Source organism: Lampetra planeri, chromosome 16 (assembly GCF_965212315.1).
Source record: "Lampetra planeri chromosome 16, kcLamPlan1.2.h2, whole genome shotgun sequence".
NCBI lineage: Eukaryota > Metazoa > Chordata > Hyperoartia > Petromyzontiformes > Petromyzontidae > Lampetra > Lampetra planeri.
The window spans coordinates 3,414,983-3,487,071 of NC_136122.1; the positions used below are offsets into that span (position 1 = coordinate 3,414,983).

The following is a 72,089-nucleotide window of genomic DNA, read 5'->3' on the forward strand; positions in this document are numbered from 1 at the left end:
GGGGGGCGGCTCTGTGTGTGGGGGGGCTCTGTGTGTGTGGGGGGGGGGGGGCTCTGTGTGTGTGGGGGGCTTATGTAGGGTGGGGGCTTTATATGTGGGGGGGGGGGGGTTGGGGCTCTGTGTGTGGGGGGCTCTGTGTGTGGCTCTGTGTGTGTGTTTATGTGGTGTGTGTAAGAGTCAGGGTAATGTTGGTATTGGGAGAGTCGGATTCTGGTCTATCCTCAAAGCTGGTGTCATGGATATTTGGTAACACCTTATAAAGAATACGTCATAGTGGTTGGAAAAGTTTAAAACCCACCGTTTATGTAGCATGAACAAGAAAGCTTCAGTGTACATTCGGGTGAAAATAAATCCACACGGCTACTTCATAACTACATGGCTTTCTATTTAAAAAATACTTTTCTGTTGCTCAGCAAATTTGAATAACTTAACACTTCATTATTCTTCACTTAATTACTTTACAATTTTTTAAACCCCCCTCTCATGCAACTGAAAACATTGCGCGTACTGTGCTGTAATTGGATCGCGTGAACTTGGTGACTTTGTGCTCGGCCGAGGCTCTCTCCAGTGGGCCACATTATGCTCATGGTAATCGCTTGAACACACGCATGAACAATAACAATGACTCGATCAACATGTTGCATTTTTCAAGAACTCCCCTACCCGCCGCCGACTCCTTTACGAGCATAACGAATAATGAAAACGGAGGGAAATTTCAACAAAAGAGGCAACAACAACAACACAAACAAAAAACTCGTCCTTTATTATTCTTTTTTTGGCAACGTAAAACAAAAATTGGCAACAAAATACATTCCTGGCCTTTAACAAGATACTTATTGTGTGACTCGGACCTATGCAGCCCGTCCGGAGTGACGACGTGGGCGCGTATCAGCAGACGAACCGTGCGGCATGAAACGTTCTCACGTTCTCTCAGAGACACGCATTGAACTCCGTCGCCAATTGCAGACATTTCATCGACTCCACGGGGGTTTGCTCTGCCCCGATCACCTTTGCACTTCGTAAGCGTCTTCCCGACTGCAAATAACACGTCGAGTCGGAAGCCCGCGCGTGTCCTCGTGAGCACGTATCGCACACTGACACCGCGGGCAGCCTTAAGTTTCTTTAGTACAGCTGTCATAAAATATATTGAGTTGAATAATGCTGCGGTTATCCAAGTGAGACGATTACAAGTAAGGAGACCCTTTTTTAAACTGTAGGGCCTCGTGTAAGGGATGTCCACGTGTATTGGCAGGACCGCGCGATCATCAGCAATTCAAACATTCTAGAAGCTTGCATAATACGTAAAAAATATATATATTGAAAAAAATCCAAAACCCAAGTTTACAAAATGTGGCTTCCAAATACTTTGCAGCACAAGAGGCACTCAGTATATAAAACATTCATAGAAAGGTTTTTGTTGAAGCGACAGCTCCCGGTGCCTCCCGTACACGTTTTCCAAATGGATTGAAAAGTCTCTTTCATGTAACTGTGTCAGCAAAATCCTTGCGTGATAACTCGCTGCACTTTTCTCAGGGTGATTGGTGGGAGGGACGTGGCTCTGATCGCCCACCCCTCATGAGCCGTGCAGGCCTTCACAGGTGCTGCACGCTAACAGCACCTGCCCCAAACAGTGATGGCTATATGGGGGGGGGGCTTTGTCTTTGATGTGGTACGTGCATCCGTAACAACTCGATGTTTAAATCCTCCCTAATGCGCTCTGCTCATTTGGAGCAATGGAGTGAGGTGATAGATATCATGATATACTGCCGCCAGTGGGGGAGGGGAACAACGAGTTTGGTGAACTCCGGTGACCTGGGTTCGATTCCCAGGCAAGGATAACATCGCAGTGGCGAGTGATATCTCAACCAATATACTCACCCCCTGCCCCCCCTTCACGAAACTGCACTGGCTAGTGTGGTGAAGTATGGTCAATCAACCCCCACGACTTAGAATGCATGGGCAGGCCTTCACTCCGGAGTGGGTTGACAATGGGTTGCAGCTGACACATCTATTGTATACAATACCGATCACAAGCCTTTGATCAAATTACTCTGAATGCGCCCGATCATATCCCATTGCGGTACTGTTCTATGAGAATAGGTTTTTCTCCTGTTTTCCCGGCAGCAAAACAGTTGTGTTAAGATGTTAAAACACCAAACTGAAACCTTTTACGAGGAATCATGTCTGCATTAACCACAATGCTTGTGGTCAGAATGCAAACAAAAAAAACATATTCTGATAATATATGCATTGTCCTTGAAAAAGGCGTCCTCTGGTCTAACACCGTTTGAGACGAGGCTCAAAAGAAAGCTGTCTCTGGTGTGGACCAATCATGATGTAGATACTGTACATCTATGCTCCCCGCTTTCACTGACTTGCACTGAGCAGCGTGGGGGAAGTATGTAAAACAAAACCAGAAGTCACGTGGCACACGCAAGAGGAACGCACATAGAGCGATAATAAACGACTACATTTTCTAATATAAGTATGCATATACAAGAGGATGTATAGCCGGCTCATAATAACACTCACCGCGAAGCCAGTTTGCACGTGCTGGAGTTTAGGGGTTTGATGTTTCTTTTGGTCGTCTGTTTTTTCCTATTGTAAATTTGATAAGCGCGCACACACTCTCTCTCTCTCTTGCTGTAATCTGGATATCAAAGACTCCGTGATGCCATGCAGACGTTGATGTACGCACTCTGCGCCGCTCGTTGCTTCCAGGAGGCCCAGGGCAGGATGCCGCGTGAGGGCCCCCATCGCGGGTAATCGTGGATGGCAACTTGCATTGTGCCGCACACCGCATGCCAACCCGCTCACTCGCAGAGCAGGAGAGAACGACACGGAGGCGCGAGCAATCAAAGACGAGCTGGGGGGGGGGGGCAGTGGCCAGGTGGTGAGCCGGTGCCAATAATTGCTCAAAGATCAGCAGTCCTCTACGAGTGAAGATGACTCTAGCCCCAATCGTGAGTGTTAACATGGAGGTGGGAACCGGAGCGCCCGAGAGAAACCCCGCGCGTGTCAGGGAGCAATACTTTTCACCCATACAGATGGAACAGATGAAGTCCACACTTTTGCTGCACTGGGTTTACGGCACCTCGACACCAACGGGAAGGGAGTTTCACAACATCTGTGTGATTCACAAACCCCTCGACCCCAGTGATATATTCTATGATTGCGTACACGGCAGCGAATACGTTGCTGAGCTAAATGCCAGTGCCGTGTTTCCTGCTCTAACATATGGATCGGAACCGTGGGAAAAAACTTGACAATGAAAACTGATAGTTTTTTTAAGGTACTCAAAAAATGACACTGAGACGACAACAAGAGCACACGGGTCACACGGGTCAGAGGGCAAGTGCAAGTGCAATTAGGGAGGACCCATCGCGAACAAGGAATGAGGGCAGGATGGACTTGACTGAGGGTTGGATGTCAGCCCAAAGCGGCAGCTCAGCCAAGAGTGCGACCACCTGTGGAGATGTAGCGATGATATCACCTTGACATCTACGGAAAAAATAGCTTCATAGCTCACCGGATTCCTCCGGGATGAAAAAATATTTCGATTCTGACGTGAGCGTATGCGCAACAACGCGAAGGATCGTGGCATCGGAAGAGACGGGGGCTGGCAATGAGCAGTGGAGTGATCACGATCGCTAATAATGACGATGTAAATTAGCACAACATACATGGCACAGTGTGAACTTAACAAAATGTAGGTTTTCTACGTATCATTGCAAGAGAGACTGGATTATAAGGGCCTGTAAATGAAATGTGACTCGTTATTATGCTCGTATCTTCGCATGTGTTTTGCTCACTTTTGCATCAGATGTGGTTGTGTTCAAACTTAACTTGACCAACCATAGTGGATTATACAATATAAACATGTACTGTAAGCTTTTTCTCATTCAACTGGGAAATATGAGCTTGACAGGTAGCCACACACACAGGGCTGACATGCATTCAAAGAGGAAATGTGCAGTCATTACAGATTATGCATTTACATGTTGGCGAATGTTCATTTCCGTCCCGCTGTTTGGCCAAAAAAAGACAGCGAGGATGTCTCCGTGACCAAAAAACGAGACAAATTGGCAAGGATTTGTCTTTCGTGAAAAATGTGAACTTGTGCCAAAACAGCTTCCACTCAAAGCTGCTCGTGAGGTGGCCAGGTTGCTCCAGACTGCTGAGCTGGCACCGCCGACAACCTGGATTTGAATTCGGGTTTCAGCCGCTCGTGATCATGCTGGCTTCCTAAGTGCAGCGACTTGATGGACTCAGCCCAGTTATCAATGCTGGGGCAGTGGTGGCACGCCTGTAACCCAGCACTGTGGGAGCAGTGAGCGCTGGTGGATCACGCAAAACTCCCTTCCCATGGGCATCTAGGTGCCACGTACCCTGGCTCTTACAGAAGGCGGGTAACAGCACAATTGGGATTCTACCTGTTATATATGTGGCGGGATCGAGTGTTGCCCTCTCACACACGTGGATTTAATGTCCGAGTGCTCCGGTTTCCTCGTACGTTAATGAAGTTGGTCAAATGTGCCAATAAAGGACGGTAGAGCTTGGACAAGTGTTGGCGCCGGTTCTGGCTGCCTGTGGTTTCCCACGGTATCCGAAGATACGGAAACTCTGTGCGTCACTTGTGCATAGCTTTTGCCTAAACGAATTGACAGCGAAATTATTCCAGCTCTGATCATTAAAATGCCTTGGTGTTGCCGTTATGCAACAATCTCAGAACAGAGTGTGTGGAGAGTGTGACCCCGACCGTGTAAACAATAAAAACGGACACTTGAATTTGTACTTGATTCCAAGACGTTGGCACACGAGGAAACACAAGCTCTGCAAGATTCCCGTATGACTTCTCGGTCTCAGGCTAAAATACCAGGAATAATCTTGCAAAAAAAAAGACCGACCAAGAAACATATTATGACCACCTACAAATAACCTTTTGCGAGACAACAACAGCATCTTCCTGCACAGTATCAAAGATGATCATTCCTGGGACACGTCTTGCGGAAACCCGGAGAATGCCTAGAGAAGATGCTGATGCAAGGCCCAGTTCCAGGCAAGCGAGGCCGACCAAGAGAGCTTGGACTGATGACCTTGCTGCTGCTTGGGCAAGGCTTATTATGGGACTACTTCTCGCAAGAACTGTCGAAGCCCCCGTGTAGCGTAGGAGAATCCATCTCTAAATGAAACTTTTATTTTACGAGGTAAGGCCCACCGCGACATGTAGTTATTTTTATAAGTGACCAGGCCACACATCATAGCTCAACGAAGTGGCTTATCACGTGGAAATGTATAGCAGCCAAATATTCTAAACGCATGTTGATTCTAAAGGTGGAGACAAGAAACCGGAGGACTCGGAGAAAAATCCACGCGACCACGGGGAGACAGAGACACGCAAACTCCAAATATAGAGCAGCAGCAGGCGTCAGGGTCGAGATCGAACCTACGACCTCCTGCATACGAGGCGAGGTAATGAACATCTCGCCATCGAGGCACCCCTGCCAATCGGGTCAAGGGAGGCTAGACAAGGAACAGAACATATCATACAAGTCAACTCGACCTACCGTGTGAAGAAAGTGTTCAGCTTGCAGCACAGAATTCCCTTGGCGTTTCTATCCGACGCATGCCCGTGGCCCTCTCTGTCGCATGAGCGCCCTCTTCTGGTTGAAGAGCGAACTAATTTCACATTTTTACAAAACGTCACGCACTGCGCGCGATCCTGATTGATGATGATGATGTGTGTGTGTCAGTGTGTGTGTGCGTTGCATGAGGAGCGGTGGTGTCGTGGTTAGCACACTGTATTAGGAACCCAGCGACTCGCCCGACCTAAGTTACATTCCCATCCTAAGCCGCATCCACGGAGCAAACCATGGCAGCAGATGCGGATACCTGACGATGCACACATGGAAAATGTAAAACATCTCCAGCAGTGTGCGACTGTGGTCATCCAGAACAGAGACCGCAGTACAACACATCAGGACTCAATGCCCCGATCCACGAATACGAAGGAGACAGCACAGCGATGATTACACAACTCCGCCACTGCTCCTCACCTGGCCGCCTGAAAGTGAAATTGTAGCCGTTGCAGTGCATCGACGTCAGCAGCCGTCCGACAGAAGAAGAAGAAGAGGAGGAAGAGGAGGAGGAAGAAGAGGAGGAGGAAGAGGAGGAGGTTGCATCCCTGCTCACGACCAACATCAGTGACGAATGCTGCATGAGGGGCTCTTCATGCTTCACCAGCCATCGGGGTTATTTGTCCATACTTCACCACGCTGGTCATTGCAGGCTGGTGACAGTGGGACGCATTGCCCTCAGGAGTAAAGCACGATGACTTCCCGACCTTGTTGCTGGTAACATCGCTCCGTAGCCCATAACACCTTATTCCGTAGCCCATACCACCTTATTCCGTAGCCCATAACACCTTATTCCGTAGCCCATAACCCCTTATTCCGTAGCCCATAACACCTTATTCCGTAGCCCATAACACCTTATTCATATGCACGCGGTCACCCATCCAAGCACCACCCCGCCTCAACACAGTTTGGCTTCTGAGATCGGGCACATTGCAGGTTATTCTGTTCGCAGGTAACATAACATCATTGATGTTTGTATGTATGTTGAACTTCTTTTGCACCGTACGCAGCCAACCGTGCTAATCGAAGGAGCAGGAGAATATCGGGCCAGTGAAGTGTGTGCACCCTCATTCACGCGACACGTGATCAAACGTGGCCAATTTGGAACTGCTCCAGCAGACTCATCGGTGTGTCGGAGAGCGATGTAACGACATTTTAAAAAATATCAATTACGAATCGTAATTAATCGTGAAGTCATGATGTTGGTCGCGAGAGCCAAATACGTGTTACATTAACGACCCCTGCTGAACGCAACGTGTTCCTTCAGGTGTTGTTCCTTACAGATTGAAACGGTGGCTCGGAGATAAATCCGCCTTGGTGTCTGAAAACTCAACACGTTCGTCGTCAACAACGCTGTGTGTGGCTGTGAAAAGAAAAAAATGTATCAGAGGCAACGTTTCGAGCAATGGCCCTTCATCGTAGTTTGACAGAGAGGCCAGACAGATGAGAGTATTCATGTGCTATGAAGTGGGGCTATTGCCCGAAACGTCGCTTGCTATATATTTAAGGCCACGCACAGAGAGTTATTGGCGGAATTGTTGAGTTTTTTTAATTTTCAAAAACACCCTACCTTGATAATTGATAATTGGTGTTTTACCCTTTTATCTGGCAACAAAACTGACACCTTGTTTTACAAGGAGTCATGTTTCCATTGACCACAATACCTGCAGTCAGAATGCAAACCAAAAGCATAACTCTGATAAGGTATGCACTGTCCTTGAAATTGTATGTCTGACTCCTCTTTCAATTTGGATGTGGGTATTTTATTTTAAAAAAATTTAATCAATGACAAACTCATGCAGCAACGATAATTGGTAAACATGTTTTCCCTTCACATGCCAGGCAGTGCTGGCGAAAGCGAACACCCCCAAGAGCCGCTCGACTTAACGAACAAGGCGGCTCCAGGACTGAGGGAGACTCACCCCATCAACAACGTGGCCGCTTGAGTGACGCGCATTTCCCCCCCCAAAAATCACTTCGGAAGACAACGCTGATGGCAGGGGATTGTGATACGTGTTTTCGAGTCCCAAGTTGTCCCGCTGTACAAGAGACACTTTCTGACAGTGCGTGTCACTGCGATTGGTCTTCGCCCTGCCATCCATTATCTGTGCTTGTCATGCAGCCGCGCGGCATAGATTTTATTTTATTACTACGCACTTTTATTTAACGTGCCCTTTTGTCTGTTTATATTCTGTCAAATCTCTGTGACGCTTAATATCTTCGGATCTACGAAGCCTAGCGAGCTGAAATTCTGTGCACACAGACTCATCGTCTCGCGTGCCAATTCAAGATTTAATTTAAAGAACCGCTCTAGGTCCCGCCGATCCGCGGCCTCTTCGTGGTTTTTACTTAATTTTTATTTGCACTATTCCAAATGTATTAGAATTATATATACCATAATTAACTATTGTTATTGTCTGGATTTAGATCTTGGAATGAATATGTATATATACACATTTTTACTAATTCATTTTAAATTAAATAAATTAGTTTTTAAAAATCAGTTTTTCAATGCACACACTTTTATTTGCACTCAAAAGTATAAAATAAACAATGTTGACCTCAAAATTATTCATTTTTTTTAGCTGAATAACAGTGGGCAGCTTGCATAATGAAAATTAAACATATCGAAAGGAAATCACACACTTTTGTTCAGCACATCAAATTGGATAAATTCTTGGGTCAAAATAATAAATGCGCTGACCCGCTGTAACCGCCGTGGAAATCATCGACACGTCACGCGCCGTGGAAAAATATAAATATTTTCTATTTTTCAGCCACGATGGCGCTGCAGAAACCCAATTGGAAACATTATATTAATATTATTTTCTCAATCCAACAAAGCAGATGTCTTTGGAAAATAATATGCTGTTGACTTAATATCATGTCAAGGATCAAGTCCACGAGCACTGCAAGATGTCGAATCAGTGCAAGCTTGGAGGTTTTTTTTGTCGAGAATTTGAGAAACTTTGTGGTCCTATGCGTTACTTTTGTGTTAATTTTTTTTGCCCTTTCCCAGCACAGTTGACTACCTACAGAGCGAAAAAACTTCAGAATCCATGCATAAATATACGGTACAGTAATTGGATTAGTGGTGGTGCAGTGCCTGGCATGCTGTGCTATGAGCCCACCGGCCTAAGTTTGATCCTAGTCACGGCTAACACCAGCGGTGAGTGACATCTGGACCGGTCGTGGCTATGCACGAGGCTCGGTGGATCACACAAATGTTGGGAAATTCACTTGAGGTGCCATACCCTAGCTCGCCAGCGGAATGTCGTAGAGTACTCCACCCGTTCCATCTGTATGGGATAGAGCGTTGCTCCTCCGCACGTGTGTGGGCTTTCTTCGGGTGCTTGGGATTCCTCTTACGTGTAAACACTCGCTCACAGGACGATGACACCTTCGTATATAGAGGACCGCAGAGCTCTGGGTGGAATTATTGGCACCGAATCTCCGCCTGGCTGCTGCTGTCTTCCCGCCCGTCTGTGGTCCCCCCTCGCTCCTCTGAGTCGCTCCCTCTCTCTTCGAGAGCGAGAAACGAATATTGTGCGGCAATGTGTTACACTTTCTTATTGTTACCCCCCCCCCCACTTCCGATGATTAGCACGGTTGGCTACGTACGGTGCGAAAGAAGTTTAACACATACACAAGTGATCATTCGCCCCCCCCCCCCTCCACCACATTTCACCAACCTGCATTGACAAGCGTGGTGAAATACGGTCGAATAACCTCCCTGACTGACATGGTCTTCATCCAGTAGTGGATTAACAAAAATCGCTTTAAGTTATTTCTATTGTAATTATTCCAAGGTACCGCATTTGACTACTGTAAAGAGATCACGTATTTTGCAGTAAAGGTGATTGAAAACGTTATTAACGGTAGGCACTGCAATAAATAAACAAACATGAAAGCGGACTCAGTTCCAGCATAAATGTTCCCACAAAATATCGCACGTGACATTCCAACTCCGATGACGATGCCTTTCTGTGTCGCACAGAAGATTTTCTTATCCAACGAATGAGTGCGCAGTCAAGACGTCCGGTGGTGGTACGAATGTTGGGCCATTTCGAGATCAAGTGGGGGATTTGTGGAGGACGCGGTGAGCAGAACGTCCAGGGCTAGAGGTGCACGTGGCAGCGGCAGCAGGGCCTGGGTGGGTCTCTCAGATGCTGCCCAGTTGGAGGTGGGAGGTCATGGAACGTCCGTAGATGTGAGGAATGGAAACCTCCAGGCTGAGGATGACTCCGAGGTTGTCAGCCCCTCGAAGCCAAGCTCAAGGTCTGCAGGGACAAGGGGCACACGGCGCTAGAACTTGCATCTTCGCTGAGGGCTGAGTTTCCAAAATAATGAGACGTTATTTATTTGATTTTAATGGCATTCACTTGTTGAAATACAGCAAATGAAAGCATCGTCAAATGTAATTCGACTCGTCCGAGGAATATTAGGTTATACGCCGTGAGGTGCGGTCTGCAGTCAATGCGGATGTAGAGATACATCACCAGGGCCGGATTAAGGTTCTTGTAGGCCCTAGGTACTTGTTTCGTAGGCCTTCAGTGATAACTTTCTTCAGTTGATACTGCCCAGCTAAAGCTGATAAGTAACTCTCCGATGACACATAGGACAACGACAACGCCTTGTCTCTCCCTTGCACTACTCTCTGTTGAGAATGAGATTGCGCGAAAAAACACCGTTTGAAGATGTTCTTGATAATTTTGCAATGAAAAAATTCTCGAAAGGTTAATCTCTGGTGTTAATTTCTGTCACTGTATATAAAAACAAAAAAAACGATTCACATGGCTCTGCCTCTTTGTATCTACACTGTGCATATCCTTGCTATATAACTATATTTATTCGAGAAGATATTTTGGTTACATTTGTTTTAGCGTACAAGAAAAATGGTAAAAAAATTTCCGTAGGCACTTTATTTTTCCGTAGGCCCTAGGCACAGTGATTACGACACACAGGTGATGTATGTAGTGATGTAATCACTGTGCCTATTTGATAATACGGCCCTGTACATCACTACATACATCACCTGTGTGTCGTCGGTATACGCATGACAAGTGAACATTGAATGTAGAAACAATAATAATGTCATTTTATAGAGCGTCATTCATGCAATTACATCCCACGCTGCACATCAATTAGCCAATTCCTTACACAGAGAATACAAAAAAAAGCCCCACTACATAGCAAGTAAAAAACTAAAAAATGTATACGTAACTAACGAGAAGAAAATACACATTATTTGCAAAGGGGAAGATTTAAGAGAGTAAGCCACAACCGTAACTGGAGACACCAGTGAGAGTCTGCTTGTTTCACCACGTGAACGTTCATTTGTTTTTTTTTATGCAATCACCCAGAGGGAGAGGAAAGGCAGTGAACGAAACAGAAGAAGACGAAAATACTCCCTCGTTTTTTCATTCATTACTAAATTTATACGGCGTGCAAATTTTACTTCAAAAGGACATTCGGGGAGTGGAGCGCGAGAGTAAAATAAAGGATGAGAAACGTCTGTGCACTCTGCGAGACTGCTGTGCCACTGCCAGCAGCCAGAGGAGGGACACTGCTACTGCTGCTGCTCCATCGCAAGGAGCGTGCGTCCCAGCGATCAGATAGGCCTTAAACCCAGTCCGATTGGACAGAGAGGGCGCGGGGCACGGGGTCGGAGTTGTTGTCCATCCCAAACTGTTGCCATTCTCGCCGTTGTTGGAGCGGCAAACATGTGGCGCGTGTTATCTTGCTGTAGCAAAAAAAAGCATCTGTGGCGGTTTTGAGACACGTAACACGAACTGCGCCCGGGGCAGTGGTGCACCGCTCTCGGCGGTGTCCACACGAATGTAGCTCTGGAAGTTTCTGTGAGAAGAGAGGGAAAAGGAAACAAATTCAGGGGCATCGCTTTTGAATAACCCCTCGTAGAGTGAAAATGAGACCGAGCCAACGACGGGGCCTCTATGAGGCCTCATAGAGGCTCCGTTGTTAGCCAAGTGGCCTGAGAAGAAGGTCAAGCCGTGTATGGCAACATAGACTGAACTGCGAGATAAAGTCTTCCTGCGGTGCCTACGTAGTCTTGAAGGTAATCAAGAGGTCGCTGCGTGATGTCGAGGTGAGGGCCTTGAGCTGGCACTACTAAGATCCTCGATTCAAATCGGGTAACTGCCTGTGGATGAACCGAATTTTCACGCGTAGCAAGTTTATGATCTAAGGTCGACGACAACTTATTGCACCAAAAACCCTCCACCAATTATAATTGGTTTTACGCTTAATTTGGTATTTTTTTGCTCTGAGCAATAAAATAAATAATACTTTAACTGTCAGATCATGAAACATTTTCTCCGCATCCGGGAAGGTGGGAAAGTGTTGCCCTCATAATCTGGATTGGAGGCCACTTCAAGAGATTTGAGACACAGTTCTGCTGTGAGCTGTGAGTTGAGTCATCACATGCAGTGATGCCAATAACACAATCAGAATACAATTAGGGAAGTAGAAGAGTGGGCTATGAACCTGGTGGCCTCAGTTATTATTTTACTATTTTTATTGTACTAGGTAAGGCCCACTGAGCTACATGGCTTTTTTCCAGAAGCGACCTGGCCACAAGTGATGGCTCAACAAAGTGGCTTACCATACGGACATGTATCACAGCCAAATACTCTAAACGCATGCCTCGAAATGTGGGGGGAAACACCGGAGGACCCAGAGAAAATCTACGTGACCACAGGGAGAACACGTAAACTACAAATATACAGCAGGCGTTAGGGTTGGGATCAAACCCAGGACCTCCTGCATACCAGACGAGGGAGATAACGTCGTTATCAAGTGACGATTAACATCAGTGGCAGGTGATATCTCAGCCAGTCCAAAATCACTACTCAATTAAACTGCACGGATCAGTTGAGTGAATTAAAGTATAGCCAACCAACCCACACGACCAACATGATATGTAGAGTCCTTCATCTAGCAGTGGATTTACAAAGGACTAAATACTTAACGTATGACGCACATTTCTACGTTGCTATTACAGGTATATGTTCCAGTGCAATGCTAGTTTTTTTGGTTTTTCATACGTAAAATATTCCCCGCAACCAGCTGTGTAATATCTGATGCCGGAATACCTTGCTCGAGTCCCTAATTCATATTCGCGCAGTGTAAATTAGTACCCAGAAAATGGACCCAATGCACCCGAAAGTGGCACGAGCTTCTCGTCACCCGTTCATGTGTTGCACAAAATGTTGCAAGCCCAGACCGGATTACTTCGTCTTTCACTCACATCGACCAACGTCAGTGCCCCCCCCCGAACCCAGTAAACAAAACAATGCAGGCTGCCCAGTCCATTGAGGGCCCACTTCGTACTGTATTCTAATACCGCGTGAAACTGGATTGCACGACCTTGTACTGCATTTTATTGTCTCTGAGCTATTTGCTTGAATTCATGAAGATCACATTTGTGTAGATTTGAAATTTTCGTGACTGCAGGGATCCATACTCTTTGCTTATTTCGGTAAAGTCACGTAGGTATAAAATAAAAAAAAATTAAATCACGACGTTTCGGGCGCAACAATTTTTGAAGTGCTTCAGCAATTGTTTCTTGCTGTGGTTGTCCCACCTGATGACGGACGCTTGTGTTGCGCCCGAAACGTCGTGATTTAATTTATTTTATTTTATACCTACGCGACTTTACCGAGAGAACCAACGAGTATCACATTTGTGTTTTAGTGTGTCTCTCTGAGCTCTGGGTGCCACGGTAGCGAAATGTTTACTACCTCGCCTGATATACAGGAGGTCGTGGGCTCGATCTCGACACTGACGCCTGTATAGTTGGAGTTTGCGTGTCTCTCTCCCCGTGGTCGCTTGGATTTGCCTCCGGGTCCTCCGGTTTTTCCCTCCACATTTAGAAACATGCGTTTAGAGTATTTGGCTGCTATAAACCATGGCAGATTCAGATACCTAATGCACAAATGGAAAAAAAATGTAATCTCTCGAGTGTGCCGCCGTGGTCATTCCGAACAGACCGTACAACATATGACAACATGACGCCCGATGCACAAATAAGAAGGAGACATCACAACGATTCACTCCGCTGCTCCGAGCCGGTTATCTGGGCTTGATCACCTGCACGTGACATTGTAGCTGTTGCGCTGCATCTACATCAGCCGTACAAAAGAAGACGGCTGCTGTACATTTCCACACGGTAAGCCACTTCGTTGAGCTATTATTTGCGGCCAGGTCTCTTCTGAACAAGAGCTTTATATCTCAGTGGGCCTTAGTTTTACCTGTTTGAGTGACCAGTTTTGAACAAGCCACAGCTGGGATGAGCCCCCTACCAGACCAGTCAGGTTGGTGTTGACTTTCCTAAACCGCATTTGACTATTTCCTCCCCACAAATAGCAACGTTGTTGCCAGTGGTGAACAAGCGCCTCCGATTAGCACGGTTGGCTACGTACGGTGCGAAAGAAGTTCAACGTACACACGTGCACACCACTAACGAAGGCCTCCCTACACTGTGTCGATCATGGGAGATGTTTGACCGTACTTCCCCATGATTGTGAGTGTGGATTGGTGAATAGGTCTGTCTGGTGCAAATGTCATTCACCAACGACTTTAGCACCACGACTGGGAATAAAACTTGGGTGACCAGGTTCGTAGTGCACTGCGCTAACCACGTCACCACCGCTTCACCCCGTCACTTCTCTAACGTATCAGGCAATGGCCCTCCAGCTCACTGCCTCCCTTTGAACATCCCTCAATCTCTCTCCCTGCTTCCTTCTCACCTCTCCCAACCCTACTACCGGCCCATGTGGTTTAATGGCCTAAACACGTTCAGTGGGTAAACTGAGCGGTCAGGGTTTGTGGTTCCAATGACAAAAAAGTGGATACACCTGTTTAGTTCCTTTTGCACCAGGCGAGGACTCAACCTGCCCGGATATACAGTCGATCATCGATGGATTATCCGGCTGCTTCCAACATTACCCGGCGGTCCCGGGCCGATCATTTCAGTGTCTTATTGTGTACAGTACATTATACACTACATACAGCAACTTGATGGAAATACTGCATTTACATACATCACCCCATGCAGAGTCGGCGAGATTGGAGTGGTAAGTACGGTAGAGTAAATGCAGTAACTTTTTCAAGTAGGCTATATATTTTTTTTTATTAATTTGCATGTTTATTTATGCCAATTTCATATCGTAAACAATTTTAAAACACAAAAAACACACACATACAACAACCCCTAAATGCATGACTCCATTCAAGAATGTGCAAACATAAGCTGTTTTAGATAAGAATTAGATGTTGATTACCCAGCGCCCCCCCCCCCAGCCGCTGGATAATCGATGATCGATAGTAGTCTCATTTGCAAGAGTGACCTGGGCACCGTCGACTGCGCTACCGCTCCAGACGAGTTGGAGACCCGGCACAGGCGCTGGCTGTGCTGCGCAGGAATGTCGGTCAGGGCGTTGGGGGAAATGAATGGCAAGCGATGTGCAAATACAATGCCTTTGGAGTATTAAAAACAAGAACAAGTTTAATCCTTTCTGGGAATAAGTATTATTTAAAAAATCTATTTTTTTTAAACACGCTTTAATTAAATGTACCGTACTCGTAATGGCAGAACTCCACGACTCCAGGAAGTGGCCCCGAGGCTGTGGTGATTTACTGCCAACGTGAGTTGAGCGTGGACAATTAGACCCAAGCCGAAACATAACATATAAAAAAGAATGTAAAAACATATTTATTTTATTTTTTATTTTATAGAGTATAGTATTGTCATCAGTATGACATACGTATACCAAGTTTGCAGTCGATACCACATTGGGAAGTGGGTTAAAATTGAGTTACAAGATTTGAGGATACGACAACAACAGTGAGTTAAATAAAAGCGTGTAATAATTAAACGGGAGATGTTAAGGGGTTCAAACACCAAATCGATACCGTTTTGCAAGGAATCAAGTCTGCATTAACCACATACACTACTTGTGGTGAACAGGCAAACAAACATGCTCTGATAAAAGATGCATTGTCTTAGAAACTGATTGGCCGACACCAAGAGACAGTCTTCTGTATGGCCTAGTCTCGCCACCAGTGTCAGACCAGAAAACGCCAATAGGCGAACAGGACAAGGCCACACGTATCAGAGCATTTATAGATCGGGGTGAGCAACTACATCATGGGACCTTTTGCCAGTAAAAACTCAACACATTTGTCAGTAAACGTTGTGCGGCCTTTACGCAAAAACTATCGGTGGCCATTCTACATAGCACGTGTGAAAACAAAGTTTAATGTAAGATAAACGGACCCTAAATTTTGATTTTAAGATTTCGTGACTGTAGGGATTCATATCCTTGGTTCTTTCGGTAAAGTCACGTAGAAAGGAAATATAATTTACTTAATATTTGTATTATTTTATTATTTCCCTTATACGTGACTTTATCCGAAAGAACCAAGAATATAAGCATACCCTGTTTTGTTTCTAAGATACAATATTCAGCTCACACGCGTGTACATATTTTTTGGAATGTGACCCCGAATTTTTTTTAAGTGAACAAGTTACGTCACAGCTAAACAAACGATCTGTAGATGCTGCTGCTGCTGGTGCACAAGTACAAGTCAAAAGAAGCACTCGACACGTTCGTCAATAAGACTGTGGCCGTAAAAGAAAACAAAATAGTCAGGAAACCCCTTACCAAGCCATACGTAGTGCATTCACTTCACACGTTACCTCCCGTCCAGCGGTACACGTAGGACCAGAGGAAATACTTTTTGTCTCTCTCACAACTATGATTCGTGTTATCCGATTGGTCAAGGAATCTATCCAAATTCTCAATTAATCCCAGTTCTACCGTACTTACGAGTCGCTTACCTTACCCTGCCATCCTCTGCATGCACCTCCACTGTCTTCAAACTCAACACCAAAGCATCAAGCCAAAAGCTGTCCACCCACATTGATGATTTAGCACCGTCTGCCTCTGTTGGCATTCTCTGGCAAACCTTTGCTTCGTCTTCTTGTCCTTCTGATGGTCAGTGCTTTGAATGCACCTCTACATATTTGTAGTGTCATAGCGCCGTCTGTTGTCCAACAGTGGCAACTGCGGTGGACGAGCAGTACACGCGCCGGTGAGCACTTATGCGGGTGTGTCGGCAGGGCAGAGGAACTGGAGCAAGGGTCACAGAGGTCCTGTCTGGAAGCCCCTGCAACCCGCTAGTGGGTTCGAGAAGGGAGGCGTGGCCAGAGCAGAGCCAGGCCGCGCTGAGTAGGATAAAAACAGCGGAGAGCGAAAGCTCGTGACTGCCGGTTCTGGGAAGTGGACTCGTCTCGTCGTTGCTGTCGTCTTCGCCGCCTTCGTTACTGCCGTATTTACGGTCAGGGTTGTGTCTAGGCTAGGCTATACGACTTGAGAGAAGCGAGGGCGAACCTGTAAACCTGAACGTGTCAAATAAAGAAGGTGCCTCCTCAAGAATCCTGTCTCCCACTCCGTTGACACTACATATTCATCAGCTCAAGCCTCCCATAAATCACGTGGCTTCTGTGTGGCCACTCCCACTCTGAATCCCTCCCCTGTCCCTACCCCTTGTGAAAACAGACGCTGCTCAATGCAGCATCGAGCAATGCACTTTTAATCTCAATTGAAAACTCCGTTGTTTAGAACTGCTTTTTGTGTTTAGTTTGTCGTCCATGGTTGGCTAATTGTCTCGTCATATCTTCGTGTTTCCTAATACCATTGGTTCCATTTTTCCATTTAATGTCCTCTTATTTCCCATTCGTTCTCGTCATCCCATTCCATTTTCTTATGGCACACCCTTGACTCTATTCCCCTTCCTGTGGTACTGCCACTGGCAAAACGTTTCTAGTTGTAAAATGGATATCACCTATATATTTTGCAGGTAAAACGTACAATCTGCCACCAACCGTTACCCTGATTACCGTGTTGAGCAACGTGTATGTATGTTGAATTATTTCTCACTCTACGTAGCCAACCATGCTACTTGGAGGTGTGGGGGAAGGCCAGCAAAACTAAACACAGAAAGCAGTTCTAAGAAATTAGTTAAAAGTGCATAGCTCCAGTTGCTTCCTTTTTATCGGAAGGAAGAGCGTTCCAGACGGACGCAGAAGAGCATCTCAAAGTGCACGATGCATTGACCGTCTGTGTTCGATGGTTAGCCCAAAAGCTGCTGCGAGAGGATGCGTGATGGCTTGAAGAGCTGTGTACCGCGTGCATTTTTAAGACAAGTGATGAGCTATCAACAAAACAGCTCGCAAACACGAAGTTTTTCATGTATAACTTCACTCGTTTTTTCTTTCAACCAATCATATTCCAGTCAGCCACAATCTACTTATATGCAGGGGCCCTTTGTCAATGCACCTCGTGCAGGTCGCGTGGCTATCATGGGGGTTGGTTGGCGTGGTAGGGGGTTACTTGACCATACTTCACGTAGGTGTAAGCACGTGGAAGTGTAGCGTGCACTGCCCTCTGCTGTCCAGCGCCCTGCCCCGCACTCTGCGATGGCGTTGTGCCACTGCCGGGTCTGCGTGTTTGTCAAGGGCAGGAGCCTCAGGGCTCCCTCACAATCACAGTGGTGTGGCATTTCACACAAAATAATCCCCAACAATACACGCCCAAGCACCGCAGTGACTAATGCCACTGCACAGCAGGATCCTCAACAACAGGCGACGTTTCGGGGAATGTCCCTTCTTCATATTTCTGATGGCCAGGTCGCTTCTGAAAAACAAATGTATAGCTAAGTGGGTCTTACCTGGTAAAATAAAAAAAAAATGTTTTCATAGAGGGCAGAGAGATAAAGTGAGGCCTGGTCATAATAAAATGAAAACAGTTTTCTGATTACCGGTTTTCAAATTGGCGTGTGAAGTTACCCAACAACAGCTACTGAGTAACAGACACTCCCTTTTACTAATTCAAGGATTACTATAATAATTACATGACACGTTGAACACATCCGCGCGATAGCACACGTAAACAAGCATTGACAATTACACTTGATATTGTGCGATGATCGCAGATTAGCACTGCACTATCGGGCAACCTGATCAGCTGCGATCTATTCATCAGTGACAAATTATGTCTGAAGAACCTCCCCCCTTCACTCACGCGCAATGACCAGCGTGGTTAAGTATGCTCAAACATCCAGCAGTGGAAGATGTGTAAGTTTGTTGTATCATTACATCCCAATGGCTTAATAGAGATGCCTGACTATTGTCGTGTCTTGAACACGATGAAATTGACATTTCATTTCATTCACGTGGATAAGGTTGCCAATGTTGGCGATTAAACAAATGCATTCCGCAAGTTCATGTATGAATGTGCTCGTGCACACTTTGTGCCCATGGTCGTGCTTAATGTGCAAATTATACATTAAGACCGCTTAAGGCTGTTCTTGGCACAGATGCTGTGTCACGCCCCATGTGCTCCGAACCCGGCGTTCCGACTTCGTTTTTCTCGCTCACGGCCACCAACACCACGGTGACGATTATCGAAAACGATCCTGGGCCTCCCCTAGGTCGACTCAGCCCCGAATGAGTACCTGGTGCGGTGTGTAAAGAAACTTTGCCACTGGTGAGACAAAAGGCGGTCGGGCGTGGTGCTGGCCACCCACCCCCTCGTGTGCCGTTCCCCGTTCCGTTCTTTATAAGTGCTGGATCTTTGTCTTTGTAGAAACACTGGGCAGCAGCAGCACTGTGTAGGCGCAATGGGCAGCAGCACTGTACAATAGTCATTATCAGAGGTGTGTTGTAACAATGGGCAACAGCGCTGTGTGCCTACAATGGGCAGCAGTGGCAGCAGGCTGGCTGTATTAGTGGGGATGGGATGTTACTGCCTCGTGTCACCCTCGTCTCACCCTCGTCTCGCACTCTGCGCCCAGTCTGCAGGCACAAGCCGGGTGTGCGGACATAAAGCGCCGCTGTCAAACAGCTGGCAACCGGGCCTGGCCGGATGAATCTGTGTGCTGTAGAATATTGGAGACGCTTCGTACCCGAACTGCTCCACCCCTGGGTTCTAATCCAGGTTTCGGCCGCCCAGGTTCAAACAAGGTATTCAAGTGTAGCGCGTTTACGGTGTCAGCGCAAGCTCGGAATATTCCAGCTCTGATAGATTTATATCGGTTGAGCTATGCGAGGTATGGGCCCTGATGGAACGAGGGGACCTCCTTCGTGCATTCCTTTCTCTTTGCAGCCTGGCGCCTTGAGCACCCTTCCCACCTTTTGGCCCCCGTGCAGTTGCACCGCCTACGCGCTCGATAGCCACCCCAGTGGTGTGAGGAGGGCAGCGCTATGTGCGTGCCCATGTCCGTAATGTGGATGAAGAGGCGCCAAGTGGTGGGATTTTTTGAGAGTGGCTCTGTGATCTGGTTTTGCAGAGTCGTTTGAGGGCACCGTGGCGCACTTGCTCGCTGCAAGAGTCTCACGTGGGAATGCACTCGTCTCGAGAAATGTAATTATTATGTGTAAAACACAAAGCACGTAATGAAATTACCTCAACAAGAAAGTATTTAATTTAATTCAGCGACATTGTCATCAACAACACCGAACATTTTACGGAAAAGGGCGCAAAGAAGGATGGACAAATACACCCTCGGGATTCCACTGACGAGGCAGAAAGATGATTAGAGAACTTACGCAAGGTGAATGGCACCATGTAAACGGTGTATAACATTGTATTAACTACGACGGCTTCTGCTGTTGCTGATGATCCAAATGAGCCACGTTTGTTCTACTCAATTGGGATCACCCAAAGCAGCATCGCCCCTTATTGGCAGACCACAGAGCATGGGGACATTGCCGGAAACTGGATTTTCAGCCGTTTTGCAGACAGCTCGCCTGCGTTTTCCTGCTCTCGCGAACTTGACGGACGCAATGGCCCCCCTCTCGCCCATAAGCTCTCCCTCTCTCTCTCTCTCCGGTGTGCTCTGCCGGAGTAGAGTTGCCGCGCGTTGCTCGCGTAGCCACGTACGGAGAGTATGTTGAACTTCTTTCGCACCGTAACGTAGCCAACCATCGGCTGAGTCGCGAGCCACACACGGAGCGCTCACCCCTGGGCCACAGCTCCCCTCCTCGGCGCCTGAGGTTGGCCGGGCGCCACGTCATGCGGCGTCTCAGATCAGAATCGGACGATTTCGTTGTCCTGGAGGTATCCGACGAGCCGTGAAGCTCTTTGTCCAGTCGAGGCGGGACAGAATGTCACAACAATACAAATTGAAAACACACGAGAGTGCAAAGTACAGCAAAGGTAAACACATATCTATATTCTTGGATCTTTCGGTAAAGTCACGAAAGCTTTAAATCGAAATATATATAAAAAGCTAACCTTTTTTTAATCAGCTAAAGCCCACTGAGCTATTATCTCATTTTTCCTAATATATACACAAATACAACTAAACAATGTGTTTTTTTATCTTACCAAGTGGCACCTGCGAGCGGCATTCGGCTGCCGTTCTTCACTGATTTTGTGGACTTCATTCCTCGTGGAACATTTGCAGCAGCTTCCGATTAGCACAGTTGCATACGTACGGTGCGAAAGAGGTTCAACATACATGCATGCATGCATACCCCCCCTGCCCCGCACCACCCCACCACGGACCCATGAGATCCCCCCCCCCTCTGCCCCCCCAACTCCCTTCGCTCCGGCCCCGAGGGTTCGGGTGGTTGGGGGATGGGAAGGGGGTCGGTGCTGTTTTCCGGAGCTCACCCCACCGAAGAGCTTCGGCTGAAATGAAGCCTTGGCTACAGTTATATAATGGGAGACCTTTTTGACAGTATCAAAGTATGAAAATTGAGAATTAGGTTTAACCCTTTCCGGCAATAAAACAGGAGCTGTTAAGATGTTCAAACACCAAATTCCCTCCTCAGCCACTTGGCTCCTCCCCCTCTCTGGTATGCCATATACACGTGCGTCTCAGAAGTAGCTCTCTTCATACGCTACAGTCATTTTGCTGGAGCAGCCACCTGATGACGGAGGCTTGTGTTGCCTTCGAAACGTCGTGATTTTTTTTAATTTAGTTGTTTTCACTTTAATCTATTTTAGTTTGTTTTTACCTACGTGACTTTACCGAAAAAAACAAAGAGTATGGATCCTTGCAATCACGAAAACTTCAAATCTAGAACCAAATTTTTTGCAAGGAATCAAGTCTGGATTAACCACATGTACTTGTAATGAATATGCAAACAATCCCAGTATCAAAGACAATTCGAATATTATCAGAGCATGTTTGTTTGCATGTTCACCACAAGTACATGTGGTTAATGCAGACTTGATGGCTTGCAAAGGTATCTATTTGGTGACGGAACATCTTAACACCTGTTTTATTGCCGGAAAGGGTAAAATCTATTATTTTTCATACTCAGCTACGGTTATCGGGGTTGCGTGCAATGCGGATGGGGCGCGTGCAATGCGGATGGGGCGCGTGCAATGCAAATTGCAGCAAACACACCACGTGCAGAGAGAGAGAGAGCCCTTTTGGCAATGCACTGCTGGTTGATCGCCCCTCCACGTAGCCGCGGGTTTGTAAAATAAATACAATCACCATAAATGGTTCATTGATGTTATTGGAATTATTTTTGACGATTACAATGACCACTGCTTGCTCCGTACTAGCATGGAGCAAGTGCGAGTTTGTATGCTACTCTGTCCGGATTTTGGGTTTTAAAGCCCATTCTTTTAGCGCATAAAATTCGTGAAACATTCATATTCAATTACATTTCTATTTTATGTATTTCAAAATGTCGGTACAAACGTTGATTTTAAAATTCGGGAAACATTACAACCAGGACCCGTTTACGACAGTCCGATTTAAACTCACATTTTACGACGTTATACAAAGGCACCGTGGCTCGATTTACGACGTCAAACAATTTACGACGCATCTTCCCACAAGACTGCGAACACATTTGAATGGTGGTGTTTCTCCTGTGAAACTTAATAGAAAGTCAGCTCTTCTTCTTCTTCAAAGATCAAATCACTTTAGCAGAGAAAGGAAGAAGACAAGGTAAGAAAGAACCATTAAAAAAAATAAACATTGCTTTGTGGTCATTTTGGTATATAAACATATAATCGCCCAGAAGGCACCCCGCTACGACCCATCGTGTCGACGATAAACTCTCCGACGTACAAACTAGCCCGTTTTCTATCAGATACTCTGCTCCCCTTCACAGGCAAGACCTCTTCGGCAGTACTCAACTCAACCCAATTAGTCTCTATGGTTAAGGACATGGTACTATCTCCTGATGACATTCTCGTCAGCTTTGATGTAGTATCTTTGTTTACCAAAGTCCCAGTACCGGACACCCTAACAATAATTGAGGACTTAGTCCAACAGGGATTGAATTCTGATGTACCTGCGCTGGTTAGGCATTGCCTCACCAACACCTATTTTACCTGGAATGGCACCTTCTACAAACAGAATGAGGGTACCCCTATGGGCTCCCCCTTGTCACCAGTTATAGCCAACATTTTCATGGAAAAGTTTGAATCAGACGCCATCCAGACATCCACCCTGCGTCCTTCCCTGTGGAAGAGATATGTGGATGACACTTTCGTCATCTGGCCACATGGCCTCCCAGCATTGAACCACTTCTTGGACCACATCAATTCTAGACACCCATCTATCAGATTCACCATGGAAGTGGAGAAAGACGGTAAACTACCATTCTTGGATATTCTGTTTAAGAGGAGGCTTGACGGATCCTTGGGACATTCTGTCTACAGGAAAGCCACCCACACAGATTCCTACCTGAAACCGGATTCCCACCACCACCCATCTCAAAAGAATTCTCTCATCAAAACGCTATACCACAGAGCCCATGGAATTTCTGACCAACACCACCTGACTGATGAATTAAGACATGTACATCGGGCCCTCAGGATGAACGGATACTCTGACCGTACTATCCGCCAAGCTGTCTCTCCCACCACACAGAAACAACCACATGAAACTCCGACCAAAACTATCACGTTACCATACATAGCAGGCGTGACCAAAAAGATCTCCAAAATTCTAAACAAACATAAGATCCAAGTCCGATTCAGCACAGTGCATAAAATCCGTGATCTGATTCCATCTGTGAAGGATGTCGTTCCTGACTTACAGTATCCTGGAGTCTACAAATTGAGTTGCATTTGTGGTGATTGCTACATTGGAGAAACAAAACGTCATGTTGCTGATCGTGTCCGCGAGCACAAGTCAGATCTGAAACACGGCAGAACTGATTCTTCGGCCGTTGCCGATCATTGCTACAACTCGGCGGGCTCTCATGATATTGTCTTTTCCGAGACCAAGGTTCTCTGCAAGCCTCCTGGCTACCATCAAAGGTTTGTACACGAAGCCATACAAATATACAAACACAGACATAATTTCAACCGTGATGATGGGTACAAACTCAGTAATCACTGGAAAGATGTTATTAACCACGCAAAAAAGACTTAATTACACTTTTTGGACCATCTTATCTGACAGGCACTATTTTAATTTACTTCACCGAGTGTTAACATCCCCAGTTATTTTTAACAGTACTCTATTCATTTTTCAGCCTGCATTGGTATAAACATGGGCATTTTCGTTCCTTTGTTCTATCATGTGTATCAGACCTCCCCTCCCCCCTTTCTGCCCATTGTGTTGGCGTGCGCAGCAGCCGCGTCCAAGCCGTCGCCAAATGTTTTGTTGGCTCCCTCCCCCTCCCACCCCCCTCCCTCCCGATACGTTCCATTCATTGGCTACCACATTCTGATGAACTCCCCCCCCCTCTCCTCCCCCCCTTCAACTTGCTTATAAGGGATTACATTTTGAATCATTGCTTCACTTGATGCAGCTAATCTGGCTGTGACTGTCCCACCTGATGACGGAGACTTGTGTTGCCTCCGAAACGTCGTGAATTTTATTTTTATTTTTGTTTTGTTTTATTTTACTTTCATTACTTTTAATGTTTTACCTACGTGACTTTACCGAAAAAACCTGAGAATATAATAATCGCCCAGATCTGTCCTTCTGTGCCTGTGATTGACGCCCTTGGATTGGTTGAAGTGCGTCACGTGACCGCGAGCAAGCAGCCAACCAGAGGTGCGCCCCTCCAAAACATGTACGCCCCCCGGATTGGTTGCAGTGCGTCACGTGACCGCGAGCTGCCCACGTTGTGTTGTTGTGGTGCATCTCGGAGGGCTGAGAAGCAGCAACATCACGGCCACTGTGCCAGAGACGCAGCCACGGAAAGCTGACGGTCGATCCACTCACACACGGATGAGTCAGAGTGAGGCAGAGCCGTGCTCCGTCCACTGCTGCCCGAGGGAGAGCCGTGCTATCTCCACTGCTGCCCTGAGGGAGCCAGACGCACTCTCTCCACTGCTGCCCTGAGGGAGAGCCGTGCTCCGTCCACTGCTGCCCGAGGGAGAGTCGTGCTATCTCCACTGCTGCCCTGAGGGAGCCAGACGCACTCTCTCCACTGCTGCCCTGAGGCAGAGCCGTGCTCTGTCCACTGCTGCCCTGAGGGAGAGACGTGCTCTGTCCATTACATTAGTACTCGAGTTTTTTTGGTGCTTAAATCCACTGCTGGATGATATTAAAAAAATGCTGTGATCAGTACTGTACACCAAACATTCTTGTCCTATGAATTAAAGTCACTCGGGGACTGTTTTCTAACGTGTCATAGCGTTCAGAATGGTTAATACATTGTATATTGATTTGACTGCAGGAACGTAACCGTCTCGCTTTTGGAGTCACCGCCAACACGAGCCAAGGACAAGAACTGCAGACAATTGGAAGCTTCCTCGCTTCTGGCGTGTTTGGTCACGGCCAATATTGTGGCAAACTCGCGTGTTGGATCTCGCAAAGCCATCATGGGTTCGGCACAGAGGGCTTCGTGTCTGGACAAAGATGGAAAATTACGCGGATACTGAGATCCACAACGAGATTTTGTAAAATTATCACGTTATTTAAATAACATGATAAATATTCCCGAATATTATTGTCTATTAGTGTTTTCATGAGAGTAGCTTAGAATTGACTTTTGCATATCAGTACCCTGAACCCTCTGCAGGACCTATGAGATGAGGGCTTGTAGGACCCGAAATCTTGCAGTTGAGCTAATGTTAGATGTACCAAGATGTATACATCAATCCGTGGCTCCTTCAGCTGCTTGTGGCCCTGGGCTTTCACTTATTTTGCTAATGCCTAATGTCTGCAGTGGGATTAGATTACTTCAAGTTGATTTTGTTTTAACCAGGGGAGAAATCAAGAGACCAGGATAATGCTTATTTGCAAGATTGACCTGGAGTGATGGGGTGCCACGGTGGTGAGATGTTAACTCCTTCGCCTGGTGTGCAGGAGGTCGCGTGTTTGATCTCGAACCTGACGCCTGCTGTACATTTGGAGTTTGCGTTTCTCTCACCCTCTGGTCGTGGGGATTTTTCTCCAGCTCCTCCCGTTTTACCCTCCACATTTATAAACATGTGTCTAAGAGTATATGGCTGCTTTAAATTTGCACGTGATAAGAGACTTCGCTGAGCTGTCATTTCTGAAAAAGAGCCATATAGCTCAATGGACCATACCTGGTAAACAAATATAGTTTAGTTTAATAGCGTGGGCCCCCCTATATCGACTCAGCTTTAAATTAGTACCTAGTGCAGTATGTAAACGTGAGCACTGGGGAGACAAAGGCGTCCGGGCGTGGTGTTGGCCACTGACCTCCCCGTGTGCCGTGCCGGCCTTCATAGGTGCTCGATAACAGCACTTGTCCCAACAGTCTGTCAAGGTCTATACAAGGGATCTTTGGAAGGCTTATATAAACCAGATACAGACACAACATTACGAATGCAATGCATGCATCATCTCTGCCTTGTGTAATAGTAATACTATTACCTGTCTGGGCAGATATTGCGTTGGCACTGGCACATAACGCGCATAATTATATACGCAAGTAATCTGTCAGAACCATAGCAATATTCTGTTTGCTGTTTGGGTTGTGAGTAATAGTGATAATGAGGGGTGTGTTCTACCATCAAAATAAAAGGACGTTTTAATCCCATCAGCGCAGATAGTCCTTTGTGAAGCAATGCTTTCCAACAGCATATGATAAAGCAGGATAAACTCTAGTATGGGCTTCCACTTTCTAATTATCATATTTTAATGTATATGTATCTATCTCTACCAATATGTATGTTGAACTTCTTTCACGCCTTACGTAGCCAACCGTGTCAATCGGAAGGACAACGAACTAAACATAAACACATTTATAAAAAAAAATGAGTTCTCAAACTCGATTTAAAAGTGCATAGCTCCAGTGGCTTCCTAATATCAGAAGGAAGAGTGTTCCAGACGGCCGCAAAAGTGCATCTGAACGCGCGCGATGCAGTGACTGTCTTTGTTCGATGGCTAGCCAAAAGCTGCTGCGAGGGTGACTAGAGTTCACGTGATGGTTTATGCTCCTTGACGAGATTAGCAAGGTATTGTGGTTCATTTGTGGCGAGCATTTTGCGTATAATGAGCGCGACCTTAGAATGTGTTCGTTCAGCAACCGGAAGCCGTTGCAGCTCGGTGAGCACTGGACGGACATGGTCGGATCATGCAGTGCCCGTTACGACACCTGACAAAGAATGTTGTACACACTGCAGCTTGCTGATGTTTTTGCCAGACGTCCCGTAGAGTAGTGAGTTCCAATAATCGAGCCTTGTTGATACAATGCCATCTGCCACCCTCTGCCACCGTGTTGGTTATGTCACGACTCAAAAGTGGCCGGACGTGTTGTAGAGCCCTGACTATAATTGCAGGACCTAACGATGTGAGGCCCATTCAGCTTAGTACAGCAACATTTTACGAACTCGCAAGTCTTGAACCACGACACACCACAGGAAAAGGAGTAGAGTCAAGGATTTACTGGAATGAATGTAATAAGAACATGGAAACGGAAAGGGAAGAGAGAAGGTATATAATTGGAAATGAGAGGAAAATTATTGAAAAGGAATATAAAGACGGGAGCAAAGGGTCAGGGAAGATGCGCGTGATGATGAATACGAGATGGCGGCCCTCAATAAATGACGTCACGAGGCAGTCCTTTAAAGAGTCGCACGCGGCTCCTGAGCCGAGGGTTGCCAACCCCCGTGATAGGGCAACGAAGATGGCTTATCTCGTGGAAATGTAGAGCAGTGGTCAAACACTCCCTAACGCCGGTGCCTGCGTGTGGCACAGCGTGGCGAGGTCGTACCGGTGCTTATCGATGAGCCCGGATCCGGCCCAAGCAGCACGCGTCCTGTGCGCGGGGGAGGTGGTGAAGGAGGAGGAGGCTCCGTGTGTGGGAGGTGACGCGACGAGGTGGATATGAGCAGCTGCGTGAGCTTCTCTCCCTCTCAGCCCACGCGCCTGATTGACAGATTAAATAACAGCCATGTCCAGGTAAGTCTGGTTATGCACCGCTTGGCCGTGTTTTAACGCTGTGCTGTTATCATGCCGTGTTTGAAAGTTGGCGTTGTTCATCCACGGCTTTGGTGTGATTTCAACGTACAATTGAATTCTGTATTACAGGAAAAACGGAATATGTTTGGTCTAAGATAGGATAAGACGTAAGCAAAGCGTATTGTTGTGCCTACTGAGAATGGACAAACATAGTAGCCGTTAAAATGTAACTCAAATGAACAATTCATTAATATACAAAACTAACTTCTGATTGCCCTAACGTGTTCATAGCACAGGGAGGGTAATCGTGACTGTAAGCAGGTGGAGGGAGCATGTTAACTCTTTCGGCAGCGGTGTTAAGAGTAGATGGAAGATGTGTCATAGTGATAAACACAAGCACAACACTGCCAAATGATATGATTCACAACATGGGATGTAATAATTGAAAAATAGGATATAATTAAAGACAATGAGACTTAAAATAATGCATTGTTAGATGCCCTGGTCTGTTCTGTATGGGTGTAAATCTCGGATATTACAAACACCCTCTAGAGCAAACTACAGCAACACAAATCTGTATTTTTTTTAAAGAAGGATGTAAAAAGTTAAATGTGCAAACAAGATGGGGACCATACATGTTTCATGGATAGCACGAACGAAAATAAAATTAGACTAAACATTCTTTTATTTTACAAGCTAAGGCTGATTGATCTATATTGCTCTTTTTCAAAAGCGACCTGGCCACAAATATTAGCCCAACGAAGTCGCTTATAATGTGGAAATTGATAGCAGGCAAATACTTAAAACGCGAGATGTTCATTCTAAATGTGAAGGGAGAACCCCGAAAAAAATGTACGCGACCACGGGGAGAAAGAGACATGGAAACTCCAAATATACAACAGGCGTCAGGGTTGGGAACGAACCAACAATCTCCTGTATACCAGGCGAGGTAGTTAGCATCTCGCCACGGTGGCGCCCATGGACGGAGACGTTGCTGAGTTTGTGTACATAAGGAGAGTGAGACAAGGGTCTAAGGATGATTTTACCCTCACAGTTGCAGGTGTCGAGAGTGACTGTACGTAGGTACATATTTAGTTTTTTGTTCTTTCGCACCGTAAGTAGCCAATCGTCTTAAGTGCGGAGGGAAGGACACCAAATTAAACACAAAATCGCAGTTCTAAAGAAATTAGTTTTCAATATACACTTAAAAGTGCATAGCTGCTCCAGTGGCTTCCTAATATCGGAAGGAAGAGCGTTCCAGGTGACCGCAGAAGCGCATTGGAAAGCGTGCGATGTGGTGACCGTCTTTGTCTGATGGCCAGCCATAATCATCAGTGTGCAAAGCGTCATCAAGAGTCGAGCATGGACGCGAGATATTTTGCAGACTTGTGCAACAATTAACACGCGTGAATATGTGTCTGTGTGGGTATCGAATCTCACAATCCTCATTAAATTAATCAGATTCACCTCTTCATTAAACCACCGCTGGATAAGATTCCACAAGCCACGTCGGCCGTGGAGAGTGTATGACCAAACTTCACCACGCTGGTCAGTGCGGGGATGGCTAAAGTGCGGTGTGGATGATGGGAGATCAGGGCTGCTGGCTCAACATGGCACTTGCCACGAATGTTCGCCACAGCTCAGGTGTCTGGGTTCACCATATAGCGCAGGAGCGCAGGGCGCTAACCACCGCACAATGTGCTGCATGGCGCCGGGGTCGGCAACCCGCGGGCTCCGGAACCAGACGCGTCTCGTCACGGACTGCTTTCTTGACGTTATTTATTAAGGTACTTCAGATTCGCGTGGTTTTTCGCACCTCCGGATTAGCGCGGTTGGCTACGTACGGTGCGAAAAAAGTTGAACACACAGTACGTACAAGGAACACCGTCTCGTATTCACCACACGGTGCATTGCGGCTCTGGAAACATTGAGGGGCCTTTTTTTTCTCCAAATTCAAAAACACATTTATCTTCTTATTTTGATTGCCGGACTCCGTGGTTTCACGCAACAACAACAAAAAACAAGAACAGCACGGGCCAGGCCAGGGGCTGTGTGTGGCTCAGTTGAGCGGCCGTTTGACTGCGATGCTATTATTAGCACGAGAGAGATGGAGAATGAGGCGACGCGCCCCTTACGCTGTCCTCGCTAATTGCGTTACAGGAGGGGGGGGGGCAGGCAGCTGGTGGTGCCTCTGCGTGCGTGAAGCGGCGCCCTTGGTCTGTGGGAGGCACTTAAAAACACGCGAGAGGCGAGATTGAGTTTTATTTTCGCTTCACCGGGAGTTATGATGGGATGGGGCAGTTCAGGCCCCTGGTATATCAAACAAGCGTGTCCTTCACTTGTCCGTAACGCAGTCGCTTTAACCAAAACAACAAGAAGAGCAATTTTTTTCTTATATTTGATTAAAAAAAACTCGATGTTTCAAGAGCCGCAATGCACTGTGGTGAATACGAGACGGTGATGGTCCTTAATGAACGACGTCACGATGCCCCAGTCCTTAAAGAGCCGCACGCGGCCCCGGAGCCGCAGGTTCCCGACCGCTGCCTGAGCCGCACCCTTCGAGAGCGCCGCCGCCGAGTCGGCCTAGGGCAGGCGAAAGCTCGATGTGGCGAACGGCTACTTCTCAAGGACACTAAAAGATAACTTGCGCAATATCTCTCGATGCAAATCAGCTCAAGCCTCCTGGAAATCACCAGCCAGCCCCACTCTGAATCCCTCCCCTCTCATCTACACATCGTTCTCTAAATCAGCTCAAGCCTCCTGTAAACCACGTGACTTGTGTGTGTGGCCAGCCCCACCATGAATCCCTCGCCCCTCCCCGCCGCCCGCTGTGGAAACGCGACTTTGTTCAACAGCGTCGGAGGCCCTCATGTGGCCTCTTCCTCCCCATCGCCACCTCACCTGACCCTGTGGTCCTATTTTTCGTTCCTTTTCCATCTTTTTATTTTCCGTTACTTGTTTATTTTCCCACACGTTGCATTCTTGACTCTCCTGTTTACGAGTACTTTTTGTTTAATTTTACCAGGTAAGGCCCACTGAGCTATGCAGCTCTTTTTCAGAAGCGAAATAATATCTCAACGAAGTGGCTTATCACGTGGAAATGTATAGCAGCCAAATACTACGCATGATTATAAATGTGGAGGGCAAAATCGGAGGACCCGGAGAAAAATCCACGCGACCACATGGAGACAGACATGCAAACTCTAAATATACAGCAGCCGTCAGGGTCGAGATCGAAAACACGACCACCTGTATACCAGGCCAGGTAGTTAATATCTCGCGACCGTGGGGTGATGGTGCCTCGGGTACAAAGTTGTTGCTATTAAAGCTATAAAGGAAGTGCCATCTTATTGTAAAACTCATCACACAAAGAGTGCATCGAGTTCGACCTCTGTAGAGGAGTATTGTGAGCAACCAATCAAGGGGCGAACAGAAGGAGGTGCGAGCGGGTTGGCGGTCAAGGATGACGTCACGTTCTCACTCTACCTGCCCACGTGGTGCCGTCCGCCCAGCAGTTTGCCAGCTGAGCAACTATCGCTCAGCACCATGCGAAGTTGTATAATCTCTTACCAATGACCGCTCACGTCCGCGTGCAATCATTCGGTTTTCATCAGACAAGCCCACATAGTGATATGCCGACGTGCGTTAACCATAGGCAAACAGGTAAATGTATTCTTTGGGTGGCTAAAATATGTATGGCTGTTGAAGTGTTTTACCATGAAATATACGAAAATGAATGTAATGTGATTTTGATGTATTAATAATTTCATGTAAAGGTAACATTCGAAAACGAGTGAGTGCCAGGTTGCCACGAGCAGAGCAAGTTGTAAGACTAACAGACCTGGGGTCACAGGTTCACCAATCGCTTCAGTCTGCCACGCACCCTGACAGTGGGTGACGTTCACTCTCTTTCCAAGTCTGGCATTGAGAGGTGTTTTTGAATGCCAGAGCTGGTGATGAATAGGTTTCAGTTGCCTTAGCCCGTTGGCCCTCGGACCCACCGCATATCCGTGTGACGTGTGTCGCGTTATTATCGCGCTTGTGCCCCGCTTTCCTCGTCAAGACACCATCGTGTGATGTCCATCCGTAATACAAGCCTGGAGTATGAAAAAAAGAATAGGTGTTACCCTTTCTGGCAATACAACAGGTGTTAAGATGTTCAAACACCAAATAGAAACCTTTTGCAAGGAATCAAGTCTGCACGAGCCACACATACTTGTGGTGAACATGCAAACAAACATGCTCTGATATAATATATGCATTGTCTTTGAAGCTGATTAGCCAACACAAGAGACAGCTTTCTTTATGGCCTAGTCTCACCAGTGTCAGACCAGTGAATGCCAAAAGGTGAACAATACAAAGACAATGCCACATGCATCAGAGCATTCATAGCTCGGGGTGAGCAGCTAAATGATGGGGCTTTTTTTGTCAGTATCTAAGTATGAAAAATCAGGATAGGTTTAACCCTTTCCGGCAATACAACAGGAGGTGTTAAGATAGAGGTCAATCACTGTTGGCACGAGTAAACGGGAATCAATCCCATCAACTATTTTGCGTCTCCAGGGTGTCTTCCATCTCCAAAACCTTGCCCTCTGTTTATCACGAATACCAAGACAAAGATCCCCTTCACATACTTTTGGGGAAAGCTGTTAGTGAGCACCTATTAAGGCCGACACGGTGGACGAGTGAGTGGGTGGTCAGCACCACGCCCGTCTGCCTTTGTCTCCCCAGATGGCGACGTTTTTACACACTGCACCAGGTACTTTCTTGAGGCTGAGTCGACCTAGCGGAGGCCCAGGACCGGTTCAGATAATCGTCACTGCTGTTGGCCGTGATCGGAAACCGAACTACCGTGTCACCAGAGACTAATTTAGCAGCAATGTAAAAGCACAAATCAAATAAATCTCATCGTTTTTGTAATTTGTAGACGTAACATTTTCATGTTTTATGTTTTATATGCATTCAGTATATACATATATACGTTGGGCATTGTTCACCCTGCAGGGCTCGAACAAATTGATGCAATTTGAACTATTTACTTATTTAATGGCGTGCCGCAGTGGTGTGTGATGTTACCTTCCTCGCCTGGTATGCAGGAGGTCGGGGGATCGATCCAAACCCTGACGCCTGCTATATATTTGGAGTTTGCATGTCTCTCCCCATGGCCACGTGGATTTCTTCTCCGGGTCCTCTGGGTTTTCCTCTACATTTAGAAGCATGCATTGAGATTATTTAGATTATTTTGCTGCTATAAATGTCCAAATGACAAGCCACTTTGTTGAGCTATCATTTGTGGCCACATCGTTTCTGAAAAATGAGTTAATACCATCAGTAGATTTTGCCTGTTATGATGGGATGGTTTAGTTGTATTTGTTTGTGTTTGGATGATTTGTTTACCTTTCTTCTACTTTGCACTCCTATCGTGTTTTTGTATTGTTTTTGTTGTTGTGGCGTTCTTATACCCGCCCCTACTGGACATCCGTGAAAAAGAGCTTCATAGCTCATCGGATTCCTCCTGTATAAATCAATATTCTGATTAAACCAATTGATATGTTTTAGCATTTAGGGTGTCGAGGCAATGTATATTAAGAAGCAGTTTGAAGTATGGCCTCGGACTACAATATCATTGTGGCAGCTCTCTCCGCTCTGAAAAAGGCATGGTGCTCAAAACGTTCATAAAAAAACAATCCACCCCCCCCCCGGCTGCTTTCGTCGCTTTCCACGTCTCTCTTTGAGCACGGGCAGTATTGCGCAAGACTTAAACGGAGCCCACCATCGTTGGCCGCGCCACGAGCGAGGCCGCTCTCGTCACAGAGGGCCCCGCGATCATTGTCGGTCCTGGCATTCATGGGACGGCTGCTCGCCGATGCGGGGGTGATGCTGGGATTCGCAGAAATGAAAACCAATCTCCGTATGAATGGAACCCTTGTAGATTGGTGGCCAGCGCGCTCATCGTCGTGCGGCACGTTTTCCCATCATTCTTATAAAGTGCCACAACAACAACACTTAAAATACCACAACGCGGAGGGTACATTGATTGCGTAAGTTGTACAGTAAAAACAAATGTCTTCGCAAATGTCATATGATGCAATGATGCCTCTGCACGACAATATTGTGAATGTAATTTGGCTTTGAGGAAATAAATGAACAATCGGATATGTTGTACCTATGCACAATAAGGTGTGCGAATGACAGTACACGTACTGTATATGTTGTGTCACAGAGACCCAACTCTCAATCAAAACACAACGAGTTAATATCCCTACTGAGGCTCATGGCCTGCACGTTCACTGCTTGTTGCAAAGGTTCACAGTTGGAGTCTATCGGCCACCCTGGTTATTACTGCGGGTGTATACACCGTAAACATGCACGTCATCTTGCTTCACAGTGGACATTAAATATCCCGTGACACCATTCGCAAGGGTGGGCCAATTTGTGCTTGCATCATGTACACATTTTAAAAAACACCTTCAAAATTACCTGTAAATTATTCATTTGGGATATTACACACAGCAGCATCAGCGAACATTCGGCATCACCCTCAAGTAAAAGAGTACGAAGACTCACGGATACCTTCCTGGGTAAACAAGCTCCGCAAAAATAACAACTCAAAACATCTTCATCAGCATTCCTCTGAGACTTGTAGAAAGTAAAACACGCCTGTAGTTCCGTCCATATGAATGTGGAATTTCCATCGTTGCCTCATGGCTGTCAGTGGGAGCTGAGCGCTGCACAAGCGCATACTTAATCACGGCTACATTTGGGCTGTTTCAATGTCACAGTGCCATTGGATTGGTTTGGGTGGAAATGCTTCAAATATGTCTGTACTTGAAATAATTGTTAACCAAATAAGCCACAAACCAAGATTTCCATTGAGGCATTCTGGCAGACTGGCTGGCAGTACCCACTGTTCCTTTCGTAGCCTGGGGCCCTTAACTATAGCGCATGCATTTTAAAATGTGGGCGTTTCATGTAACGATTCTACAATTTTGTGAAGTCAAACTTTTGATCTGGCGGCTGAGAGCTGCTCATAAAATGTGCAGCCCTGGTGCCACCACCGCTGACGATAAAATGAAATCTATAAAACCTTCACAGCATGTATTTGGCACGCTATGAAAGGAATGAGTATGAGTGCATTTTGCCTGAAACAACTCATTTTGATTTGTTTCTTATGGGATGTTATTACATCGAAATGTTTTACAGTCCCTTATTTTCAGTCCACTGCTGTGGATGAAGTCGTCCCACGCAATGATGTCATTGATGGGTGCTGTGCTTTGCCCATTTTTTTTGTACCACGTTGGTCAATGCGGGTTGTGGTGAAGGTGAGGCCCCATCGACAGTTGAGATATCACTCAACACTGATGGATAGTTGAACGCGTAGGCTTTCGCCACCAATGCTATTCACAATAAAGGTTTCATGTGTCAGATCGCGTAAGTATAAATGTACCACCACCACCGCCTGACGCAGCCAATCAGTGAGGTTTGTCACGTCAACAAAACGTGCCAATTAGTTACGACTGTACTTGAGCACATCTGTGCATTAGAGATTAAACCCACAACATTAACAACTCGAGCACGACGTTTTGTTGGTGATTGCAACCAGCTTCATCAGGCGATTTGGCAGAATTGTGAAGAAGTCTTCCTGTTTCAGTCTTAAACGAAGTATACATACAGGTGATGGCATCACTAATTAGCTGTATCGGGTGGTGCTGGCTTAACGACATATTCATATTTCCGCGATCTAACCTGTAAAACTTTTATTATGAACTCATTGTTAGCCATGGCTAGGAATCGAACTCAGGTGGTAGATTGTTTTATTGCGCCGTGCCAACCACTGGGCCCTCTCTCCACCTCATGCACAATGCTACTCCAGTATAACCTACACAGCAAACTGTGGTCCTGTACTGTTGCTGGCAAGCGTTACTGAAATATAAACCGCACGTAGAAAACGACAAAACAACTTGGTTATGTGATGGTAGCTATGCCCCGGGCACTCTCATTAAATAATTGAAAGCAAAGCAAGTCACTGGCAAATACAGTTGTTGGTGCCAATGCTGTGTTTTAAATCTTTCTCAACAGATCCCACATCGCATTGGCGCGTACACACTGTATATTTGTCCTGTATTGGCCACGTCTAACTTAACTGTTAAAATTGCCCAAAGGACTTCCCCTTACGTTCATATGTGGCAGGCAACAAAGGCCTGCCTCGGGATAGGAAAGTAAATGATCGTGAAAATCAATGACATCAATGACATACTATACTACTATCATGTTTAGTGGGGGATATGCTCGTGACCTGTAATCCAGCACTGTGGAGGCAGCGAGGGTTGGTGGGTCACACAAATGCTGCCCAACTCCCTTCCGTGGGCATCAAGGCGTTGCCATACCCTGGTTTGCCAGGAGAAGGTAGTACACAAACGTAGACTCGACTAGTTCCGTCTCTATGGGGGTAGAATGTTTCCCCCCACACGCATGGGTGTTCTCTGGGTGCTCTGGTTTTCTCTCACATGTCAACATCCATGTAACTGGCCAATAACACCGTAATAAATTGAGGACTGCAGAGCTTGGAGGAGGAATGTGGCGCTACTGCCTGGCTACCTTCCCGCTTGTCTGCGAGTCGTTATCTCTCTTCGGGGGCGAGTGGATACCGTGTGGCGTGTCACAAGTTGAAACGTAATTCTATATTTGGTGGACACAAACAATGGAAACGTGTATATGCTTTCACCTTGCAAGCACTCGATGATTGAAAGTTGCTTTAATCTATCTCTATTCATTTCCATTGCTCAGTTTTGCGTGACTTTGACTGGTTGTTAAGTTCACCAAGCGCGTGGAAGTTACTCCTCCCTCCGTGCTCCTTCATGTCCATCTTCTATCCCCCTCCCTCCTTCCTTCCCCAGAGATGGATATTTAACGGAGACATTGACTATTTATTTTGTTATTTTGGGTGTTGTAATTTCTTTTTTATTTGGGACTCACACACCACAGATGTCTCTTGTAAAATAGCCAGGAAACTGGCATAACTAGACCATCCGTGAGACAAATTAATGAACTCAGAACTGCAAATGCAACATCACCAAAGATATCGTTATTTTGGGTATGATTTTCCACACATAATATGAATGTGAATGATATATCATGCATCGTGAACCTTTCCAGGCCTTGTAATATGTTCACAGCATTATGCACGTGTTGATGTAATTGACCCTGTGATAAGGCGACCGCATATTCTGCGGGGCTCAACCAGAACGCATGGTAAACATGTTTTTTTATTCTCTGAATTATATTTCCAGTTGTAAAAATAAGTTCCATTCAGAACTTAGCGGATAGCAGTGCAACACGCCGTGCCAAAGATAAATACAAACAGTGGACTTTGCAGGAATATGAGAGGCAAGGTTTATGTACCTGTAAAAATAAAATCTATTTAACCGAACACTCAACATTAACAAAGGTAATACAAAATAACTATGAGCATCGTTGTGCTGAATGTATGTAGCAAAATATATGAGTAGACAATATTTCTCTTTCATATATCATAAAAAAAAATAAAAGTAATTATTACGCAATCAGTTGGCCCTTCTAGGGGTGAATAGGGGTGGATTCCGTACAAGTAAACTCTGGGCCGCTTCTGGACCCTTTAGGAAGTTTAGGCCCTACAGTGTCAGCAGAGTCAGGTTTGCTTGACTTTGCTGATAGGACGCTGCTTGAATCTGCTCATTAAACACTGCATGTCGAAACGGGTCCAGAGTTTGTTTGTCTTGAATGGATGCTGATGGAATCGTGCAATGACAAAGGAGTCAATGACAGTTCGATAAGAACCAATGCCGAAACGTCAGTTTGAAGAGGGGAACGTTTGCATTAAATTTACTCGGTTGTTGCTCCACGTCGCTTGTAACCGTGCCTGTGTGTGTGTGTGCATGCGACTGCCAGTCATCTCAGTCAGTAATTCGTTTGGCCTTAAAGTGCACCTGGCTTGACACAAGCGACGTGGTGCATATGTCACCACCACACTTAGTTTGCGAACAGTGGTTGTTGTTGTTGTGTGTGCGACTGGGCTCTGCATGATCTGTGCGCGGTGCAGGTGTCTGATTCCCAAAGCAGACGTGAAGACATTCATTCAGCAATGCATGGTGGCCGTCAAGACAAAGCCGGCGCATGCCAAGGCCCTGGCCGACGTGCTGGTGGAGGGCGACTATCGCGGCCACTACAGCCACGGCCTCAACCGCATGGGTAGAGTCTCCCACGAGTGCACGCCGGGGGCCACAGGCTACAGATCATCCATAGCGTGAAGTCCCTTAGCAACGCAGTGTCACGGTGGCGAGACATTAACTACCTCGCCTGATATGCAGGAGGTCATGGGTTCGACCACGACACCTTTATATTTAGAGTTTGCGTGTCTCTCTCCCCGTGGTCGTGTGGATTTTTCTCCCGAGTCCTCCGGTTTTTCTCTCCACGTTTAGAATCAACGTACAACATACATTTGGAGTGTTTAGCTGCTTTACATTTCCACATGATAAGCCACTTCATTGCGCTATCATTTGTGATAGCCAGGTCACTTTAAAAAAATATCTATATAGCTCAGTGGGCCTTACCTGGTAAAATACCAAAAAAATGTTTATCGTCTTAACCGTCTCATTGTACTACCAATGCGGTGTGTCAGTACGACTGAGCACGTTTTCGCAGTTGTGCTGCTGCATAGTTCTATGTGTTGTCGGGTCGTACCGCATGCTGTTCAGCACGATGTCCGACGTTTCTGGCCATGTGCTGGGAGCTTCTTCGCAAATTGCCACCAAAAAAAGCAGTAAAAAATATTCCCATGCATGAAAAGTTGTACGTGACTTGACGAAGAAGCGCTAAACCAAGATTTGGCGACATTCACACAGGTCACTGACATGGCCATATCGTCACCTCCAGGCTGCTTTGCCATTGCACTTCTCTCTGTGTAGACATGTACGTGAAGGACATCAAGTCGGGCATCTGCGAGAAGGATGGGGAACCAACGATTGAGAAGGAAACCGCAGCCACCGCCCTCGTGAATGGAAACAATTTGCTTGGGCCGGTTGTGGGCAACTTCTGCATGGACCTGGCCATCAAGAAGGCCAAGGAGAGTGGCGTTGGATGGGTGGTGGCCCGGGGTAAGGCAGCATCGGCGCGGTTGACTGTGGATGGAATACATCTGTTGACTATTGACAAAAATATAAACACTGTACTGATTTCCATATGCAGGCGTCCCTCGCATTAATGCGTGACATGCGTCCCTGACATTGTACACGTTAGACGGTGGGGGGGGGGTTTCCAAAGAAAAATGAAGTCTCATTTCACTTAATTATTTTAGCCCTGGATTTACAAAATACGTGTTCATTTAATACTTAATAATATTATGAAAATTCCCAAAAATACTTGATGAGTTAAATAATAAAATAATCCTAGATTTGAAGCTTTCGTGACTGCAAGGATTCATACTCTTAGGTTTTTTCGGTAAAGTCACGTAGGTAAAAAAAAAATTGAAAAAGAAAAGAAAAAAAAACTTTTTTTATTTCTATTATTTCTATTTTTAGTTTTACCTACGTGACTTTACCGAAAAAACCTAAGAGAATAAAAGAATCATAATTAAGATTAAATATATTACTACTTATTAAGCAATACTTAATAAGGAGTATCTTTAGGGCTTCTCGAATGCTTCCGTGGGCTGCTTGCAGCATCACACGTGATTCAAAGGCGGCACAGATCTACGATGAACGCATTGAACTTCTTTCGCACCATACGTCGCCAACCGTGCTAATCGGAGGTACGTGGTAAGGACAACAAACGTAGCACTGATTGGTGATGGAAGGAGGAGTAGGGGGAGACGACGGTGATGGCTGGAGGCTGAAGTGTTGACTGCTGATGGCAACACCCAGCCGGTGACACTGCCATCACGTGGTGACGCCCATCAGAAATGTTTTATTTACTTTGAAATGTTATTGTTGAAAATCATTGTTTTTATTTAGAAAATGTTTAATTTGACAAGTTTTTGGGTTTTTGTTTTGTTTCTCGAGCACGTGATGATGTAACGCACAGCGTAAGTGTGAAGTACGCTCCTTAAAGATGAATTGCGTCACTGCGAATTCGTGCTATGGGGGGGGGGGGAGTGGTGCGTTACGTGAGAGCCGGCTGCAGTTTACAACTCACGCCGGTTGTATTATCCTGAAAGAGAAATGGTTTACAATGTTTACAAAGTGTTTCCTTCCCCCCCTATTAAACATTTATTCATTTTCCTGCACGTGGAAATGTTAACATTAATACCCTCGCTGAAGAGTGTTTATAATTATTTTGCAGATGTTTGATCATCCAACCGACATTATTCAATTTTAAACTTTTTATATGTTCAAATGCAGAATGTGAATACAGTTATTGTGCTTCTATTTCCCCAGGTTCAAATCATTATGGAATCGCTGGCTTCTACTCCATGCAAGCGCTGGAGCAAGGCATGATGGTAAATATTGCTGTTATTTCCACGGTCTTCAGCTTTTAAAATACGATTAATCAACATCTCACAACGTTCACTGTGCATGTGTGTGGATAGTAGAGACTTTGATAATTAACTTCTGGTAAAACAAAGATTTCCCCTCAAGAGGGCCGGTCGTCCGAAATATTACAATCTTAATTCTCCTAGCTCCCACATTGTTTTGTTCCACCCCCCCCCCCACTTATCCCGAGTGTCGCTCGTGACGTCGTCCGACGTGTCGCCCCACGTGCCGAGAGCCCCGGACGTCATGCCGCTCCAACCTGAAGGCCCACCCTGTTATTCTTCATTTGCATTTAAATAGATTTTATTTCAACTCAGCAGAGCACCGATCACAGAAGAAGGGGGGGGGGGGGTGCAGAAATTCCACGAACAAAAGGCCGAGATCGGCGCGGCGTAGTGAAGCGGGGGGGGATTGGGCTCAGTGCCCTACCCAGGTGGGGGGGGGGGGAGCTCTAGCAGAGAAGTGAAAGTTTATTTATATGGGGGATAAGGGGAGAAGATAACTGACATAACACGGGAGGAGGGGGTGGGAACGAAAGGGGAGGGGCCGGGGGGGGGGGACAGAAAGTGGGGAGCTTATTGTTCATTATTAACACGTCGTGTTAGAAATATAAGTTTGTTAAAACAGTAACATTACAAAACAAATCATCTAAGGTTTATAACGTGCAGGAAGTCAATATGAGTACTTTTCATTCTGTAATGGGTATAATGCCGCATCCAGCCTCCCCACATCCAGGCACACACAATAGTGCCAATCAAATCAGTCCCCAAATCCCTCCACTGGCTCCCAGGGTAATCAACTCCAAGCATCGCCCTCACCATCTTAAACATCCTCCATCAGCTCACCCCAGCTGCCTCGTGAGCTCCTATGTCACTTGTGTGACCGATTCTGTTGGAACTGGGGCATTACATATGGTCAGTGGCACTCAGCCTGTCACCCGACCGAGCCGATGATGATGAGTAACGCTCTGCAGGAAGTTAACAGTAATGATACTACGGACTGGTCTCCACCACAATAAAGTGGAATTTCCACAAAATAGCTCATAGCCATCAAATAAGCGATAACTGATGCCCCATTGCGAGATCGGAATCAGAGCTTACCGTGTAATGAGTTGTCATTAAAATTAGGTTTCTCGGTTAATTCTCATAACTGTGCTTTACGTGGTCAGTTTTAAAAACACTTAATTTGTTAATTCCAAAATATGGTTCACGCGCAAATAGTAAGTGGCACGGTCATTATTTTGTGCAGATATACAGAATCAGAATATGAACACTGGAGGAATCCGATGAGCTATAAAGCTCTTCTTCGCAGATGTCCAGTAGCGTTGACATGAATTAAATTCATTAAGATATTTAAACGCGACATGTTTTGCTTGTTTGTTGTAGGGAATGAGCTTCACGAACACCTCTCCGCTGGTTGTGCCAACGAGAGGAATGGAAGTAAGTCTCGTGCCAAGCGACGTGCCTCGTTAACGCACCAACTCCTAAAGCCAGATCACTCCCCTTTGCACAAGCAGCGGCACACACAAACAAACATTCACGCTGTTTGCGTACACAACACATCGAGTCATTCATGTGTTCACACATGTGAAGTGTGCGAACAAGCCCGCTGGAAATTTAACGTAGATTTTGAAGGATTTGAACATTAAAATGGCACTAATATTTGCATAGGCCAATGTGTTTTGGAAAACAGTGTTCGTAAAAGTTATTAATCGGACGGTAGTTTTGAACGGTGTGGTTGAATGAATCACAAACACATGTGGCCCATTCCTGTACTTCTTATCAATGCCGGATGAAGCTAGTGCGGGGCCTGTATCATATGTTATTAAGGGGCCTTAAATAAAAACAAACACTTAAATATTAAAACACAGATTTTTAACTTCAGTAGTACAGTAATTGTATTCTTTTCATTTTCTATACAGCCAGATAATACGACAAATCGCTAACCTTAAACACCCAGTCGTCCATAGAAGTTGAAGGCAGTATAGTACTATAGTAATAGAGCAAGTGCAGAATCACTGAACCGGAATTGATAGCTTGAAAGCGTTTAGCGCGGGGCTCTTGAAAGTGCGGGGCCCGGAGCATTTGTAGCTACTTTGCTACGAGGATAATCCGGCACTGCTTCTTATATGGCCCTGACCATCGTGGGACTCCCTACCTCGTCCGAAAGAGGGAACAGCTGAGAAGCTGACGAGCTTAAAAAAACTTTTAACGTCACTTGTTCAGCTTGGCATTCACAGACGAATATTCACAAAGCTTCGCCAAATGTATGGTTTCAGATTGGCATATATATTATTCTGCCGTGGTTTTTACATTTTATTGGAGAATGATAATTAATATACAGGATACTTGGTTTCAGAAAGGCACCTTAAAATAAAAGTTAAATTAATTGAAAGAGAAAGTTTATCAGAATCAGAATATGTATTTATGCTGGAGGAATCCAATGAGCTATTAAGCTCTTTTTCACGGGTGTCCAGTCGGGGCGAGGCAGAACGTTACAGCAACAAACATGACAAACACACGATAGGAGCGAAAAATAGGTTATGCAACATTCTTGGGCGATCTTCAGCAGCAGCGACGTGACAGAATCATTTGAAGCAATCGCAGCAGATAAGCTGGCGAGCCTCCTGGGGGATTTTCTCTCGCGTTCCAGTGCTAGATGTTAACTATCTCGCCAGCTATACAGGAGGTCGTGGGTTCGATCTCAACCGTGACGCCTATATATTTGGAGTTTGCGTGTCTTTCTCTCTGTAGTCGCATGGATTTTTCTCCAGGTCCTCTGGTTTTTCCCTCCACATTTAGAAACGTGTGTTTAGAGTATTTGGCTGCTACACATATCCACATGATAAGCCACTTCGTTGAAGTATCATTTGTGGCCAGGTCGCTTCTGAAAAAGAGCTACATAGCTCAGTGGGTCTTACCTGGAAAAAAAAAATTATAGTTTCAGTGTTATGCGTACGGCCAACGCTACGGTGGGCACGTTTGGGTTTCGTGAAAATGCTGTCTCATAGTATCTCACAATGGATAAAACCGTTAGAGAAACACCGTATATTGCTGGATTAGTGGTTCGTATAGAAATCAGCCCATGAGAGCAACAAGTACTTGTTTACCTGTGTGTGACCGCTGCCTCGCTGCCACAGCCCGCTCCTGAGCCGAGGCCAGCAGAGGGCCTCCTGCCGCCTGCCGCCTCCTCCTGCCGCTTCTCTGCCTCCGCTTGCCGTCTCTCGGGACTGTGATGTCGCTCGGTTGCCGCTCCTGCCCCAGCTTGCCCGGGGGCCTTCCTGGCTACTTTCGGTGATTTGTTGTCGTTTCCTGGGGCTGTCTCTCACCGTGGGCTGCTCTGCTCCATGCCCTTGTTTTGCCAGGCTTCTTGCCCCAGTTTGTGTCCCTTCGTTCCCTCTATTACCTCTTTCCCACTGTGCACTTTAGCCGTGCCGGGGCAGTGACGAACCGGCCCGGCATGGCTCTGGAGGAGAAAAGTTATTTTTTTTCCACTGCAGAAGCTAACATCACTTGCGATAGAGAAGAAGTTGAGATGCGTGTAGATGACACTGTGATGCTGTGCCCTTACAGTGTACTGAGGTCACACGTTGGCGAGATGTTAACTACCTCGCCTGGTATGCAGGAGATTGGCGGTTCGATCCCAACCCTGACACCAGTATATTTAGAGTTTACATGCTTTCCCTGTGGTCGCGTGGATTTTCTTTCAGGTCCTCGGTTTTTCCCTCCACATTTAGAAACATGCATTTAGAGTATTTGGCTGCTGTAAATTTCCACGTAATAAGCCACTTCGTTGAGCTATCACTTGTGGTAGCCAGGTCGCTTCTGAAAATTAACTATATAGCTCAGTGGGCCTTGCCGCGAGTCACGGGGGTTGACAACCATACCTTGCCATGCTGGTCACTTCCCCCATATATAAGATACTGCTATCAACCTATAGGGTTTTAAAAGGGCCCATCCCACATTACTAATACATTTATATATTCCATCAAGGTCCATAAGGTCTTCTGATCTCCAACTGCTCAGCACTCCCAGGTCTCTAGGTTGTGCTCTTTTGGTGATCGGGCTTTTGTTAGTGTGGCACCCATGCTATGGAACGCCTTGACACTTTAAATCAGGAAATCAGAGTCGGTAGATATGTTTAAATCTGCTTTGAAAACCCATCTCTTTAAAATGTATTTCCCTCTCTAGTTTGCTCGGTGGCCCTGGTTCTGTTTTTGTTTCATTGCTTTCCATGCATTGCGCATTGGGATCCTAGAATGGAATGCTAGATTCGTCTAGTGAGGTTCTTGTATCACGATTTCGTTCTGGCTCGGCATGGCAGATAGCCAGAAGACAACCACCTATGCCAATGTGGGGGGGCCCTTGCTGGCTCAGCTCGGATGTGCAAGTGTAAAATGGGTGTATCTGTGCCGCGACCTTAATGAGTTTGACATTTGTCTTTGATCTAAATTACCCCCTCCCCTAATTGTTTTAGAATGTTACACCTCAGTTATAAACACTACTCTCCTGCCATATCTGCATGAAGTATACATCTCATGTGTAAATGTATAGGTGTCAATGGTGTTCATACGTCTTATGCTATATGCAGCTGTCTAATGCAACATTTCAGTGCTTTGAATCCATCATTGATCTTTAGTGTTTGGCGTTTCCCCCATTTTTGAGAAATTGGAAGGTGTACCTGTCTTGTTTTAACATTTGCATGTAAAATTTTCAAGTGATATTTAATACAATAATCAGGGCAACTGTGCATTTGGTTTGCTTGAAAATGTATAGTCATGCAAAAATTATGATGACAATTAAAACAGCTTCAACAATGAATAACACCACATAATGTGTTTCAATGAATGTCAACACTTTAAGTCAAATCGTGCTAGATTATTTACGATTCCATTTATCAGCGCGTTTTTGTCTTCAACAATTCTATTCAAACGTCACGTAGCCAATACCATCAATATTTCAATATTTAAAAAAAAACTTTTTTTAAACACGCTTTAATGAAATGTACCATACAAGTAATGGCAGAACTCCACGACTCCAGGAAGCGGCCCCGAAGCTTGCCATAACGTAAGGAACCGTGGTGATTTACAGGCAACGTCAGTTGAGTGTGGACAATTAGACCCAAGCCAAAACATAACATATAAAAAATATTGTTAAAAAATATATTTTTTTATGATAGAATATAGTATTTTCATCAGTATGACATACCGTGAGGGAAAAAAAGTATTTGATTCCCTGCTGATGTTGTACGTTTGCCCACTGACAAAGAAATGATCAGTCTATAATTTTAATGGTAGGTTTATTTGAACAGTGAGAGACAGAATAACAACAACAAAATCCAGAAAAACGCATGTCAAAAATGTTATAAATTGATTTGCATTTTAATGAGGGAAATAAGTATTTGACCCCCTCTCAATCAGAAAGATTTCTGGCTCCCAGGTGTCTTTTATATAGGTAACGAGCTGAGATTAGGAATACACTCTTAAAGGGAGTGCTCCTAATCTCAGCTTGTTACCTGTATAAAAGACACCTGTTCACAGAAACAATCAATCAATCAGATTCCAAACTCTCCACCATGGCCAAGACTAAAGAACTCTCCAAGGATGGCAGGGACAAGATTGTAGACCTAGACAAGGCTGGAATGGGCTACACGACCATCGCCAAGCAGCTTGGTGAGAAGGTGACAACAGTTGGTGCGATTATTCGCAAATGGAAGAAACACAAAATAACTGTCAATCTCCCTCGGCCTGGGGCTCCATGCAAGATCTCACCTCGTGGAGTTGCAATGATCATGAGAACGGTGAGGAATCAGCCCAGAACTACACGGGAGGATCTTGTCAATGATCTCAAGGCAGCTGGGACCATAGTCACCAAGAAAACAGTTGGTAACACACTACGCCGTGAAGGACTGAAATCCTGCAGCGCCCGCAAGGTCCCCCTGGTCAAGAAAGCACATATACATGCCCGTCTGAAGTTTGCCAATGAACATCTGAATGATTCAGAGGACAACTGGGTGAAAGTGTTGTGGTCAGATGAGACCAAAATGGAGCTCTTTGGCATCAACTCAACTCGCCGTGTTTGGAGGAGGAGGAATGCTACCTATGACCCCAAGAACACCATCCCCACCGTCAAACATGAAGGTGGAAACATTATGCTTTGGGGGTGTTTTTCTGCTAAGGGGACAGGACAACTTCACCGCATCTAAGGGACGATGGACGGGGCCATGTACCGTCAAATCTTGGGTGAGAACCTCCTTCCCTCAGACAGGGCATTGAAAATGGGTCGTGGATGGGTATTCCAGCATGACAATGACCCAAAACACACGGCCAAGGCAACAAAGGAGTGGCTCAAGAAGAAGCACATTAAGGTCCTGAAGTGGCCTAGCCAGTCTGCAGACCTTATTCCCATAAAAAATCTGTGGAGGGAGCTGAAGGTTCGAGTTGCCAAACGTCAGCCTCGAAACCTTAATGACTTGGAGAAGATCTGCAAAGAGGAGTGGGACAAAATCCCTCCTGAGATGTGTGGAAACCTGGTGGCCAACTATAAGAAACGTCTGACCTCTGTGAATGCCAAAAAGAGTTTTGCCACCAAGTACTAAGTCATGTTTTGCAGAGGGTTCAAATACTTATTTCCCTCATTAAAATGCAAATCAATTTATAACATTTTTGTCATGCGTTTTTATGGATTTTGTTGTTGTTATTCTGTCTCTCATTGTTCAAATAAAGCTACCATTAACATTATAGACTGATCATTTCTTTGTCAGTGGGCAAACGTGCAAAATTAGCATGGGATTAAATACTTTTTTCCCTCACTGTAAGTTTGCGGTCGATACCACATTGGAAAGTGGGTTAAAATTGAGTTACAAGATTTGAGGATACAACAACAGACAGAGTGAGTTAAATAAAAGAGCGTCATAAAAATCGACATTTTCAACATTGCGAGCAGCACAACTTACAGAGAAAAGAAATGCTGTTTTTAAAAATATATATAATCATTGTCTCCGCAATTGGCCATGTAGCGTTAACGTCGGAAGGGGCTCTCGTGTGCGTGTGTGTCTCTGGCCTTGACATTCTCCCTTGTTCGGGTGCCACCCCATTGCAGTGCACTCTGGGAACAAACCCCATCAGCGTGGCGGCGCCAGCTGGGAAGGACGACAGCTTCGTGCTGGACATGGCCACGTCAGCCGTTGCACTGGGCAAGGTAACCACGCACTCGCAATAATAATATTATATCATCATTGTCATGATCCACAGGCAGATAGCCTGTAAGGTGTCCCACTGCCCATTTCGTTATTTGTTTGTTTCCAAAATTTCCCCTGCCTTGTGCCAATATACTCCAGTAGCGGCCACATTTTCGTGGCACCAATCTCTTCTGTCGTCATTTTACACGGCGGTGGAAATTGAGCCACTTGCATTTCAAAACGCTGATGTACGATATTTGTAGCACGCGCGAGTTTTTGCTAAAGAGGCACGGCAGACCACCGACAAGTGCCAAGGCGGTCAGAGCAGGTGCCAACAAATTGCCCAAGCTCTGTGGACCTTTTTGTACATATCTGGCCAACTCCATGAACCTGTCACAGCGGCTCGCTACAGGTTACCAAGATGAAATTATCACAAGAGGGAGGAGACGTGGCGATGTTCACGTAAATATCTGCCGGTTCCACCCCCGGGCTGTTGCGGGACCCACACACGCGTGCGCGCAGGTCGAGCTGCACGCGCGCAACCAGCAGACGATTCCCGAGGGCTGGGGCTGCGACGCGAAGGGCGCCGTCACGCAGGACCCGCAGAAGGTGCTGGACGGAGGAGGCCTTCTGGCCCTGGGAGGAGCCGAAGCCACAGGTGCAGTCTGTTCTCCCATAACGCCGCATGTTGTTTTCGCAACGCGAATTGTATATAACGCAATGAATGTACCAGGGAACGTGTTTTTTTTTTTATCACGCGGATGCGAATTAGCTATGACGCGATTGAGTGAACCAAACTATGTCGCGCGAGTAGGAATAAGCGGTGGTAGGGATGCCTTGGCGTAGCATCATACAAGGCGGGATGCTGCTGGATGCTTCTGGATGCTACCCACTCGCCTCAGTCTTTGTTCAGCCTGCGTACACATCTCACGTGTTACCGCGGACTGTGGTTTAGCTTATATTATTTACTATTTATTATAACGCGAGCGAGCCACATTGCACCGCGAGTCACGGGGGTTGACAACCATACCTTGCCATGCTGGTCACTTCCCCCATATATAAGATACTGCTATCAACCTATAGGGTTTTAAAAGGGCCCATCCCACATTATTAATACATTTATATATTCCATCAAGGTCCATAAGGTCTTCTGATCTCCAACTGCTCAGCACTCCCAGGTCTCTAGGTTGTGCTCTTTTGGTGATCGGGCTTTTGTTAGTGTGGCACCCATGCTATGGAACGCCTTGACACTTTAAATCAGGAAATCAGAGTCGGTAGATATGTTTAAATCTGCTTTGAAAACCCATCTCTTTAAAATGTATTTCCCTCTCTAGTTTGCTCGGTGGCCCTGGTTCTGTTTTTGTTTCACTGCTTTCCATGCATTGCGCATTGGGATCCTAGAATGGAATGCACATTATACATTTGAATTATTATATATAAGAGGTGACGTTTCGAGCAATGTCTCTTCATAGCACATGAAGAGGGGCGATTGCCTCAGACGTTGCCTATTATGTCATTTTTTAAAGCCATACACGGTGGTATTGATGAATGCGTTGAGCTTTTTTCCCCCACTACAGTAGAACCCCTATTAACGACCACCCCTGTTAATGACTAATTAATTACGGGCGGGCCTCCATAGAGCCAAATGTGTAGTGTATAGTAGTGTAGTGTATAGTGTAGTGTATAGTAGTGTAGTGTATGGTAGTGTAGTGTATGGTAGTGTAGTGTATGGTAGTGTAGAGTAGAACCCCTCTTAACAACCACCCTTCTTAACGACTAATATCTTAACGATGTGCCTCCATAGAGCCCAATGTGTAGTTTATAGTGGTGTAGTGTATAGTGTAGTGTAGAGTAGTGTAGTGTCTCTATAGAGCCCAATGTGTAGTTTATAGTGGTGTAGTGTATAGTGTAGTGTATAATAGTATAGTGCCTCCATAGAGCCCAATGTGTTCGCTTACCGACCATTCCCCAGTTAATGACGAGCTGTTGTAGGTACAGTAAATATGAATTCATGCATTGTTTAACCATGTTTATCTAAATAATATGTGTTCATAATGTTGTTAGTATCTTTAGGTATTGATATACATTGTTTAAATGTTATAAAGTGCTTTTTTGGGGGTGAAAAAGGGTATAACTTTCAATGCTTTCGGAACGAATTAAGCCTTTAACGTGTATTTCCTATAAGCGCTTAACGAACAAATCACTTTATAACGGATTTTGTGGAACCAATTACCGTCGTTAAGAGGGATTCTACTGTAATCCAATGAGAGTCTCTCTCCCATCCTGTTGATGACGCCAGGAGGCTACAAGGGCTACGGCCTGGGCATGATGGTGGAGGTGTTCTGCGGCATCATGGCTGGTGCTACATACAGCAAGAATGTCCGCACCTGGAGGGAGACCAACCGCGTGGCCGACCTCGTAGGTGTCTCAAAACTGTTTACTGATGAATGTTGCAAGCGAGAATTTCATGATCGCTTGCGGCTGGCGTTGGCATCGTCCCCCACTCCTGCAGATGTCGAGGGTTAATGGGCGAGGTTTAGGACTGTGACTCATGCAGCTGCAGTGGCTGCTTTGGGTACACGGTCCAAACCTCCCCAGAGACCCTGGCTGACAGAGAAGGTGTTCAGGATGGCTGAGAAAAAGCGAATGGCCCACTCTAATCGTCTACAGCATCCCATGTCAGAGAATGAGGAGGCTTACCGCAGCATTCGCTCAGAGGTTCGGAGAGCCGTGAGGTGCTGTAAGGATGGGTGGTGGTCACGGGTTGCTGAGGAGATGGAGTCTGCCTCAATGGCCCGTGATCACAAATCCCTATTTAACCCCATCAAAAAAGTAACCTGCAGCGCCACACCTATTACCATCATTAGGGCAAAAAACGGTGATCCAATCTCCGACCCCCAGGAACAGGTTTGCAGATTTGCTGAGCATTTCTGTGAAGTCCTGAGGGAGGGGAAATCCCTCGACATGGAAAACATCGTGGGACAAAGTGGGGATGACCCTGCTGAGACTGCGGTGCCTCAAATATTGGAGGAGGAAGTCACCCCCTGTGAGTGGCTGGCTGAGGTGCCATCTGTTGAGGAAGTACTGAAGGCGATCCAGAATCTGAGACCAGGAAATGCACCGGGCAGAGATGATCTCCCAAGCGCAATGCTGAGGGAGGGTGGCGTTTGCGCAGAGACTGCCCTACATGACATCATAACAACAGTCTGGACCACTGGACGGGTTCCGCAGGATTGGAAGGATGCCCTTGTGGTCCCCCTCTTTAAGAAAGGGTACTGCACAGACTGTAACAACTACAGGGGTATTTCACTCCTCAGTGTGCCGGGAAAGGCCCTGACAAGGATTATTCAACATCGCCTTGCCAGGCACGCTGAAGAGAGGCTTGTGGAGGCTCAATGTGGTTTCAGGAAAGGGCGGTCCTGCACAGATGCCATATTCTCTGTCCGTTTGCTACAGCAATGGTGTAGGGAATTCCAACAAGACCGACATCTCTGCTTTATTGACCTGGTCAAGCCCTATGATACCATCAGTAGGCCTGGGCTCTGGGTTGTTTCTTCGTACTTTAGGAGTCTCTGACCCTCTGCTCACGATCAGTAAGGACCTTCATAATGGTGAGTGGGCCCGGGTAAAACTACGTGGCCGGGATTCGGAGCCATTCCCTGTTCAGCTTGAGGTGCGACAGGGATGTCCTCTGGCTCACACATTATTTAGCATATTTTTCGACCACGTAGCTCGTGAAGCCTTTTATGGCTGTACCAGAGGAATTTCCGTCTGGTACAAGGGATGGCTCCCTATTGGTCAACCACGTTATGTATGCCGATGATCTGGTTTTTTCCGCTCACTCAGAGGAGGAGTTGGAGGCGCTGTTGCTGAAACTGGAGCGTGCCACTAAGAGGTGGGGCCTTACCATCACCCCCACCAAAACTAAGCACCTGCCTGGGTATTTTGTACCATCGGGCACTCCACCCCCACAACTCCCAATCGGTGATGGGGCAGTTGTGGAAAGAGTGGAGAATTCCCATACCTTGGCAGTGTGCTCATGACCGGCTCTGGTTTGACAGCAGAGGTCTCAAATCGGAATCAGTCAAGCAGCATTATATTTTCATCGGTTGCGTAATGCTGTGTGGAAGCTACCTGGTCTGTCGCTCTGCACGAAGCTTCAAGTCTTCTCGGCCACAGTCATTCCCTCCCTTCTCTACGCTTGCGAAACATGGACCCCCATAATGGAGCATCTTCGCCGATTGGAAACATTTAGGCTGGCCTGCCTACGATCCATCCTGGGTTTAACCAGGCTGGATTGTACGAGGAGCTCACAAATGCTTGAAAGATCTGGGCAAAGTCCCATCGGTAAGCTCCTCCGGCAGGCAAGGCTGCGTTGGCTGGGTCATGTAGCCCGCATGCCTAGTCACTGCATGCCTAAATAGCTTTTGTTCGGTCGGATAAAGGGGGCTAAACGGGTGTGGCACGGGCTAGAGAAGAGATGGAGTGATGTGGTACAGGAAGATGTGGAGCTGAGTGGACTTGCCGATGATTGGTACCAGCGGTGTCAAGATCAGCCTCTGTGGAGGAGGCTCGTGAAGGACGCTACTGGGCAGTTGGAGGCAGTCGCCCACCAACAACAATGGAGGGCGGAGGATCGATGCTCACAACAACGAGCGGAGCGCCGTGTGGCTAAAGCAGAGCAAGTTGGCACAGTAGGGGGCACAGGTGTTGCATCAGCCAGTCATCTCAGTCAGTCGACCCGTGGCACCTGGGTCTGCCCCGTGACCTCCTGCCAGCGGGCATTCGACACTTCACGTGGCCTCAAGGTGTACATTGCCTGGCAAAAGCGTCGTGGTGACGTCACCACCACTTAGTGGCGAATGTCGGTTGTTGTTGTGCTCACCTGTTTGTGCTCACCTGTGTATGCTTACTTGTGTGCGCTCACCTGTGCAGGGGCAGTGTTTCGTCGCCGTCAATCTCAGCTGCTTTGCCCCAGGCTTCGAGTCTCGCATGGCTGACCTCTTGAGCATCCACCGCCACTTGCCGCCGGTACGCGGTCACTTGCCATTTAGGAAACAACACGACAAACAAACTAATTTTATTTTACCAGGTAAGGCCCACTGAGCTATGTAGATCTTTTTCAGAAGTGACCTGGCCACAAATGATAGCTCACCTAAGTGGCTTATCATGTGGACATTTATAGCAGTCAAATACTCGTTGATTCTAAATGTGGAGGGAAAAACTAGGGGACCTGGAGAAAAGTCCACGTGACCACACTTCTGTTTAGCACGGTCGGCTACGTACGGTGTGAAAGAAGCTCAACGTAATACACTTCAAACCGTACGACGCCCATGGGAAGGGGATTTCACAACACCTCGTGTGATCCTCCAACCCCTCATCGCCTCCACGGCACCGGATTACAGGCGTGCATAGCCACCACTGGCACCACCACTGCCCATCTGTGCAGTCGCATATATTTCTTGTCATTACTGGACCCAACCTCTTCCCTCCGTTGATATTCCATGTGTGTGCTGTGCCTGCTGGCAGGCGCCTGGGGCCACCAGCGTGCTGGTGCCTGGCGACCCGGAGCGCCAGCACATCGCCGAGTGCGAGGGCAAGGGCGGCATCCCCTACTCTGTACACGTCGTGAGCCACATGGTACCAAGGCCACAGACAGACAGCAGCACCACACGCATAGTGCCCTGTCATTCCTACAGTCTGTTCTCCTACAACGCGGTGGTAGTTGCGTTCCTGAAGAACACCACGTTATGGGAAAAATCGGGTTATTACAAATAATATACAATACAGGGGTAAAGCACAGCCCGCAATAACACCTGAGATGCATACGCAAGCTGAACAAAGACTGAGGTGCGTGAGTAGCATCTAGAAGCATCCAGCGGCATCGTTGGTTCTCCAGCTAAATCCTCAGTGTTGCGGAAACTCACTGAATATAGAAGCGTCTACAACAGCGTTGCAGTTGAAAAGAGTGCTGAAGTGTTCCTGCCAGCGGGAGATGATTGCATTTTTGTCTTTGAAGATTTCTGTCCCATCCTTAGACTGAAGTGGTGCAAGGCCCCTGTTTTGATGGTCCATATAAGACTTTGGTTGCTTTAAAACATTCACGTGGGTTATTGGAATCTGCGAGATGTTTATTTCTTCTGCTTTATGTCTGAACCAGTTGTTCTTCAGTTCAAGGATTTTAGTTTATACTTCCGATTTGGCCTCCTTATGATTATTTTTTCTGGCTAGACTGTTTGTGTTGTTGCCACGCGATGAATACTTTCCGCTTTTTGTCAATGAGGCCTGCGATTTCCTGGTCGTTGTCATTTAACCAGTCAGTTTTTTCTTCTTGTGTAGCCATTGGTGTTTTCACAGCTGGTTATAAATGCCGTCTTCAGTTGTGTCCAGTACTCATGAACATTTCCTGAAGCCTGGTTGGTGCTGAGTCTTTGAGCTAGTGCTTTCAGTCGGGCCTATACTGCTGGATCTTTTAATCTGGTTACCGTGACTCTTTTCCTCTGTAGCTTTGGTTAGTTGATGTGTTTGTGGTTTAGATTCAGAGTCATCACTGATCGAATTAGTCTGTGGTCAGTCCAGCAATCGTCTGCATTGATCATGGCACGAGTGATGCGGACGTCTGTGCTGTTAAGCTTCCTGACAATCACGTCGTCCAGTAAATGCTAATGGTGTGATCGAGGGTGGCACCAGGAGGTCTTGAGGCTATTCTTCTGCCTGAATAGCCAGCACGTATCCAGAGGAGTCCAGACAGGCCTTCTTGTTTACCGAAGCGGCCCAGGTGGTCGAACCACCCACCATAATTCGCCCTGTCTGGCAATCCTGGACTTTACCTGTTACCACCTCCCACGACGTGGGCGAGGGGTTGGTTTTTGGGAGGCAGTGGATGCGACAGTAGAGGAGCGTTGGCACAGGCAGGTGACGTTGTAGTCGACCCCGCTGGCGATGTGGGCTTGTTTATACTTACTGAGTATCCGTGTCACGTGGTGTCCACCACGTCAGGTGGGTATCGTTGGTAGTGATACAATGGTGGAGGGAATCTAGCCGAGCGTGACTCAATGTAAGTCCAGTAGAGGTTTCTTACTCTTTGTAAAAAAGATAAAATAATAAATGTATTATTTTATCTTTATACGTGACTTTACCGAAAGAACCAAAGAGTAATTCCTGCAGTCACGAAAGCTCCAAACTTAAGATAGAGGTTTCTTGTTTACCTTGTGAAAGACCCAACGTAGTTCTCTGGCTTTGATCTTCCACGAAGCTCATGGTCCACCCTAAAACGCATCCACTGCACAAACCATGGCAGTAGATGCAGATACCTGATGCACAAATGGAAAATTGAAAACGCTTCAGTGTGTGACTACGATGATACAGAACAGACCGTACAACGTAATACGACTCAATCCCCGATCCACAAATACGAAGGAGACATCACAGCGATACACTCCGCTGCTCCTGATGCGCTTATGTGACTTGAACCACCTGAAAGTGAAATTGTAGTTGTTGCTCTGCATCTACATCAGCCGTACGAAATAAGAAGATTTACCTTTAGAGTGGGGGAAACCCCTCAGGTGATATTTCCTTTTCCATGTTTTTTTTGCTTTAGTTTAAGAAAGGTCGAAAAATGTCGGTGTTTGATGAAACAGGACCCTGGTAGTGACAAAGTAAATACTGCAGTAAAAATCCCAGGCATTTCCTGCTCATGTGAGCTTCGAAGTATCAGTGCTCATCTCCTGTTGATAGCCTTTGAACCAATGGGGGGAAATTCCCCATCATAATGACAGGGGCAAGTTTCTCCATAGAGCGAACACTTTTTGACTTCCACACAAAGTGCGACTCATTATATAGACCCCAGATGAATATTGAGTCAACTCCCAAACAGAATTTGAACTCACAAGCTACTGTGAGCCACATGCTTTGCCACTCAGCCTCAAAGCCATTCGATCGCTCTGTCTGAGAGTCGTTGCATTGCAGATGCACCATCTTCAAATGTATATATTCGTGGCAGTGGGAAGTTCTGTGGTCCGCAGTTTGGTGTTCATGGCCAAGGTTGCACACACAGAGGAGCTGCTGGTGGTAGCTGGTACCGCCATAATCGTGTGAAATGTTGTTTTTATTCTTGCAGAACAATGTGGCGAAAGAGCTGGGCGTTGCACCACTGCCAGTGTCAGTGATGGACAAATGAAGAACAAAGTGCATCGGACACAAAAGTGGGATTGTACGCAAAGTGCTTTAAATCCTTCGCTATCGTCTGGTTCCGCAATGTGGGTGTTGATGAACGTAAGAATGCGTTGTACGTTTCTGCTAAATGGGGGGGGGGGGTGTGATGCTGGAAGTGCTTAGGTTGGCGTTCAATTTGTGCTTTGGACAAGTAGACGACTTTTTTTGGTTTTACAGACATCCGCTGCGTTTTAATGTCATGCAGTACGGCAAGAGGCGAGTCGTGCTGTGGTTGTGCACTGCAGCCCCCCTCGGGATGTTTCCGCTGTTGGCACAGCACGTCGTTCGGTACGACGTCCGACGTTTGGCTCCGCGTCCTTAGAAGCTTTTTCAGGAACCGAAGAGGCTGAAGAGCCAGCGTCATTATTGTTGTAAAAAAATTACAATAAAAAAACCACTGTGGAGAGCCCTTGTCAAAATGCTTCATAAAATCGTATTCGATTCAATGATACATTTGATAATCTCTTAACGGTGAACAAACCCAATGCCTGGTGCTACTCTAACGATTGTATCTTGCTAACACTGTTTCTTCGTAAACAAAAAAAAGTGTACATTTAGAAATGAAATGAACACTAAATACGCTCAACTTTAAGTGCGAAGAAACATTGTATATGTTGTAGTTATGTACATTGGAAATAAAAAAGTATTGTGGTAGGCATCTTCATATTCTGTTGCTAAAATTAACAATATAGTATTGGATTATGTTTTAAGATGACATACAGCAGTATAACAATTTCAGTATGGAATTATAATAGTTTACTTACAGTTTAATGAGCAATCGCATTGTAATTGGCTCAATTGCTGCAGCATAGAACTATCAGTTTATTATTATCTGACGACATGAACCACCAAAGTTGTTCAGCGGTAGTGAGCTGCTCGCAAATGGAAGGTTGTGAGTTGGGCAATCATCCCTCTGGGATTGATAAATATAACTACGACTTTCTGGGGTAGTCAACGCTGTTTATCCTTTTCAATCACTGAATGGCGTTCAAAAGAACTCACAAACTAACACCTTGTGAAAGACCCAATGCAGAAGATCCTTGGTTTTGATCTTCAACGAAGCTCGTGGTCCACCCTCAACCGCATCCGCACAAATCATGGCAGACGCGGATACCTGATGCACAAATGTTAAAGTAAAAATTCTCCAGTGTGCGACCGTGGTAATCCAGAACAAACCATAACACGCATAACGATGAAATGCCCGATCCACAAGTGCTGAGGCATCACAGCGACACTACTACGCTGGCTATTGTTGCGGTTCTATATTTGAAGCTTTCGTGACTGCAATGATTCATACTCTTAGGTTTTTTTCGGTAAAAATCTATCATAAAAAGTATTATTTATTTAATAAATATATTTGATCTATGAAAGAAATTATTAAATAAAAAAAATACTGATAATAGAAATAAATTCAGAATTTTATTTCTATTATCTTTATTATTTTTTATTTTTACCTACGTGACTTTACCGAAAAGACCTAAGAGTACTGTTGTGGTTATTTGGCTTGACCACCTGAATGTGAAATTTTAGTTGTTGCTCTGCATCTCCATCAGCCATACGCAAGAAGAAGACCATACTGACCCCATACTCGCTCTATAAGACCGTGATCCACTTCGGCACTTGTAGAGCAACTGTTGGCAACAATCATCACTGGCATTGGTTGCCGCAGAATTTCCGATTGTTTAAAATGGTGTTACACGAAAATCTAGACACACCTATTCGCAGCGTCCCCTTGTGGGCAACTGGGATATCAACTTGAATCAGCTCACAGATGTAGATCATTTGACTGCCCGACGTCAGACCCTCTTCATTTGAAAAAAAATACGTATTGGCGGTACACAGGTGCAGCATAACACACCAGTCCTCGTAAAACAGAGTGACGATGTCGCTACTTCCTTTGAGTGAGCCGCCGACTCCCCATCAGAATTTGCCTTCGATTCAGCTACTACTTTCCCATTTGAACGTGTGGTGACACCACGAGACATAATCTTTTGATAACACGAAATGATTGCGGAGATGAATCGAGGAACCGTCCGGCCAAGTCTCACGAGAGTCAAATCTGCCTTTGGAACACGGAGCAGCCAATCGTCATCAGGCTCGGTGCTGCATTACGGCAACAGACTGTGAAGCTTCGTGTTTATCTGCCTTTAACATTCGTCTACCGACTGCTTCGACATCACGAGAACTGATTTTGACGCACCACCCCGTAAAATTTTCTGACTGGGGGTTACGAATTTGCGGATAAATAAATAATTATTGCGATTTTTTTTTCCCTTTTTATACCGCGAACCACTGGTGTTTCGCCAATACGTTTAAATCTCGGTTTCAAGTCTCTTCCTGAGTGGGACCTGTGCATGGCGTGATTTTGTGGAGAGACGGTGTGATTGTGTGGAGAGAGCGTGCGGTGGTGTGGTGTGATGGTTCCGTGTGATATGTTTGGAGAGATGGTATGGTGGTGTGATGCGATTGGCCCCCACAGACCCCCCTACACATCAATGTGGGGTGACGCTCGTCGGGCTAGACAGAGGCCACCTCATCCACGATGGTTCCCCATCTGGTCAACTGGCACCCGGATCAGGGCGCCACAGTTGCGAGATGTTAAATACCTCGCCCGGTATACAGGAGGTCGTGGGTTCGATTCTGACCCTGACGCCTGCTGTATTTGGAGTGTGCGTGGATTTTTCTCCATGCCATCCGGTTTTTCCTTCCACATTTAGAATTAACATGCGTTTAAAATATGTTGCTGCTATACATTTACACACGATAAGCCACTGCGCTGAAAAAGAGCTCTATAGCTGGGCCTTACCTGGTAAAATAAAAACATATATAGTTTATAATCCATCACGATCACATCCCACTCCAGTGTCATGTCCATAATGATGGTAGCAGCAGTGACTCGGAGCTGATCTGGAGGGTTTGCACCGCGGAACACACTTAGCAACCCTCTCGATCACCCACCCACTCACCACTCACTCAATTGTCCACTTGCACGTGCTAATTCGGCCACTCATTCACCTGCTCACTCAAATCATTCAATTGATTTTTGCCCACTCACAACCACCTGCCACTCACTTGCTCATTGTCCCAATTACTGGCACACGATCTCACTTACTCCTTATCCATAAAACATAAACCCCAGTCATAACTCCCACCATTAAGCCCAAATGCTGATACTTACCCCACACTGCAGCCCCTAATCCAGATGTACATAAACAGCCCAGTATTTATCGAGCCACTGCTGGACGAGGGCCTCCCAAATTACTGCGGATCATGAGGTACATATGACCATACTTCACCACGCTGGTCAGTAGTGCGTTGGTGCAGATGGAGGGGGGGGGGACTACAGAACAATGGATTTTGTCTGCAGTCCTTTCCTGCTCACAATGTTTACGGCACCGTCGTTTGTGCGTGCTGACAACCCATCAGTCATGCATCCAGGCCATATCCACGCTCAACTCTGCCGAGCTTCAAGGCCTTGTGAAATTGAGCACATACCGGGTGGTTTAGTTATAGGTCATCCAATCCATTCGCATAAAACATCATAACCCCTAATCCACACCCAGCCATTGGAGTTCTGCCACCGCCACTAAGTGGCGAACGGCGGCTATTGTTGATGTACGTCACTTCTCTTGTCTAAAGCACTCCGAAAAGCCTGGGCGAAAAGGACACTTAATAAAAAAATAATTGTCATTATGAATATAAATAACACTACACTTACTTTAAGGATGGGACACACTTTAATATAACATTACTCAGACAAATCTGATTGATCGTTATGTTATTTCTTCCCCCAAACATATTTAACTATTCTTTGGTTCTTTCGGTAAAGTCACGTAAAAAAAAAGAATAATAGAACACGACGTTTCGATTGCAACACAAGCAATCGTCATCAGGTGAGCACTGTATGTAAATGCAAGCTCGGAGAGAAACACATCTACAGACTTTTAAACAACTTTTATTGCCGCCAGCAGCAACAGCACTGGAGGCGATTTCGATATGAAATACACAAAGTCACCAGCAAACAAATTAAATTAAACACTACAAATGCACGCGCTGTGGCGCTAAAAGCACCGCGCACAACACGAAAGAAAAGCCACGTGGTTGTGGTGGTCATAGAGAGAGAGAGAGAAACACAGACACGGAGAGAGACATACACAGAGAGAGAGACAAACAGAGAGAAAGAGAGAGACAATGAGAGAGACACACAAACACACAGTGCTCACCTGATGACGGTTGCTTGTGTTGCAATCGAAACGTCGTGTTCTATTATTAATTTTATTTATTTCTTCATACGTGACTTTACCGAAAGAACCAAAGAGTAATTCCTGCGGTCACGAAAGCTTCAAATGAACATTTAACTATCACGAGATGAATAATCTATTCAGAACGCTCACAGAGCAGAATAACGTCATCATCATCATCGCCTCGTATTAAAAAACACCCCTCGGAAGGAGATATCACAACTGTATCTGAAATCTCAAGTGCCCATTTTATCCACACCATAAATAAGTTGACACAACAGTCGCTTCATTTGTCGAAGCGTTTTTGTACGCATCCCATCAGATGCGTGGCCTTCTGCGATTGCACAACCCACAGCATTGTAAGTTCAATACAAGCAGTCTCCGACATGTAGTGTCTCATCAGCAGAGCCAATATCGCTTGGAACAATGGTGGTGAACTGCCAAACGTGTCGAGGCAAGGAGCCTCCCTGTTCGATATGGGTACTAATTGAACACATAATTGTATACAGTAATACATGTAGCACAATACTTCTTTTTTATTGTGGAGATTACAAGTAAAAAAGATTAAGAAGCTTCGTTTCATATATCTGTCCCTCTACATAGCACGTAAACGTTTAGTTGAACACATCGCTAAAGTATCATGGCCATTTGGGAATGCAACCATTGCAGCAACATTGGTTCAATACAAGCAAACTCTGGACCGGTTTTGGCATTGTCTCATCAGCACACGAGGGGGCAGCACTTTCACACGCACCCTGCTGGAGGAAAAAAAACGTTTGTCATGTAACAGTCAAAATTATATTTATAATGCTCAGCGATGGGATTTAACCGTACCAAGTGTAAAACATGAATGTAACACAATGAGGCTTAGTTTAAATTTCGATTTAAAGCTTTCGTCACTGCAGGGATTCATCTTCTTGGTTCTTTCGGTAAAGTCACGTAGAAGGGAAATAATAAAATAATAATAATACAATTATTTTATTATGTTTTATTTTTTTTATTTTATTAGTCAGTACTGCTGCCATCCTGAGTGGGAATCAGGGCAGTGAGCTGATGATCTCACCCCGCTCGAAAAAAGATACAAACTAAGCCGTTTGTAATTATGGAGAGAGAGAAAACCAGAGGAATTGGAGAAAAGTCCATGCAACCACGGGGAGAGAAACACTAAATCTCCAAAAAATCCATGCATCAGGGTCGGGATAAAACCCACGACCTCCTGCATACCAGGCGAGGAAGTTAACATCTCCTAGCCACTGTGGACCTCTGAACCACTCGGTCACCTCTCCAATCTGATGGTGTATATCTAAATACATTTGTGGCGATATATGGAGACATTGTGCCTGCTTGTCTCTGTCGTAATTTTATTAGTTCATTCATCAATTCACACTGACGACAACGAGAAAGGACGCACGCCGATGCTGTCAGCGACGTAAGTGTGGCTTGAGGCGACGCAAATCAAGTGGTGGTGTTAATCACGTCACGACGTGTTTGCGAAACGACGTAAAACGGGGGGAAGACATTAATCGGGGTATTACTCTACGAGCATTATTCTCTTGACTATAAAGTTGCAGTGATTGAAAAACAGTATATTTAAGTAACAATTCTAAATGAAATTATACAGTTGTGGCAAATTGGTGTCACGATTCTTGTCATATTATGAACACTCTATTGTATGGTGTAAAATATATATATTGCAGAAACTCTACCAGTCTTATTTCTGACACTTCAGAACAAAATTTCAACTGAGGGTGAAGATATGAACACCTCAAGGCACAGAGGCCTTCTGAAGTCGTCTTTATCGACATTATGAAGATAATCTTTCAGTAGCGTTGGGTCATTTAAATACTGTATACACCCACACCATTATTCTCCAATACCCTGCAAACGTGTTGATCCATAAAATAGTTTTTTTGGGTTAGATCGCGTAAATATATGAATGTGTCGTTATAGCCAGCCATCACCCGACACAGCCAACTAGTAAGGTTTGTCACGTAAACAGAACGTGCCAATCCGTCACTAGTACAGCACACAGGTGTGTTGGAGAGTCAAGCCACAACATTTACAATCTGAGTACGACGTTTCGCCAATAATTACAACTAGCGTAATCAGGCGACAGCTAGATTTGTGGAGAAGTCCACCTGTTTCGTTCCTTATATAGAGGCGTAGATGTGGTGACCATGCTTCTGCGCTCTTGCGCAAAGTGGAGGGGGGGGGGGGATTAATGAGTCAACGTACATTATGCATGCACATTATGTGAGCTCGTTGATCTTGTCCTTCCTGTCCATTGTGTGTATTAAAATAGCCGTACCAAACGTGTTGATGCTGAGATTTTAACATCCCAAACAAACTCATTCTATACTATCGTGCTGAATCACATATAAAAAAAACTAAAATTGTCTGCACACAAAAACACAACAATAATTTAACCCATCACCCTGCGGGCCTTCTGGACCAATGCTTTCCAGCAGGATTGACATGATAAAAATCTGTACAGGCTTTGACTTTCCGAGTCCTATCAGAAGGCATAGCTGTATAACAAATGGACGTATTGGCGGTACAACGGCGCACCATAACCCACCGGTCCTCATAAACCACTCTCACGATGTCGCTGCTGCCCTTGAGTGAGCCGCAGACTCTCCATCAGAAGTTGCCTTCCATTCAGCAGCTGCTTTCCCATTCGAGCGTGTGATGACACCATGAGTCGTACTGTTTTGATGCGACCGTCCGCCAAGAAATTATTCCAGAGATGAGTCGAGGAACCGTCTGACCAAGTCTCAGGGCACGAGGAGTCAAATCTGCCTTTGGAACACGGAGCAGCTAATCGTCATCAAGCTCGGTGCTGCGATACAGCAACAGACTGTGAAGCTTCATGTTTAGCTGCTCGTAACATTCATTTTCCGACTGCTTCGACATCACGATAACTGATTTTGACGCACCACCACCATTACGCAAGATTTTTTGACTGGGGTTACGAATCACGGGAAAATAAATAGTTATTGCGAAAATGTTGGTCTCTTTTTTATCTCGCTCCAATGGTGTACGGCCAATACGTTCAAATGCAGCTCGGTTGCCAGATGACGCAGGCACAAGCCACTATGTGGGTCGACCAGCACAAACCCCAGAAAACAACATAAACTCACAAAGCGTTGCCGCGGATGATTATGGGGAATGACAATGTCCATCGCTCGCCATGAAAACATAAAACAACACCGTGAATTAAGACGCTGTGCCTCCTGAACCACAGTCAAGGAGTCGTCACTCATTCTCCGGTTTGCCACTTAAACAAATTCTGCTGGGAAACATTAAAGGGGCGCCGCGGTGCCACGGTGGCGAGATGTTAACAACCTCGCCTGGTATACAGGAAGTCGTGGGTTCCATTCCGACCTTGACGCCTGTTGTAAATTTTGTAATTTGCATGTCTTTCTCTCCGTGGTCGCGTGGATTTCTCTCCGGGTTTTCCCTCCACATGCGCTTAGAGTATTTTGCCGCGAAAATTTCCACGCGATAAGCCACTTTCTCTCAAGCTCAGTGGGCCTTACCTGGTAAAATAAATATAAATATTTTAACAGTTTTTTTTCACGTCACAGGGCCCTTGCATCCCATTTCAGGGCAAACCCCCTGTAACTCTGCTACGGAGTCAAGTCAATGTGATTCCCTGCTCAAATGAGCATTGAGATATATTTCTATTATTGTCCCGTATTATTGCCATTGTGTCACATTATCTATTGTGTTACATGATCTACATGATCTATTACACCTTCGCTAGCGCTGTTTGTCGCTGGCCCCTTGGCATTTCGGGGCCTTTCAGGCCCGTGCTTATAGGAACTGTGACAATAAAAAACACAATTATGTTGTGAGATCTGTGATACGAAAAATCAACAAGCCCATGGTGGAGTATGCTCCCTTTCCATAAAAAGGAAACACACGCATTCGTCAATAACACTGTGGCATTAGAAGGGAAAAATATATAATCGTACATATTTAGACATGTATACATTTTAACTAATTGGCAACGTTTTGGGAAATTGGCCCTCTTCATAGTCATTGGCCCAAAACGCCACCTATTGTATATTTGTTCCATTTTAAGACCACTGTGTTATTGACGTCTGTGAGTTTTAAGTGTTATTTGTGCTTGTGCACCCACGCCAATGCGGTATCACAAAGTTAATATGCTTAAAAAATTATCATAGGTCTTTAATGAGGAAAGCCTCAGGATGAAGACTCATTTTGAACAATTACACGTTTTTAAGTACATTGTAAGTTAGGGAGGCATGTAAGCGCCTTGAGAAACGCCACGCAAACACGAGAAGAATAACATTAAACCAATTTGCACAGGATGGTTGTGAACCCATTTGCTGTACTGCCATCTTCTGGACATTCCACAGATAAGCAGATTGGGGGTTTCAGCGCGTAATAAAATCTGTCATGCACCGTGACAGATTTCCTCCTCCACACACATCCATAGAAATAATAATAATAAAAAAGTGGCAATAATCAAGACTATAAACTCTGGCCCTTCTGAATCCACCAATGGATGAAGGCATCCCCACACAATGTTGGTCATGGGAGTTTGTATTATTATTATGATTACATACCATACTTCACCACGCTGGTCAGTGCAGGTTGATGGTGCGGGAAGGGGTCGGGGTGGCTATGTAGAACCAATTCAGATTTCACTCACCACCAGAGCCGTCCCTAGGGGTACACGACGAATCGGGGCGATTGCCCCGGGCCCTGCGTTTTGGGGGTGGGGGGCGCGCTTTGACGTCACAGTGTCATGAGATGAAACACGGACAGTCCTCGACTTACGAACGGATCACGTTCCTGAGAGCCGTCGTAAATCGATTTGTTTTATCTCGGTACTCAACATTTAATTGTACACACGGTCATTGTTATAAAATGTGTTACGGTTGAACAGAAAAGGGAAGCTTTGTTAAACTCATAGCTAACAAGTACATTTTCATGTAATACTTTAATAAATGCTTATATAGTAAATAAAACACAATATACAAACACATTCCTGCGGAGGGAGCTGGTAGGAACGTTGGGTTGCTCGGTCAATGGCCAGGGTCAACGGCGGCGTGGTGTATTCCGCAAATATGCCCGACTGTGAGGGCGGGCACAAGCCGGCGTGAGTAGGTTAAACGTTGAGTTTTATAAGGGCACCACGGGGTGAACAGCCCCTCCCCACCCAGCCCCACCCCTCCCACCCCCCATCCAGCCCCTCCCCACACTCCCCACCCAGCCCCTCCCCACTCAGCCCCTCCCCACCCTCCCCTCCCCACCCAACCCCACCCTCCCCACCCAGCCGCTCCCCACCCTCCCCTCCCCACCCAGCCCCTCCCTCCCCACCCAGCCCCTCCCTGCACGACGGACGGACGGACACAATAATCCCCTGTAGGCTGGTGTAACCAGGAGGTTCCTAACAGTAAAACACTTCACTTGAGTATTGATGCTGACTTGCTTGTCGCAAAGGGGAGTAATGAGTCACCACAATCGCACACGCGTGTTACATCTCGCAGAGGATCGCTCCGCTGAAAAGTATATTTCCGCGGTTCGGTTCGATGTATGTTGAACTTATTTCGCACCGTACCTATCCAACCGTGCGAATCGTTCGCTCGTAATTATATTCGGTCGTACCACCGAAGGTTCGTGCGACCGAACGTTCGCTGGTCGGATGGTCGGATAAATAATAACATCTTACGGTGGTTCGTTCGTAAGTGCGGACGTTGCTAAGTCGGATGTTTGTATCTCGATGACTGCCTATACTTTCGGTTTAGTTAAAAGGCTTCGGGCGCCCATATAGTGAGATTATTCTCGCATCTCCCCCGCCCCCATGGACAGCCCTGCTCGCCACTGCCCCCCCCCCTATCCATGGACCGCCGTGCTTGCCACTGACATGAGCCGTGGCCCGGGAATTGAACTCGGGTCAGTTGATTCATAGAGCAGCGAGCAAACCACATTACCTCCGCTCCACTCTGGTAGTAATTAAACAAAGACGGCCACTACATCGCACGCTTTCAGATGCACTTCTGCAGCCGCCTGGAACGCGCTGAACTCCAGTATTAGGGAGCCACTGTAGCGATGCACTTTAAAATCTAAATTTGTGTTTAGTTTGCTGCTGTTCCCCCGCACCTCCAATTAGCACGGTTGGCTACGTACGGTGCGAAAGAAGTTCAAATCTACATAGTCCTGTACATTTGTCTTAGAGTCACTCCTATAACACAAATATGGCATTCAGCTCGTGTACATGCCCACCCTGACATTGCAGCTGTTGTGAAACCACGCCAACTGCTAATCATATAGAACGTAGAATATCCGATGCATTATTTATAGCTGCAAGTATAAAACAAAACGAATGGTTTGCAATGCCCAGTCTGTCAGTGTTCCAATTGATTAATGCTGTATACTGATATTAATCTGCTGCCGAGCGAATTACCGTAACAGACAGGGATGCATTAGGAATGCATTAGACGCATTATCACACATCCAGGATTAAACTTGGGATACGGAATTGTTGGGTGCAGTGCTTTCAGTGAAGGCGTTTAACCTTAAGGGCTCTCCATCCACCCCTGTAATTTTTACCAATTTGAACAGAAAGGGGGGGGAAGAGAAAAAACAAATCTGTGTATATGTTTTTATATCAGATTGACCCAGGGCACTGTTTACATGTACACAAGGGCCCATTGTGCTGTTGCCTCAACAACTAGACACCGACACTACATTTGACACCTGTGTGTAATCCCACATACTTCGGCCTTCTCTGACAACGTAGTCACGACAGACGCTTGCCAATGATACGTAGCTGGTAGAAACACTTCAAAAATTAAAGAAAAAAATATTGCCGGCTATTTATTTTGTTATTGCAAAAAGAAGGAATACCTGAGCCGGCTCGGGGTTAATAAAGTTGCAAAAACATTGGCTGCACCCGAACTCCCCTCCTCACCCAACACCTGCAAATGATGTGCTGCACAGGTGCTTTCAGAGCGCCATTCCTCAGGGCAGAGATAAATGACTCCTCAATACAGCAGCTGAGTCAAGATTAGTGTGGACAAAGCCAAATCATTTCCCCCGTGGATTAGGTCTGCACAGTATTCTTATAGCGACAGCGAACGTCTTGTGAACATCAATGCACATGGTTGTGGGCTCGCTCGTCATGAATGCATCTGTAATGGTGTCGGATCTACAGATAATGAACAGTGGAATTTACTTGAATCCAAAGCCATCTCTGGCCGAATCCTTTAACTAGTGGTGTAAAGCCCCTTTTGCTGGTCGTTGTGGGCCGAATCATCGGGGCATCTGTGAAAACACAGAATGGACATCAATAACATCATCATCATCATCACCATACCGCGTAGATCTTCTGCCAATTTGTGGAAAAGCTTTGAGCGCGAGTGGCATGAATTACATGTCTGCGCATATAACTGTCGTATGATGAGTTGGGTTGTTTTTGTTAAATAGAATTTTGGTACAGTTTATTTCTTTTTATTGTTAATATGTTATCGTTTGGGCGGAGTTGTTGGGAAGGAGTAGGTTCTGGTGTGCCCTTCGCCTATTTGTATATCTATTCACAAAAGTATAGATGTTAGCTCATATAGCCATAAACATCAACCGATACCATCTCCTGCTGTGCTTTTACGTGACCGGTGAAGAGTTCTGTCGACATTTCGCTTGCCGGTTTTTTTTCTTGATTATCGTCTTTTTTTTACAATTTTAATTTATTTGAAAACATTGTTGAACTTTTATGTACGACGAGTGGTGCCTGCCGCGAGGTGGAGCAATGCCAACGTGGCCTTCCAGGCAGTGCACGATACGCTGGAATATCGTGACGAAGCTGAGCCCGTGCCAACCCGACGCTTCGTTCTCTATGCCGGCGTTTGAGTTTACTTGATTTGTTACGCGGATGATCCCGATTAGCCAGTTGGCTGGCTATACTACACGGGAGATCCGTGGTGCATGAGCGCAGTGGCAATGAAACGAAGACAAAAAGCGTCAACATTGCAGTGAACTCGCGCGGAAGTCTTCAGGAATATTGCACAACGAACAGATCGCAGTATTTATCGCTCACAAACACAACACACGCACAGCACTGTCACGACATTCACCTCTCAATTAGTAGCTAATCCCCTACAATTAACTTCGGCGTAGACACGAGAACGGAGTGTTTGAGGGTTTTGTGAACTTTGGTGTCGTCATTATATAAATACGCACCTTTGTACACACAGTGCCTACGTGTGCAGTCTGTTTTTAGTTGCTGCTGTTTATTAGGGCACTGAATACTAAACAGAAAATGAAAGGTTGTGAGTTCAATGCGCATTCTGGAACAGACTCAGCCACCATCATCCCTCTGGGATAATGAAAACGCGCAGTACAGCTGTGCGTGAAGCTCACCAGGGATGGGGTATTATTTAAAACAAAACCCGCGAGCTCAATAGATATGGGGAATTCCCACCACTGGCTCTGGGCTGCCAAAAGCATAAACGAGCACCAGCTCTCGTTCTTTTTGGTTCTTCCGGTAAAGTCACGTAGGTGAAAAAAAAACATAAATAAAATAAAATCACGACGTTTCGATTATTATTTTTTTCACCTACGTGACTTTACCTAAAGAACCAAAAAGTATGGATCCTTGCAGTCACGAAAACTTCAAATCTAGAATGCACCAGTACTCATTCGTGCTCTGCAAGACTCTCTGTGGTACTCCGACTGCCCCACTCACGAGTGCCTTTTTGAAACGTTGTCGGGAGAGATGAGTAGCGCACTGCGGGTAATCCACTCCGCACGCGCCAGTCAATCACAATTGTGGAGCCAGGCTGCAGGGAATCGGGCGCAGCGTCGTCACCTTGTAGCTTCATCTCTGCTCGTCGATGGGACCGACCAATCGGCCATGTGACACGCACGGTGCCTCTACTCCCTGGGGCGACACGGTGGCTAGGAGATGTTAACTACCTCGCCTGGCATGCAGGAGGTCGTGCGTTCGATGCCGACCCTGACGCCTGCTGCTGTATATTTGGAGTTTGCGGTGTCTCTCTCCCCGCGGTCGCGTGTAATTTTTTGTCCGGGTCCTCCGATTTTCCCCTCCACATTCTGAAAAATGCGTTTCGAGTATTTGGTTGCAATAGATTTACACATTATAATATGCCACTTTGTTTAGTTATGCGTTGTGGCCAGATCGCTTGTGAAAACAAACATCTATATAACGCTCAGTATCTTGATATTCTTTCGCACCCTACGAAGCCAACTGTGCTTATTGGAGGTGATAGGAAATCGGAAAATAAAGAGAGTGAGTTCATTGCTGTAGAGTTGTTGGTGCTGCAACTGTAAAGCCATTCCGCACAAGTTCAGAACTGCCTTGCACGGTGCCGAACCCCCCGTTATTTGTTGGGAAAGATTGAGAGCCGGGGCATTGGTGTACATACAGTACGTGCTGCTGTGATGTATAGACGCAGACACACGCGTGTCTCTTATCAAATGTAACTTTGATTGCGGTTTCCCTGTCCCTGAGCACGCAACAAAAACTCGTTCTGCAAAATGAAGTGCTCGGAATGAGATCTCGCATGCAGCTACAGCGCTGAGTGGATTCAGTGACCGAACTCTTGCATTGGCAATTACACGCGCGTGGGCAGCATTATTCCTGACCAGTCTCCTTCCATTGTGATATATTTTCATAAATTACTTACTCGTGGTTTCATGCGGTAAGTGGCTGCATTGCTGCCCAATTCCTACCGCAAATAGAAACTGGACTTGGTCCACTCAGTCTCTCGAATACCACAGAGGACCAGCTGTGGTTCCAACGCCTTCACGTCTTAGATTAAAAATAAACCAGCTTCTCATTTCCAGTGAAAGATCACATTGCACGACGCCAACTGTCTTCATTCAACAGTGGGGAAGTCTCAGCCTAGCCCCTAGCGATCCCTCAGTGGGGTCTGGACCAGGAGGCATCGTATGTCTTCTCTCTCGCTGCGTCACATGACCCATTGTTGCTTTCTCTACCTACGGGGCATTCCTCCCTGCAACTTTGACTATCTCTGCCCATCCACTTTAGCCGCGTGCAGCGATATTGACAGAAAGGGCGCGCGTGCCGCACGCGAGTCGCGTGCATATGTCTACGCGTGTGGTCCGTGGGCAGTCTTATTAGAGTCCATGTCTTTCAGTTCCCACACACACAGAGGTCAAGTTAGACCGGGCCCACAGTTGTGGCACTAGAAACACAAATACAGAGACGTTCGCGCTGGTGCTTGTGTTTCTGCCGTGCGATACATGTCCCACACACTGCAGACAAGTCACGGCATGTTGCTCTGAAGACGCGGAGCTTCGTGTAAAGTGACGGCCGCAGAAGCGACCTTTCAGACGCGCGTCTGCGGCCGTCTGGAACGCTCTTCCTTCCGAAGCCGCCGGAGCTATGCACGTTCAAGTCTAGATTGAAAACTCGACTTTCTTGAGAACTGCTTTTCGTGTTCAGTTGGTTGTCCACACCTCCGATTAGCACGGTTAGCTACGTGTGGTGCGAAAGAAGTTTAACATACATATGACGAAGATTTCAAGCTGTGCAATCAGATGGTTGTCAACAACTCCTCCGTAACACGTGCCGGTAACCTGGCCTCGCGTTGCGGAGATTTAGAGTCCTAATCCAGAGGCTGGTATTCAGGAGCTGTCGTGGCTGTGACGGTTCCACCTGAAGACGGAAGCTTGTGTTGCCTCCGAAACGTCGTGATTTTTTATTTTTATTTTATTTTACTTTTATTAATTTTTATTTCAATTTTTTACCTACGTGACTCTACCGAAAAAAACCTAAGAATATGAATCCTTGCAGTCACGAAAGCTTCAAATCTAGAATTCAGGAGGTTGTGGGTTCGATCCCGACCCTGACGCCTGTATATTTGGAGTTTGCCTGTCACTCACCCCGTGGTCGCGTGGATTTTTATCCGGGTCCTCCGAATTTTCTCTGCACATTTAGAAACAACATCACGCGTTTAAAGTATTTGGCTGCTGTACATTCCTACGTGATAAACCACTTCGTTGGGCTATCACTTGTGGCCAGGTCGCTTCTGAAAAAGAGCTGTGTGTCTCAATGGAATAAAAAAAGTTAAGTTTTTGTTTTGATACAGCAGGAGTACTAACCATAAAGACGTATACCTCACCGTAGGTGTTAAAGATCCCCGCGATGCCGTTCGCAGGAGTGAGATGTTTGCGTGCGTGCGTCGCGGTGCAAATTTTGCCAGCTTTGCAAAGTGACCCGCAAACTGCCCAATTGTAATTTACGCAGCAATCATAGCCCCCCCCCCCCCCGACTGCGAAATCATGGCAGAAGCCTCTGGAAAGCAGGCGTGAGACTCGGCGAATCTCTCCTGGCCAAACACGGGGGACTGTATCAACACGTAAAAGAGCAGAGAGGGCAGAGGACGCGCTGACGCTGCACGCAGAGGCAGTAACTGTGTTGGTGGTTGTGTGCTTCGGAAAGGTTTCGCTTCTTGAACGAAGCTAAAATATTGTTTATTTTACACGGTAAGGGTGTGCCTTGCTGCCACCTCTCCAGATCAGCTCTAAGCCACTGCTTCTGACGTTGATATGGTCAATGGAGTGGGATGTTATCGTGACGGACTATTTGCTATTGACCAGCTATGGCCTACTGAGATATACAGCTCTTTTCAGGAGCGACCTGGCCACAAATGATAGCTTAACCAAGGGGCTTACGATGCGGGCATTTATAGCAGCCAAATACTCTAAACGCGTGATGTTGATTATAAATGTGGAGGGGAAAACCGGAGGACCCGGAGAAAAGTCCACACGACTCAGGGGAGAGAGAGAGAAACACGCAAACTCCAAATATACAGGCGTCTGGGTCAGGCGAGATAGTTAACTTCTCACTACCGTGGCGCCCCATAGATGGCTCCACAGCTTTAAGTCCCACACGTACGCTTCTAAAT

At 46.1% G+C, this 72,089-nt stretch overlaps 1 protein-coding gene across 1 annotated transcript; it reads left to right on the forward strand.

Moving 5' to 3' along the window:
* Nucleotides 1–27,936: 27,936 nt before the first annotated feature.
* On the forward strand, nucleotides 27,937–56,588 carry LOC144722933 (putative oxidoreductase YjmC). Its single transcript, XM_078601358.1, has 11 exons — nucleotides 27,937–28,025; nucleotides 38,104–38,252; nucleotides 38,969–39,157; nucleotides 40,436–40,497; nucleotides 41,917–41,970; nucleotides 47,632–47,730; nucleotides 48,233–48,368; nucleotides 50,010–50,128; nucleotides 52,646–52,741; nucleotides 53,240–53,350; nucleotides 55,830–56,588. The coding sequence occupies exons 1-11, from the start codon at nucleotides 28,018–28,020 to the stop codon at nucleotides 55,887–55,889; spliced, it is 1,083 nt and encodes a 360-aa protein (XP_078457484.1). The 5' UTR covers nucleotides 27,937–28,017; the 3' UTR covers nucleotides 55,890–56,588.
* The last annotated feature ends 15,501 nt before the right edge of the window (nucleotides 56,589–72,089 follow it).

What these genes read in the sequence shown, in the direction of transcription:
- LOC144722933 (XM_078601358.1), top strand. An exon ending in CGCTGGAGCAAGGCATGATG is followed by an intron (nt 40,498 to 41,916) that starts GTAAATATTGCT and finishes TGTTTGTTGTAG; the next exon opens with GGAATGAGCTTCACGAACAC. An exon ending in CCAACCGCGTGGCCGACCTC is followed by an intron (nt 50,129 to 52,645) that starts GTAGGTGTCTCA and finishes TCACCTGTGCAG; the next exon opens with GGGCAGTGTTTCGTCGCCGT.